The sequence below is a fragment of the Canis lupus genome, chromosome 17 (genome assembly GCF_011100685.1).
Source record: "Canis lupus familiaris isolate Mischka breed German Shepherd chromosome 17, alternate assembly UU_Cfam_GSD_1.0, whole genome shotgun sequence".
Lineage (NCBI taxonomy): Eukaryota > Metazoa > Chordata > Mammalia > Carnivora > Canidae > Canis > Canis lupus.
The window spans coordinates 62,200,095-62,272,183 of NC_049238.1; the positions used below are offsets into that span (position 1 = coordinate 62,200,095).

At 41.4% G+C, this 72,089-nt stretch overlaps 2 protein-coding genes, 1 long non-coding RNA gene and 1 pseudogene across 5 annotated transcripts; 3 read left to right on the forward strand and 1 right to left on the reverse strand.

Annotated features, from left to right (window-relative positions):
• Positions 1-14,752: 14,752 nt before the first annotated feature.
• Positions 14,753-16,731, forward strand: C17H1orf68 (chromosome 17 C1orf68 homolog). The gene is made up of 2 exons (XM_038560622.1): positions 14,753-14,817; positions 15,787-16,731. Exons 1-2 carry the CDS (start codon positions 14,761-14,763, stop codon positions 16,543-16,545), a joined length of 816 nt encoding a protein of 271 aa, XP_038416550.1. The 5' UTR covers positions 14,753-14,760; the 3' UTR covers positions 16,546-16,731.
• An 849-nt stretch (positions 16,732-17,580) lies between these two features.
• On the forward strand, positions 17,581-48,398 carry LOC100686380 (keratinocyte proline rich protein). 3 transcript variants are annotated; one of them, XM_038562289.1, is made up of 2 exons: positions 17,581-17,798; positions 45,884-48,398. In XM_038562289.1, exon 2 carries the CDS (start codon positions 45,912-45,914, stop codon positions 47,685-47,687), a length of 1,776 nt encoding a protein of 591 aa, XP_038418217.1. In that variant the 5' UTR covers positions 17,581-17,798; positions 45,884-45,911; the 3' UTR covers positions 47,688-48,398. The 3 variants fall into 3 exon arrangements, with proteins under 3 accessions (XP_038418217.1, XP_038418216.1, XP_038418214.1); XM_038562288.1 differs by lacking the exon at positions 17,581-17,798 and adding an exon at positions 44,300-44,353; XM_038562286.1 differs by lacking the exon at positions 17,581-17,798 and adding an exon at positions 44,397-44,421.
• A 9,060-nt stretch (positions 48,399-57,458) lies between these two features.
• On the reverse strand, positions 57,459-58,617 carry LOC100686455 (annotated as a pseudogene).
• Positions 58,618-63,672: 5,055 nt separating this feature from the next.
• LOC119877183 lies at positions 63,673-64,809 on the forward strand. Its single transcript, XR_005372786.1, has 2 exons — positions 63,673-63,719; positions 64,120-64,809. It is a non-coding gene; the product is annotated as an uncharacterized LOC119877183 (long non-coding RNA).
• Positions 64,810-72,089: the final 7,280 nt, after the last annotated feature.

Genomic DNA, 72,089 nt, shown 5'->3' on the forward strand with positions numbered 1-72,089 from the left:
AGTTTGGAGGGAGGAAAACAGAAGAATCTGAGGTGTAGAGAGGTGGAATCACTGTTGCAAAGTCACGGGTAAAGGGGGTGGTGAGGCTGTAAACACAACTCTGCTCCCACACTTGGAACTACACTCCCTGCTCCAGATAGAAGAGAGCAAAATTACCTAAGAATTATTAAGTTATGAGTTAGTGTTTGTGCTCACATTTACCTTCAAAAACTTATCTTCCTCATCTGGCCCATCAAAAACATCAACAGAAGTCTTCAAAGATCTCATTGCTGCCCCTGAGTCTGTCCAGTTAGGAGACTCTGCCTCTCGATTTTGAATCTTTCCCAGGGGTCTCTAACATCCGGAGCAAACATGTTTGCAAGTGGTCACACTCTTGAGCTTTCATATTATTTTTTCCTTCTTTTTTAGTTATTTTGTTTATGATGATTACTTGCACAGACATTAGTGAATACCAAAGGTTAAAGGTACAAACTTTCAGTTATGAAATGAATAAGTCATGGGGATGAAAAGCACAGCATAGGGAATATAGTCAATAATATTGTAAAAATGTATAGTGACAGAAGGTGACTACATTTGTGGTGGGCACAGCAAAATGTATAGAGATGTTAAATCACTATCTTGTACAGGAGAAAGGAGGACATTCCAAGAAAGATCTTGCCCGGAAACTCTTTTCCACTCTACCCAGCACATGTATTCTGTGTTCATTGACGAAATTGCATAAAGGCAGCTAGTTCCTGTTAATTTGCAGTGGGGAAATGCAAGCTTGGAATGAGTCATCTTCCCTGTCTCTGTTATCAAGTTCATCATCAACACCAGCATCAATTTTGTCATCATTAGGTATCTATTTTTCATGGTTGATGTTTCTAGAGGTGACTTGTGAGAAGGCAAATAAAATGTGTCTTATGAAAATGTGTGAAAAGAGTTGGCTACCCAGGGGAATTTTCCATAGTGGAAAATTTCAACACTAAATTTCTCATTCTAGGTGTCCTATAATCTGAGGTAGAAGAGAAGGTTATGTTTTTATTATTTTTTGGTTTTGTTTTTTAATTGTGGGAAGAATTTCTTCTGTATATTCATTTTCTTTTATGTTAAGAAAACTCACTTGTTTCAATAGTTACCACAGGGCACGTGTGCCTATATTTCTATGTGTGAGTGTGTGTGTATGTGTGCGTGCATGTGCACAAGAAAGAAAGAGACCTATTGAAGGAGAAAGAGAGAGAGATGGTATAGTAGGAAAGGAGAGGAAGGGGGGAGACTTTCTAAGAAGGGTTACAAGTCAGTAGAAACATAGACAGGGCTACCAGGCCTCTCAATGTAATCACCATGGGGGAACTTCATGGGACAGGGCAAGAGTCATGGCTAACTCCCAACAATAATCAAGACATGCCCATACATAAGCCCATGTTTTATCCCCACCTCCCTAGGCTGACCTAAGTACAAGTATAAATAAACTAACCTTCAGGATCCAATCTGAGGGACTCTTAGAAGAGCAGTTCTATAAAAGACTTTTGGTGCACTGATTGAAAGAGTTTATTCCCACACACAGGTACATGGACTTGACCCAATGAAAAGGGTAATGTTTACTACAGGGAAGTGGACTGAGCTCTGGGAAGTGATGTGTTGGTAAATGTTTATCATTGAGATTTCTAGGGAAAAAAAGAAACATGAGTTGGTGCCCATTTCAATTGTGTGATATTCCCATCATGGCAGATTCCTAGCTACCAAACTGGTGACACTGAATGCAGAGTTGGGAAGAGAGGCACACACTGGCTGTCTAGCCCACCACTGGACTGGTACACCAGGCCAAACATGACTGGACCTGTTGGGAAGAAGAGCCTCTTGGCACCTAGTAAAACTTGCAAAGCAGCTGCTGGCGCTGAAAGCAGACGCTGGTCTAGACCCCATGTGACCAAAGGGCTATTTCTCAAAGATAGAGAGGGTAACTTTTTTTAAAATTCAATTTGCCAACATATAGTATAACACCCAGTACTCATCCTATCAAGTGCCTTCCTCAGTGCCCTTCACTCAGTTACCCTACCCCACCCCACCTCCCCTTCTGCAACCCTTTGTTTGTTTCCCAGAATTAGACAAAGGTGACTTTAAGACAGAGGCTGGAAAGACAAGTATTCATTAGCTTCCTTAAAAAAAGGAATTTCAGAGACCATAGTATTAGAATCCTCTGGGTAGCTCAGCGGTTAAGCGCATCTGCCTTCAGTCCAGAGTGTGATCCTGGAGTCCCTGGATCGAGTTCCACATCAGGCTTCCTGCATGGAGCCTGCTCCTCCCTCTGCCTCTGTTTCTGCCTCTCTCTCTGTATCTCTCATGAATAAATAAATAAAATATTAAAAAAAAAAAAAAGAATCCTCTATCTAGAGGCAACTTGGTCTCCCCAAACCTGGGCCATAGCCAAGGGAAAGAGTATGGCTTATAGAATGCTACATACATAACTGCTCCCCCAAAGCCCTGATTCCATGTGGGCAAGCTGCAGGTTCCCTTTCCCAGCTCAGTGTGGAAAGAACCGAAGGACAAGGGAATGTCAGGAAGAACCTGCGTGTGCTTTGTTTGTGCAAAAGACCTGTCCTGCTCCTTTCAGAAGCATGGCTCACCTGAAGCCTAGACGTGGAGCCCACATAAAAGGTGTCCCTACTGCTGGTACCTCATCTGCTCAGCCTCCTCAGGGGTGTGTCTGTGGCTGACTGGGAGCAGAGTGAATATTTCTATGATAAGCAGAGGGGACACAGAGCAGGATAGAGATGGAGCTAGAGCATGACTCTGGGAGAGGAGCAGAAGGGAGCATGGAAGAGAAAGACAAAGTGATGAGCAAGGTAGAAAGTCAGGACTGCTGTTTGCTCTGGACTCACCTGGAAAGGGTTGTGTGGTATATGACCTAGAACTATCACAATCTTGCAACGGCTGGCCTGCTAACCCGAGCCCATTGCTCTGAAGGAAGCTTTTCCCTGACTGCAGATCCCGAATTTATATATATATATATATATATATATATATATATATATATACACACACACACACACACACACACACATATGTATACACACACACATGCATATATATGTCAGGAGATAACAGCTCGTCTAGAAATTTCTAGAAAACATTTCTAGATTGATTCAAGTAGTAGGATTGGAATGGACTCAACATGGCTTTGAAAGGACATGAGATATACATTCTAGTCATTCTAGTATTTCATTATAGTATTTTGGGTATTGCTTGATGTATCCATTCAGCAGCTTTTATTAACTACTTAAGAATCAAGAACTGTGGACCACTTTACAGCTATAAAAGTAAAGAAGACACACTCACGGTCATACATAGGTTTCTGTCTGTGCACATGTTTTGTTTTACTTTGTACTCAGTGTAGTTTTAATGAGTTTAGCTTCAGTCTATTCCCATATGCTTCTACACAGAAGTTTACAAACATATCTTAATGAATGAAGATGTTACTTGAATGATACATACCCAATATAGTTTCAGTGAGCTAATAGGGCTATTACTAGATGCTTCAACACATGACTTTACATACAATTATATCTTTTTTAAAAAGTTTTAATTCAAGTTCCAGTGTCGTTAACATACGAACGACAAACCTGTTAGTTTCAGGTGTACAATAAATGTAGTGATTCAACAACTCTATACATTATACTCAGTGCTCATCAAAAGTACCCTTCTTAATCTCCATCACCTACTTCACCCATCCCTCCCACCCATCTTCCCTCTGGTAACCCTCATTTTGTTCTCTATAGCTAAAAATCTGTTTCTTGATTTGTCTCTCTCTTTCTTTTATTTTTTTTCCCTTTGCTTATTTGTTTTGTTTCTTAACTTCCACATATAGGGCAGCCTGGGTAGCTGAGCAGTTTAGCATTGCCTTCAGCCCAGGGCATGATCCTGGAGACGCGGGATTGAGTCCCACGTCGCGCTCCCTGCATGGAGCCTGCTTCTCCCTCTACCTGTGTCTCTGCCTCTCACCCTCTCTGCATCTCTCATGAATAAATAAATAAAACCTTAAAAAAAAAAACTCCACATGTAAGTAAAATCATATAGTGTTTATCTTTCTCTAATGGGTTTATTTCACTTAGCATTATATTCTCTAGCTCCTTCCATGTCATTGCAAATGGCAAGTTTCCATTCTTTTTCATGACTGAGTAATATATATATAATATATTGATATATTATATTATTAATATTGATATATAATATTATATATAATATATTTTTCATGCCTGAGTAATATATTATATATATAATATATATCAGATATATATATATCAGATATATGTATATCAGAGTCCAAGTGGCCATTTGATATGGGAAACAAAGGCAGAAGAAAAATTATTAAATTTTTCTTACTTAGGTAGAAAATTAAAGAAAATTAAATTTCCTTACTATCTGCAGTCCATTGACAAGTCCTTGAAGCAGGCAGAATGACCTCTAGGAACTCAGCTGCCTCAATGTTAGAACTTTGCTAAGGGCAACAGGCAATCTTGGCCCAACCCCCATAATCCTGTAAGTCTAACTGTAACATCTCAAAATTCCTTTAGAAATTACCTTTATCTCTATCCCCCAAGATACATGTTGACAATCATCCCCTAAGCATATGACCTACTGATGTACATCTGAAAGGCCTCATGAATAAGGTTTGATCAGACAGTAATAAATGACCTTTCACCAACAATAGCTAGCTCCCTTCAGGTCCTGGAAACCTTGCTTCCAAAATTCCTTAGAGTCTCACGCTTTCTGTAACCCTCTCCCACCTTGAAGGTATATAATGGGCCACTCCTCATGACCCCAGTGCAGCTTTTTCTGCCCATAGGTCCTGTCCCTGTGCTTTAATAAAACCACCTTTTTGTACCAAAGATGTCTCAATAATTCTTTCTTGGGCCTCAAGAAAGAATTCTTTCTTTCTTGGAACCCTAATGTCTTTTCTACATCACATTGACTGATGAATGGATAAAGATGTGCCTGTCATTTAGATATCCCTCTCCAACCCTGAAGAAGGATTTCAAATAGAGAGAAATGTAATGGTTGCATTCTGGATATGTTTCTGTTTTCTCATTCAGTTTGCTAAAATCCCACCAAGATGTCCTGTCAGTAGAACCAGCAACAGAGCCAACCCCCCTCCCAAGTGCCTGCCAGAGTGTCCCCCCATATGTTCCCCCAAGTGCCCACCCATGTGCAGAGTTGGCTCTGGAGGCTGCTGTGGTTCCAGCTCCAGGGACGATTGTTGATGAGGGAGCAGAAGGTAAAAGGCAACCTGATACCTTGCAAATCTCCCCGGCCCCAAACACACTCCTGGTGGTCTGTGTGACCTTCCTCAGCCACTCCTGGCTGCCCTAAAACTAAGGGAAGGGAAAACAAATGGTTAACTGATAGAGAGTACAGTCTTGCCTGAGAGGAGTCTCCCTTAGTGATTTACTAGAAAAAGCGTTCTTATCAGTAACCTAACTTCCAGAGACCATAGACTTAATTTCCTGGAGTTCTAAGGTCAACCACCTATCCATAGTGATGTGGGAACAAAGGTAGTGTGGAGGCCGAGAAAAATTAAGGCTATCCCACCTAAAGTTTAGCATTAGTACAAGTACAGCCATCTTAGGCCCCTGTGAATAAGAGCTGAAATTTATGGGAAAAACTGCAGAATGTCCTCAATTTCCTCTAGCAGGTAATCCCATATCAGAAAGACAAGAGCCCATGCCCATGGTAGAAAGTCCCATATTAGAATGAGAACAGAGCTCAATGCCCTTAAGCCCCATATCAGAATGTAAATAGAACTTGAGAAGTTCCTCCACCCCTTCTGAAAATCCCCTAGACCAGCCTATAAAAAACCCAGCTGTAACCCACTTCGGGGTCCAAGTCCCTACTCCGCTGTGTCGGGTATACTTGGACCCAAGCTCAAGCTTGCATCAGTGTCGGCTCCTTGGTGGTTTCTCGGATTCGCAATCTTGGGCACAACAGTAGAAGGGAATGTAAATGAAATAGAATTTCCTTATAACTTGCAGCCCATTGGACAAGGACCTGAGGCAAGTGAGTATGACTATTACTTCAGGAAACTCTAACAGTCTTAATGCTTTTCTAGAGGGAAAAACAGCCTTAGCTAGACAAGGCCTCAGGAGGCCTGTATAGCCAGGCCTCAGGACCCTGAGAGACTTTAGCATAAGAAAGTCCTTTTTTTCTTTTTTTATCCACCCCCCTCCAACTCCCAAGTATATAATCAGTCACTCCTCACACCCCTGATGCAGCAGTTTTTTCCTCACAGTTCCTGTCCCAGTGCTTTATTTTATGTTTAAAGGTTTTATTTATTTATTTGAGGACACACACACACACAGAGAGAGAGAGAGAGAGAGAGCATGAGCAGGGGGAGGGGCAGAGGGAGAGGGAGAAACAGACTCCTGTAGGGCAGAGAGCTGATGAGGGGCTCCATCCCAGGACCCCGGGATCAGGACCTGAGCCCAAGCAGTCACTTAACCCACTGAGACACCCAGCCCCATGCTTTAATAAAATCACTTTCATTACACCAAAGATGTCTCAGGAGTTCTTCCTCGGCCATTGGCTCCATACCCCACCAACATTCTAAAACTACATCACTGTGACTCAACCCATGGGATTGGGGCTGCTGCCTGAGGTTCCTCTGCTGCGGACACCCAAGCTCAACAGCTACAGCAATGACCTGTAGCCAGTACTCTGGGGTTCCAGCTGCTGTCGCAGCTCTGGAAGGTCTGGGTGCTGCTCTGGGTACTGCTGCTGACTGTCAACTCCAGCAACATCAAGAAGCAGCACTTCAAGAATTACAAGACAACAGACCTACTACAGCCTGGTGTTTTGTCCCCTTCTGTCTTGTCTTCCCCTCTTGGACCCCAATCAACTGAATAAACATGAAAGGTTTGCTTCTCATAAGCCATCAGCTTTATGCCTCAGGTTTGCGTTCTTTTGGCCTCATGTCAAAATCAATTTTTTTTCGGGTTGTGGAAAGATATTCTAAAGCATGTGCTTTACAACTATACATTTACTTTCAAGTCTTGACTTGATTGGTGGCTTTTATTCTATTTTTATCTCTTTTACCTAAGTAGATCTTAATCCTTCTCCTTGGATAGAAAGAGAGACTTACAACTTATACTGGGCTAGAGAAAAATCAACCAATTAAACTTTAACGAATTGATGTTTTAATGTATGTTTATGTTCAAGAAAATCTAAACTTAAAAAAAAAATCTAAACTTCTGCAGTATTCATATGAAGCCAATAAATAAGAGTTGACTAGAATTTCCAGATGAGTCTAACTTAAAAAAAAAACAAAAAAAAAAGATTAGCAAGGAGTAGGGAAAATGAGCAGATTTTCGCCAAAGAGTACAAAAGTTAGAAGATGAGCAAGTTCTGGGGATCTGATGTACAGCATAGTGATTTTCGACAATAGTACTTACTGTACTCTACACTTGAAAGTTGATGAGAATAGATCTTAAACGTTCTTGCCACAAAAGAGAAATGGTAATTGTGGGACATAATGGAAGTGCTAACTAGCATTAAGGTGGTGATCAGATCACAATATATATAATGTATCAAATTGATAAATTGTACAACTTAAATGCATACGATGTTACGTGTCAGTGATATCTCAGTAAAGCTGGAAAAATATTGATGATGAAAAATAGCCATGCCACTCAAGTGACTTGAACAGAAGATCCTAAGATTGTACTTACTTAAGTAAAAAATGTAATTGTTGCTTCATACACACCTCCTAAGGTCAATATCCTCTCTCTCTCTCTGTCTCTGTCTCTCTCTCTTTCTCTCACTATTTTTAAGAGAATTAAGATAACAGAATAGTTCCAGCTCCAGCTGGGGACTGGTGGAGAAAGTTTGATGATCTTTGTAGCTATTTTCCTTATGCTATGTTGTGAACACTCAGAAGTCTGGTTAAATAAAGTACAAATGAAACCTAGACTTTTTTTACTTTTTACTTTTTAATTTTTTTTTTTAATTTTTAAGAAGCCTATTTACAGAAACCCAAGCATCAGGACTGGAATGAAGATCTTTCTTTCTCTTTCCCACACTCTTCCCTACGGATAGGGAGCCCCTTATTTCTGAGCTCTGCTGATTTGGGCTCCCTCTTAGGCAGAAGCCTTGCATATTGACAAGTTTGGATATTACAGACTCATTGGGGCCTTGTGGTCATGCAGAGGGCTCAGATGAATTCAGTTAGAGGAAACACTGAGGAGCTGACATGGGTATCAGCATGGCTCCCTCAGGCTTTTCCAACAATCCCTTTGGAAGCACACCTGATTAGTTATTGTTCTTGCATTCGCCATCATTTGAGATTTCATATTTATTTCTTTCATTTGTTAAATGCATTCCCCCTTCTCCCTGGAGAAGATTGTACTGGGTAACTTACATTTAAAAGCTTTAGGACATCCATATCCAGTCAGGAAAACAGAGACTGTGGAGGCCTGAGAAAATTAAGGCCGTTCCACCTTAAGTTCAGCGTTAGCACAAGTACAGCCATCCCAGGCCCCTGTGAATAAGAGCTGAACTTTACATCACTTCAGTTACAGGAAGAAAACAGCCTACAGCTTAATGTCCTAGAAAGCCCCATATTAGAATAAGAACAGAGCCCAAGCCAAGGGCTGGAAGCCCCTATTAGAATGAGAACAGAGATCAATGCCCTTGAAAGCCCCATATCAAAATGTAAACAGAACTTGAGAAATTCCTCCCCCCTTCTGGAGGTCCCCTAGACCAGCCTATAAAAAACTAAGCTGAAACCCAGCTCGGGGTCCAAGTCCCCGCTCCGCTGTGTCGGGTACACTTGGACCCAAGCTCGAGCTTGTAAATAAACCCTCGTGTGTTTGCATCGGTGTCAGCTCCTTGGTGGTTTCTCGGATTCGCGATCTTGGGCACTGCACGACAAAGGGACTCCATAACTCTTAAGAGTGTGGGGATGAGAAGAGAAGAACTTTATTCTAATCTTGGACTGAGGAAAGGGTGGAAGATAGATAGGAACGGCCAGGGATTGGGATGATGGGTTCATGACCTTTCTGGGATGCAAGTTCATCTGAATTAGAAAAAAACTCTGATTTCTTACTCTGCCCATCTGCTTTCAATCTTTTTTTACTCAGAACTGAATGCAACTATGATTATTGCATATGGTTGATGTGGGATAATAGAGAGCAATCCTAGCAAGACTGACTCATATTCAGTTAGTACTAGCTCATATGTTAGATACATGCTTTATTTTACATTAACATTTGTCTGGAATGTTCATTCAAAAGGTATGTATTAAGTACCTATATATACCAAGAACGGTTTTAAGATCTAAGAATATAGAAGTGAGCAAAATAGATAAAGATTTCTCCCTCACTTAATTTATCTTAATAAGGGAACACAGATGACAAATAAAATGAATAAGGAAAAATATGCTATTTGCTCATCCAATAGGTACATTTTGAGGGGATCAACTTGCTTGAGAAAAGGCACTGTGGATAGAGCAAGTGAGCCAAAGGAATGAAGATTCTTACCTAACAGTCTACATTCTAAGGTGAGAAAATGGAAAACATGTACATTAAAATATGTCATGTGTTAGATGGTTATAAACTGTATGGAGAAAAATAAAGCTTGGAAGAGGGACAGAGTCTGCCTGGTGGATGAGGACTATTATTTTAAACAAGGTCACCAGCAGGGGCCTCCCCAAGGTCATAATTGGACAAAGACTTGAAGGAGGTGAGCAAGTAAGCCACATGGGTATCTGGGAGAAGAACATTTGGGGGAAAGAAAAAAAAAAAAGAACAAAGTTCCCTGAAGCAGGAGTGTGCCTGGAACGTCAAATGAACTACAAGAAGATCAGTGTGGCAAGGGATAGAGTGGGGACAATGTGGGATGTGAAGTCAGGGATGTAAGGGTGTAGGGCCATGAGTCCAGTCTGTGCATCTCTTTGAAATGTCATTGTAAGGACTTGGGCTTTCACCACAAACAGAGTAAGAAGTCATTAGAATGCTTTTAGCACACACACACACACACACACACACAAATGATTTTAGCAGAAGAGCTGCATGATCTGAGTATTAATATCTCCATTTTATAGAAGAAGAAATTGAGATTCAGAAAGTTCAGCAGATTGCCTAAAATCACGCAACTAGGAATTGGCAGACCTGTGAGAAGAACCATATATACTCTTTGACAGGAAAAGGCATAAATTCATACGAGGTCTTGGGGTGGGGAATTGAGAAAAATGATAAAACATGCTATTTGCACTGGAAAGACAGATGGAGTGGTTGAGAAGGAGGAGTCCAAGAGGGAATATAATCCAGTGGATTCAATCTGCAATAATATATTGGGAAAACACAACTTCCCTGTATCGCTTTGCATCCTGAAGTGCAAAGATGAGGCAATTCGTACCGAAAATTTCAGGGGTTAGTCCTTAAGACCAAATACAATTAGACAGCTTTACACAGTGGTAGATAAGTCCAAGGGACTAGTGACCTTGTGTATGTTGTAAGAGAATAAATGAGTTAGGGAAGGGCTGCCGGAAGTTTAAGGAAACTAGCCCCAGTCGGTCATTCCAGGTGAAAGAGGGATATATGGGCACCAATGTTTCCTGGCCTCTATAATCAAGAGGGCCCTAGTTATGTCTTGCCTTGTGTTTCTGACCCAGACACAGCCCAGACTCTGATCCAGGGGGGTTGGGGTTCTCATATTTCAGTGACCTACATGTACACACAGTGGGAAACCTGTGTGACCCTCTCCCACATATGTGAAAACAGTCTTTGCTCCATAAATGATACTCCTCTGAGGACTTCTAATGGCTCCTCTTGTGATAGTTTTGGTGGGGTGGGAGACAGGGAGGGAGGCAAGGATAAGGCCAAGTGAGGGTACTCCCTAGCAAGCCTGTTCAGTGGCCACGTGTTGTAATGGAAAGTGCCCTGTATGGAATTCAGAAATTCCTGTCTAATGTCTGTTCCTACCTGAATGTGTGGTCTTGAGCAAATTTCTTCCCTCCTCTGTGGGCCTCAGTTCCAGTATAGAGGGGCCAAGCTCTGTACCTGTAAAGGCCCTTGCCTGCCCTCCATTCCATGGTTCTCCTGACAATCTGTAAGGAATCCCATATTGTCACTGGGGTTGTTCAGAGGATCTCTGGCAAAAACCTCAGAGCTGAGCCTGGAGCAGAGACACACAGAGACATGGGATCTAAGGGAGGGGACCTCTGTAGTGTCTTCTCAGACACAGAAGTGAGAGTTCTCACAGGATACCAATAGGCCAGTGCCCTCCATCTCCCGGGTTTCTGGCTTCTCAATTCCTCCTACTTCTCTTTCACAAAAAAATGAAGCAAGTGGATTTTTCCCTTGAGTGCCTGTAGTTCCTGAACAAGGACAGCCCAAGGATGTAAGGAGACCTGAGCCCTGCCTTCAGAGAGCAACATGTCAAATTGAGTATTTCCCCCTCTGGTCTCCTGGTCAGAGCTGGGGTACCACTGAACTGAAATCTTGGTTTGGTTCATGCTTTCAAGAGGACAACTTCAAACATGTAATTTATGTCAGAATTCATCGATGCTGGTGCTATAAGGGAACTTAAGATAATCTAGTATGTGATTTCTGAGTGTTCAGATGGTAAGTCCTAAAATGAGCTAACCAGAGGACTGCAGAGAGCTTTAAAACACCAGAAGGTCTTCCTAAGACCTAAGCCAGATGACTCAGATATTTCCTTGTATTAAGGCAGGGGCCAAACACCATGACATATTTTAATTCCCTCCACTTCAGAGATGCCATGATTCTGAATCTGTGATTCTGTTGTCCTCTGAATCTATGATTCTCTCTACCTATTACCCTATGAGTCTACCAGACTATTATTACATGAATCCACAGGTCTCTGTTGCTATGACCTTGTGTCCAAAGAGATAAGTGGGACCTTTTGGGGATAACCCTGTGACTCACCCTGGCACTTGTACCAGTCATCTAGTCTCCACACCTCACCTTCCCAGCCAATAAAATGGGTGGGGCACAACCCATCCACCTGTTTTGGTGGCACACGGAAACAGTAGCTCTCACCAGAGATGTTAGTGTTGCCTAAAGCTGTTAAACCCATTAGTGACAGCCTTGACCCACAGGCAGGAAGTGAGCCAATCAGAGCTCACAGATGGTGCGAGGTGCACAGACTGGCTAATAGAAAGATGACCATTGGCCACGTGGAGGAAGGAGGTTGGTTTAGGCTGTACTATCAGTGGAAAGCACCCTCATTCATTCAATCAATCATTCATTCATGGTCTAGTTAGTGTTTCCCAGGTCCTGTGTTAAAGCAGGATGATATACAGTAAATATGTCCACAGTTGCTAATGCACAGAAATTATGGTCTAGTGGGAACAACTCCATGGAGAGCAAGGATATAAATACATATCCTTTGTAGAATAAGCTCCTACAATCATAGACTATCATAGCCAGGAGGGGCTTCACTGACTATGGTAGAGTGGAAGAAAAAAAGCCTGGAGATAGCAGGGCAGAGTGGGGCCACACCATGAGGCAATGGCAGAATCAGAACTAGGGCTGAGTTCTATTTGTGCTTTGAACTATCTCTATCTTGTTTCATTGACTACCTTAAAATGATTGATCTTCCAGGTCATTTTCTTCCCTGTAGACTGGGGCTGCCCCATCTTATGTCTGAGATATAGGGCTTCTTAATGACTATGCCTGTTGTTTGGCTAAAGGTATGGTTCCTAAAATATCATGTATTTCAACACTAAAAACACCATGTTGTGGCAGAAAAGAAAAAAAAAAAAGAATAAACCTGGATTCAAATTCTGTCTCTACTACTTCTAGCTATGTGAGCTCAGGCAAGTTTGTTTTCCTATTTATTTAAGACACAGTTATGGAGACTAAATGTGATGAGCTAAAGCCATGACATGTATGGTCCCAATAAAAGACCATCCTTGTACCATTCCCATCATAAAACATCAGGCCTGGGTGTCAGCTGAGATGGGATGCAGGAGAACAGGTAATGGGACTGCCTAAAATCACTTCCACCATCCCCTTTAGGGCAGGAACTGGTGGGTCTCACAGATGAAGTTATGGAGTGCTACAAGTCCACCCAATACAGGAATGATGGACGAAAGTAGGAAACTTTCCAAGCCTAGGGCATACTCTCTCCTTGCTTCCTCCAAATTGTTCGGGGGCAGACCCTGCCAGACCTGGCTTGCCCTGGGGAAGTGTCTGTGGATTAGTGGGGATCTGTCTTCTTTGTTGAGGAAATTTGAGAGCTGTAAGGTTTATGGTCCTGGAGAAATTGGGATCCATTATGGACAAATGCACCTTTTCCTTAGAGGCTGTGGGGCCATGGTGGGGCCTGCACCAGTTGATCTGAGGGAGTGGTAGTTTGCAACCAGAGCTCAGTTCAGGACTGAGATACCTTTCTGCATTGAGCAACCTGACTTGGCTCAGTAGGAAGAGCATGGGCTCTAAAACTAGACAGGCTTGGGTTCAAGTGATACTACATTGCCTACCAATGAGACGATCTTGGTGAAATAGGCCTCTGGGTGTTAATTTCCCTTGTCAAAATAGGGCTAGCGGGGGCCCCTGGGTGGCTCAGTGGTTGAGCATCTGCCTTTGGCTCAGGGCGTGATCCTGGGGGTCCTGGGATGGAGTCCCTGCATCAGGGTCCCCACAGGAAGCCTGCTTCTCCCTCTGCCTATGTCTCTGCCTCTCTCTGTGTCTCTCAATGAATAAATAAATAAAATCTTTAAAAAAAAGTAGGGCTATCATAGCCCACCTCACAGGATGTACTTAATACATATTATTCCCATCTCCCTTGCTGTATTTACTGCTCTGATGAAAGGGAAGAAGAGAGATATTGAGGAACAGTGCTACGTCCAGAAATAAAAGGCAACATGTTGTAGCAGTAAAGACCACGGCTTACGAAGGCAGACTGCCTGCATGAGAGTCCAGTTTCATACCTAATTGCTTTGTGACAATAGGTAACTTCCTTATTTTTTCGGGGCCTCAGTTACAGGGCCATCTATAAATGTACATCCCTTATGAACTGTTTGGCACATACAAAGCGTTCAGTTAAATGTTAGATTCTACTATTATTGTTATCACACAGTGTTCATTTGGCTGGAATTCCCTCTGTGCTGGGTTCTTGGCAATCTAGCCCGGGTAGTGAGATCCAGAAAGGTGAGGATGGGGAGGTCATGGGGTGCAAGAAGCTGAGGATATACAGCCTAAATATAGAGCCTGAGGTCTGAGATCACTAAGCACCCATCCAGTTTCCCAAATAAACAGGATAGCCTGCCAGTCCATGGAACTAACCTGGAGCTTCTGGGGGGCCTTGCTGCCATACTGAGGCAGACACTACCAGGTCCAGCAACCTAGACCACCACCAGGAGGCCCTCAGAAAGAACGTACTATTTAGACTGAAGATGCACCGTGTAGCTTTTGGCACAGTGTATGAAAAATTGAGATGCTAAATACATTTTGGACAAGTCCTTGAAGACTTGAGTGACCTAGAAACAGCTTTGTAGACATAGATCTCATAGGCATCTCATCTCTCATAACTTCTAGAAAAAGAAGATGGACTTGTTCCAGGAAGAAGGCCAAAGGAATCATTTATCTGGTGTTCTGGAAAATTCAATGTCAAACAGAGACATGCCCTGCCTCTGAGTGAAGAGCCAGGCATACTGGGGAGGAATCTCACCAATGCAGTGCCAGCCCCAATCCTTGTGAACCTTCCTGCTTCATTGGGATGCCATTAAATTGCCTCATTGCCACCCTATAAAAGGCCTCCCCAATGGCTAGCTCCTCAGATCCCTGGATTCTCCCCGTCTTGCTTCTGTCAGTGAAGAGGGTAAGTCTATGTCTGAGATAGGAACACAGCAGGAAGGAGAGGTGATACTGGGATGGGATGAGGGTGGTCAGGCCTATACATGAGAGTGGCCGCTGAAGGAGTGGAGCAGAGCTGGAGTCTGAGGGGGAGAGGCAGAGTGTGGAGCTGTTGGCCTTGTGTGAGAAGGGCTCTTCAGAGAACTGCTGTCCTCTCTTCCCTAGACTGCATTTCTTTCATGAGTCTATTTATGGGGTGAAATGATAATCTAGCTGACCTGAAGAGCAAATGGTGGAAACTCACTCAAACTGCAGACCTGTCATGCTCTGTGTGGCTCAGGATTCACTGACAAGAACTTGCCTTCCCTGGGTACTGTCTGGTCTGGCAGGAGGAAATAGGGAAGCTGATCTTGAGAAAATGAGCAGTGAGGGATATCAGCTGGAAAACAATTTCTCAAGGAGAATCTGCAACTAGGCACCAAAGTAAGAAGAGAGGAGGCTTGGAGAATTGGGTAGAAACATATCATTCTTTCTAGCCCTTCATTTTCCACTGTGGAAACTGAGACATACAGTCAGGCGCAGGCACAAGAGCCAAGCAAGATCCCTGGCTCTGAGTCTACCCTATGTCAGGTCTGAGTGCTGTGACCTTCTCAAAAAGGCTCCAGTTTACAGATCATTCTATTTAAAAGAGGTGCTGGGGGTTTCCCTGGAAAACTTCCTAGTCCTGATGAGACCTTTTCTTTTCTTTTCTTTTCTTTTCTTTTCTTTTCTTTTCTTTTCTTTTCTTTTCTTTTCTTTTCTTTTCTTCTTTTCTTTTCTTTTCTTTTCTTTTCTTTCTTTCTTTTCTTTTCTTCTTTCTTTTCTTTTCTTTCTTTCTTTCTTTCCTTTTCTTTTCTTTTCTTTCCTTCTTTCTTTTCTTTTCTTTTCTTCTTCTCTTCTCTTCTCTTCTTTCTTTTTTCCTTTTCTTTTTTTCTGATGAGACCTTTCTTTTCAGATTTTACAAAGCCACAGAAAGATGTGTGACCAGCAGAAGCAGCCACAGTTCCCTCCATCTTGTGTGAAAGGTTTGGGATTGGGAGGTGAGCAGAGTACCAAATGTACCCCTGTGAAATGCCCAGCTCCATCCCAGACTCAAACTTGTGTGAAATGCCCAGCTCCACGCCCAGCTCAAACCTACGTGAAATGCCCAGCTCCACGCCCAGCTCAAACCTACGTGAAATGTCAAATGCCATGCCAGACTCAGACCTATGTGAAATATGCAGCTCCTTGCCAGACATACGTGAAGTGCCCAGCTCCATCCCAGACAACCTACATGAAATGCCCAGCTCCTTGTCAGACATACATGAAGTACCCAGCTCCGTGCCAGATGACTTACGTGAAGTACCCAGCCCCTTGCCAGACCCAGACATGCTATGTCCAGAGACCTTCTCCCGGCCAGACCTACTATGCTCAGGCTCCTGCAAGTGGCTCGACCACCTCATGCTGTGTCCCTGATCCATGCTCTGCACCCTGTTCCACCAGCTACTGCTGCCTGGCTCCCCGGACCTTTGGGGTGAGTCCCCTGAGACGTTGGATCCAACCGCCCCAGGACTGCAACTCAGGATCATCTGGCTGCTGTGAAGATTCTGGGTGCTGCAGCTCTGGATGCTGCAGCACTGGGTGCTGCGGCTCTGGGTGCTGCTGTTTGGGAATTATCCCCATGAGGTCCCGAGGTCCTGCATGCTGTGATTGTGAGGATGACTGCTGCTGTTAAGTACAGAACAGACCTGCTATATCTTTTGGAACGTTCACCAGCCTCTGGCCCCCTCCCTGTATTCCCAGTGATGTAGACTCTCATTGCTTCACTGTGTACTTTGCTTCTTTATCAAGGCAGCCTGCCAGAATTGGTGTGCCCCCCACACTTTGGCAAGAATAAAGCTCTGAATGCAATTCATAGTGATGTCCTGTCTATTTGGTCCATATTTATACTTTTCTATCAGAAATTCTTCCTCTTTTCCTCTTGCTTCACAACAAGGGGAAAGGTCTGCAAGGACATGAACAAGCAGACCGAGCTGGTACGATCGCGGCCTGGGGTCCCTGAGCACTCTAGAATGCCACTAATAAACGTATCCATGCAAGTTAGCTGGAGACTTTGGGGTCAGAAGATGCGTCTTTCCTGCCCTCTGATGAGTGTGAGGCCCACACGGTAGTATGATTGCTGTAAGTGAACTCAGAGTTCAGCCTCCTGGATATTGAAGGGTCTGTGAAATCAGATCTGTTCAGGAGTCTCATGATGATACCCCTGCTTCTGTGGGAGTGGCTCTGCGGGTTCCATCTTCTCATCTGGTGAGTTTGCCCTCCTGAAGCTCCAGAGTAAAGACCTGAAGGAAATGGTGAGGACTCCCCTGAGGCAGGTAGAAATTCCCCATGTCAGCCAGGGAGAGGGAGACGTTGCCAAGAGGAAGGCAAGCCTCTTGGCATAAACATTTGGGTCTGGGCCAGACACCCTTCCTCATTTGCTTGCATTTCTTTGCTAACCTCCGGGTTTGGGGTGGATTTTTTATAACTAAAGACTGTAAACCCACACAGTCAAAAAAAGAGAGGTAAGGCGTACATGCTGTTCAAAGCAGCCCCACAAGCCCTGGTGCATGAGCCGAGGAGGCAGCATGTTTGTGGAATATGTAAATGAACATTCTAACAAGAACTGGGGACCTTGGGTTTGTTTCTTCTTTTTTTTTTTTACACCCCTCCCCCACCTTGGGTTTGTTTCTAAGCAACCTCTTTCAGGTTGCCCTGGAACACTTGCAGAGAGTCATGTGGGCTACTATGCTGCCTTTGAAAATCTAAGTCACCTGTGGTTCCCCCAAATCACATTCCATCCCTCCAACCAAACCCACTGCAGCATAGTCAGCTGGGCACCATGATCTCACCACCAAGTGGCTCCTGCAATGTTGGAAGTCTATATGCTGCTCCTTCAGCAATGAATGTGGGCATACAATGCTTTTATATGTATTAATTAAAAACTGGGTAAGTAGCACGAGCTATCTAAACATTTGAATATTACAGTTGATATTTGAACAATGCGGAGGTTAGGGGTGCCGATCCTTCCCACACTCTAAAATTCACACTTTTGACTCCCCAGAAAGGTAACTACTAATAGCCTACTGTTGACCAGAAGCCTTACTGATAACATAAATAACTAATTAACACATATTTTGTATGTTATGTGTATTCTATACTATATTCTTATAATAACGTGAGATAAAGATAAGAAAGTGATATTAAGAAAATCGTTAAGAGAGAGAAAATACGCTTATAATACTGTACTTACTGAAAAAAAAAAACCCACATATAATTGGACCTGTACCATTCAAATCCATGTTGTTCAAGGGTCAACTGCATGACATTTATAGATAAAAATGAAGTTATTTTTTGACTTCAAATTCTACACTCTTTCCAGGATGGCCATGCTGAGTTTGGATTAGATCTTTGTCTAGCTCTCGTGGCCCCATGCATACAGAGAATGAATGGCATCCCAAAAGCCCAGCCCAACCAGCACTGATGTGTCAGAAAGCATTGTACGGAATCTATTCCATAACTCATAACATACTTCTAAAATAGTTTGCTTTCTGACCTTTCTGTTATATGGCTAGTGATTTATTTAACCATCCCTTTATTGCCCTTTATGATATATATTTCTCTTTCTTTTTCTCTTTCTTTTTCTCTCCTATATTTATTTTGGTTTCTGTCTCACTCTGTTTCTCATTATTATACGAGTTGCTGTTGAAGTCTGTGTAAATATTTTAAAAAGTTTTATATTGAAATATAACACGCAGAAAAGTACACGAATTGTAAGTTTATCCTTCAACAAACACATCTGTATAACTACCACCTAGATACCAGAAAGTTAGCATCATGTTGAAAGCAAATAAATCAAAGTCCCTGATCCTCACAGAGCAGTTTGGAGGTGTAAGGTGGAGCAGAACAGAAATATCCTTCTGTAACTACAGAAGCTTTGGAAAAAAGCCCTGCGTGTGTGCCAGGTGTTTATGTAGGAAAGACTATGTGAGGAGAAGCAGCCAATGGGATCCAGGCTTTCAAGGCACCCGAGCTGTGCACCTAGGAGTGCCTCCCAGTGAACCCCAACATGTGGTGCCAGACTGTCCTCCCCTTACACAGACGTCAAGAGACTGAGAAGCCAGTGGCCAGGACCTGAGAATCCTTCATGAGCGTGGCCAGTATGAAAGGCCTAGAAGTAACTCTTGTGTCTGATTTTCATTCGTTCATCTAATAAATAGTTACTGAACACCTGTTTTGTTCCAGGTGAACAAACTCCAACATTGCATGCAACACTCCATGCAGTGTCGGAGTTTACAGCAGAGAGGGAAAATAAACAATAAAAAAACCAATAAATAAATGTAAAGGTGCACTGCTATGAAGAGTGCTGGGTGCTCTGACATCCTGCAGTATACCCATTTTACCTGGTCAGGGAGATCAGAAATGACTTCTCTGAGAAAGTACAGATCAATCTCAAGGTTGAGTAGGAGTTAATTACAGAGCAGCAAGGGAAGGCTTCTCCAGGCAGAGGCAGGAGCACAGCCAGGGACTTTGTGAGAGGACGGATGGGGCCTCTGTGAGGGAGTGAGCTGCTGAATGGAGAGAGTTCACAGTGAGACCGAAGGGCATGAGTGCCTGATGGGTGCTGCGACCATTGTTGAGGTATGGTGTTGCTGGAGATACTACTCTGCCAAAGGGAGCTGTTGTAAGGTTTCAAGGAGGCAGGTGATAGATGCTATATTATTTGTGTCTATTAAAGATTATTTTTCTCTGCAAAAATAAGTTCATTTTTGTAGAGCATTTAAAGGACACTCTAAGACAACTGCCCAGTAGCATTAATTTACCTGGTTCCTTCCTTGCCTGTCCTGTGTAGCTGCAGGGCTCTGATTCTAGCTTGTCCAACTATCATATCACAACTTGGGCTGCTTTGTGAGTAAGGGCCCCTTCAAGTGCCAGCACCAGGTGGTCTGCTCACAGCGCTGGCACTCTCATCTCTAAAAATGATGGGTTAGAAAATCACAAAATATTCAGTTTCAGGACATTTTCCTGAAATTAAAGCTAATCAAAAGTTCTACTGTGTTTTGTTTTTTACTGTTATAAAAATCTTGATGTATCATTTTCCATGTAAAATAATCCAGATTTCCTGACTCATAGTCTCTCTACACTACTTATAGAGGATTTATTGGGAATTATTTAAAGAGAATGGCAAGTCCAGAACATGGAAACAAACCCCTGGGAAATGGAGAACAGTATCCTTGGACGTCCTAAGTTGCTGCCCTCCTGGGCTCTTGCATGAGTTTGTTTTCCCAGTTTTTCTGGAATAGAAAAATCTACTGAGTCAAATCCTAAACCCACTTCCCTGTATAGGATAGTTTGTTTTTCTTTTTAAGATTTTATTTATTTATTCATGAGAAACACAGAGAGGAGAGAGAGAGAGAGAGAGAGAGAGAGAGAGGCAGAGACACAGGCAGAGGGAAAAGCAGGCTCCCTGCAGGGACCCCGATGTGGGACTTGATCCCGGTCTCCAGGATCACACCCTGGGCTGAAGGCAGCGCTAAACTGCTGAGCCACCTGGGCTGCCCTAGGATAGTTTTTAATAATGTTTTCTCTCAGGAAAATATCTATGCCAAAATTATTCACAAGAGAGGCTAATACATGTAGATAGACCTTATAATATTTCCAAATTTAAGAAATAAATATACAAGTAAAATACATATAATTTTTTATCTTAAAATACATTATACATATGTTGTATATGAATGCATAGCTAATGAAAGGCAGAGGGAGAAGCAGGCTCCCTGCGGGGAGCCTGATGCGGAACTCCATCCCAGGACCCTGGGGTCTCACCTGAGCCAGAGGCAGATGCTCAACCACTAAGCCACCTAGGCATCCCACCAAGGGCTGTTTCTACCCCTGACAGTCTGTACTTTCAATTCTTTGACTATTCTTCAAAGTTCAAACAGTGTATCTTTCCAATAGAATGGAAATGGGGCAGAGGTTTGATAGCTAACTGGTGGCATCCCTTAAAGAGGTATAGGCAGTGGGGCACCCAGATTAACAACTCTTCCCATGAGACTCAGTGCTTGACAACAAAGGAGAATCTAGGCCAGGTTTTTAGACAGAAGCTAGCTGGGGAAAATGTCACAATCAGATGTCATTCCTTGTCACTGGTGTAAGCATCTCCTCCCTGCTGATGGTTGCTGATGCACAATTAGCAAGTTGGCTATGTGGGACAGATGGCTGATGCAGCAGGCATCCTCTCCACAGCAGGGAGAAGGGGTGGAATAGTATGTGTGGCTCCAAAGGGCAGTGATTAATATTCTCGGAGATTCTCGCGGCTAGCCCTTGTGTCCGACCCATGTGCATGTTCTGCTGGGAGATGTGTTCATCTTAACCTACTAGACTTACAGGAGAGGGAATTGGGTCCTATCTGATTTAATGTCCCCAGACATACATATAGGGTAGGACTCAATATTTTCTTATCAAATAAAAAAATGATTCTTCCCCATTTATATATCTATCCTATGGGAACTTCCTGGTTTTTTTGTTTTTGTTGTTGTTTTTTTTTTTTTTTAAATCCAGTCTGATTACCCAGGGAACAGTAGATAAGACTCAGAGGCATTTTCTATAAATGCCTCAGAGGCAGTTTCTATAAATAGACCCAAAAAGGTCAAGTTAAATACTATCAGCTTTTCATTGAACATATTTCAGTGTTAAACACTCCATATACCCCACCTTGGACCACCAGGCTCAGACAGAGCTGTGCCCCAGCTCTTCACCTCACCCTGCTTTATTTTTCTTCCTAGACCACTTTACTACTAATATTACATCAATATTTATTTATTTTTTTTGCCTTCCTACTAGATTGCTCTTCTAACTTCCTCAGAAGATTGACGGTACAATCCCAAACAGAGGAATCCACTATGAATCTATCACACAACTGCATTTGTGTACATTTTCCCTAAAAAAATCTTTATTTTCAAACTTTCCCAGTTAAAAATCTCTTCAAAAAGGCTTCAGAAGGGCCACAGCAGTTCTGTGTGGTATCCTCAATGGAAAGGTTTTTTCCTCATCTTTAGTGAAGTATGATTGACAACAATCATATATATTTAAGTTATACAACATGAGACTTTGATATATATTATGAAATGTTTACCAGAATCAAGCTGATTAACATACCCATGACATCACATATACACTGCTGTGTGTGTATTCTGGGAGAGTACATATAAGATGGACTCTTTTAGTAAATTTCAAGTACACGATACAGTATTATTAATTGTCGTCACTATGCTATACATTAGGTCCTCGGGACTTATTCGTCTTATGATTGAAAGTTTGTACCCTCTACTGACATTTCCTCTTTCCCATCCCTTAGTCCCTTGTAACCACCATTCTATTCTGCTTTTATGAATTTAACTTTTTTTAGATTCCATATAGAAGTGAAATTACATGTTTGTTTTTCTGTGTCTGGCTTATTTCACTCCACGTAATATCTTCCAAGACATCCCTGTTGTTGTAAATGGAAGGATTCCTTTTTTATAGTTGAATAATATTCACTATGTATACCACATTTTCTTTATCCATTCATTCATCAACAGATAATAGGGTTGTTTCTGTAGCCTGGCAGTTGTGAATAATTAAGTCACTTCTTAATTGCCCACACTAGCAGATCAGAAAGAGTTTTTGTGGTTGTTGCTTTTTTTTTTTCCTCGCTCATTTCCTATTTCCTGGCAAATATCTGCCCATGAATAAAGAGGTCTATGGAAAAGAAATCTGTATTCTTTATTTCTGGGTGGAGCTACATGACCATTCTACTTCAGCAAGGATGAGATTCTGACTCTGAAATAGGGAGAAGGTAAAAATGTTGCCCTGTGCTCTTAGCTCAATCTCCTGCATCCTCCTGCCCGTGTCTTGATGCAAATTTACATTTCTGCAGGTGTCTTAAAAAGGATCAGAACTTCATGGTTCAGGGTGGGGTAAGGAGAGAAACCCTCAACCTTTCTTTAAACCATATTCATATATTTTAAGAAGGCTAAGTTAGGCTTCTATGTATCAGGAAAAATCTAATTCAATTATTATAACTATAAAGTTTCATCAGAATTGTATTTTAAAATCACTCCTTTTAAAGAACTATTATGCTTTTTTTTTTTTAAGACTTTATTTATTCATTCATGAGAGACAGAGAGAGAGAGTGAGAGAGAGAGAGACTGGCAGAGGCACAGGCAGAGGGAGAGGCAGGCTCCATGCAGGGAGACAGATGTGGGACTTGATCCCAGGACTCTAGGACCACACCCTGGGCCAAAAGCAGGCACCAAACCTCTGAGTCACCCAGGCATCCCTATTATGCTTTTAATGAAGAGTTTTAGTAGATATATTTGAGGGGGAAACAAAGTCTTAATGTTACAATAAATAATGAAAAATATTCAGGTTAACATAAATTTAGTTTATACAATCCTTGCCTTGCTTGAATTCACTGAACCATGGACATACAGCCACCACTAATATCAATCCCACTATAATTTTCATTACTTAAAATTTTCATAAAAACAAATTTATTTTTTTTTTAGTCATTAAGAATCATTTCTTTCTCTGAACTCCTACAAATTTAAAATTATTAATTCAAGTGGGGAGGTGAAGGAGAAGTAGGATCCCCATTGAGGAGGGATCCTGATATGGGGCTTGATCCCAGGACCCTGAGATCATGGTTTGAGCTGAAGGCAGATGCTTATCCAACTGAGCCACGCAGGTGCCCCTATTACCAGCTCTTTTGCATTGTTTTCATATTAACATCCCTCTAATTCTATAAGCTTTTCATTTTCCAATCCCTCTTACTTTGCACATCTTTATGTCTTGCTGTTGCATGCTGTAGCTATGAATATAGGTCTCTCCTCCTCTACAACTACTGTTCCCTTCTCCTCCTTGGCTCATTTGCATTGTTTAGACTTGACTTCCAGACATTCACACTTTGGTTTCACAGAGAATAGTCTCTCCTGGAATAGTCTCTGTCTGCCTCGTGTTGAAATTGGTGGAGGACATGTTCCTTGGGCCTTGTAAACGGTAATTTTATAAGACCATCTTTGAAGATAAGGGTGATTTCCAAATCTCTCTAAATCCACCCTATTACTCAGTGCAATAGTTTGGACACAGAATGAATTTCGTAAATGAGAGAGAATGAGACACACCTAATCTTCATTCTTCTGCCATCTTTATCTTCAGAAATATCCACCTCTAGCCTCGAGTTCAACAAAGAAAATAGAACAACAAGGCTTCTATAATATCAGTTCTCCTCTGTGACTAGGAAATCTTGCTAGGCAGAATAGAATGATGCCTATTAAGACACCAAAACATGGGAAATAATCATATTAATTAGAATAGTAGTAAGAGGAGTGAGAGGAGTAGCTACCACTTTTTTAGGTCCAGCCATGTGTGTGGTGCTATGCTCAGTGCTTCATAGGCAATATCTCATGTGATGCTTACAGATGAGCAGAACAATTCTATTCTGCAGACAATGGAACTATAATTTAGAAGACGTACGTAACTTACTGAAGACAGCATAGTTTGCCCATGGAGAAGCAGGCATGCTACCTTCACTCTCTGAATCCAAAATTACCCTGAATAATATCTTCTATTCAGAGCACCCTTTTTGTTGTTAATCCTCTGCACCTCTAATGTCAGCTCTGGCCTCCCTTGACTGGAGGTATGTTTACAGTCAATACATAATGGTTTCATTGATTATCTTTGGCTTTTGAACAACTCTTTCTTCAAAATCCTAGTGCAAATTAAGGTCTCTTCTCATTGAAGTGCTGTTCTTTGAATCAAAGCCACATCTCAGCTGACATGGCATCATGGCACATTACTTTGACCACTCTGTGTAACTTTGAAACAATGTTTTCTTCATTCTATTTTTTTTTTTCTACTTCATCACTCATCAATCTCTTAAACTTCCTGAAATAGTGATCTCTGGTTCTTCTAGCCTGCTCTTTTAGAAAATTATTATAAAGAAATTTCTTCCCTCATCATTAAAATTGCTATTTCTAGTATCACTGATGATGAAATTTGGAAGTTTTGGGTTCGAGAGCTAACAGCTAAGAAATAATTCTTGAGACATTTTTGGTGCAAAAAGGTGATTTTATTGTAACACAAGGACAGGTTCCATGGGCAGAAAGAGTTGCACTGGGATTGTGAGGAATGACTGATTATGTACTTTTTAATTAGTGGGGGTTAGGGATAGCATTTGGAATTAGAAAGCAAAGCTTTCAGGACCTTAAGGGGCTAGCTGCTGTTAAGATAAGGTTACTTTTAGTCATAAACATTAAGGTACTAAAACAGCCACAAGTTCCTTGAGAAAGCTCACACTCTGCATGTTATAGGTACCTATCAGTGGGCTGCAAGGTGTAAGGACACTTACTTTAAGCTACATTTATCTTGCCTTTGTTTCCCTCATTATTTCTCCCCATGAGCAACTTTGACCCTTAAATCTTTAAGGATATTGAAGGTGGAATGTCTCATCTTCTGTAACTCCCTCCTTCTGAATAGGGACATAAAGATATTCCTGCCTCTGGGTCAGGATTGGTCTGTTGAGAATTTAATATGAGTTAGGAAAGGCTATGGCAGTGGTATCTAAAGTTAACAGATGAGAGTCTCCATAAGCAGAAAGGTCATCTGTCCTCTTGAAGTTATGGCAGTGAAGGAGTCTCTGTACCAGGTGGAAAGATATGGGAGAAAACAGTAAAACATTATTAAAATAACAAGAAAAAGAAACACAATAAAAGATCTTTGATAGTTAACCAAAATCTTCTTCCAATAATTTAACCAATTATTAAAGGAGAGGAAGGCATGTTTAAAGCACCAATTTGAGTTTATGTTTTTTAACGATCCTTTTATATTTTGTGATACCCTGGAATACATACCCAAATTTCAATTTGTTAATGGCACATGTTCCACTTGTGCAGGGGTTAAAACATCTAATGCCATTTTATATAATAGCACCTGCTACACAATTAAGGCCTTAAATGACTCTCAGAATAGCATTATTATTATTATTATTATTATTATTACTAAACACTTAAATAGCTCAAATGGATAACAGTTCTACAAAATAAAATGACATTGTCTATTATACTTTTGTATATCATAGATATCTTAAGAGAAAATTTCCTTAGTCTGGGAGAGCAAACATGAAAGAACCAGCCAGCAATGTTTCAAACAACAGTCACAAAAACTGTAATTATTTTCTTTAGTTTATATAGTCCTATGTTACTAATTCTAGTTTGACTTGAATGCAGCTTTTAGTTAGTTCTGGAAATTTACTTACTCATTTTAGTTTTATGATTTTAAAGGTATCCAAATCCTGTATTTTTAAAAAAAATTTTTTTATGAAACTTTTTGAAGATGAAACTTGTTTTGCAAGAGCAATAATAACTATAAATGACAAAGACTCAAAAATGGACATGGTTAAAGATCTGATGTGAGCTAATAATATAGCAGGCAAGAAAATCCAGTTATTTCTGTGACACATAAAATCTTAATAATCAGAATATCAGGGATGTCAGAGTGGCTCAGCAGTTAAGCGTCTGCCTTCAACCCAGGGTGTGATACTGGGATCGAGTCCCACATCGGGCTCTCTGCATGGAGCCTGTTTCTCCCTCTGCCTGTCTCTTTCTCTCTCTCTACTCTTTGTGTCTCTTATGAATAAATAAATAAAATCTTTTTTTAAAAATCAGAATATCAAGTGATAGCCTTATACCAAAACAAATTAGAATTTTAGGGATTGTATTTAATCTCTAGAATAATAGAATATTTACCCAAACATAACCTATAGCTTATTATTTGTTTGACGATGGTTCCAGAGCAACTTAAAATAAGAAAAGAACAAACCTAATTGGTAAAAAAGATTTCATTTACAATTTAAATCTTGGACAAGTTAAAAACCTCAGAAAGTTATAAACAGCAGGGAGCCTAAGTAGGATTACAGATTATTACAAAATTTAAAATTTAATTATTTATTCAACTAAGGTGGCAATAACAGATTCCAAAGATAAATATGTAGGGTTATATAGTTGTTAGCAAAAGTGAGCTCCTTTAATATTAGAAGTTTTAATTATGTTAAATAATCAAAGATCTGATAAAAACAAAGATTGGTTATAAACTTTCGTTTATCCAGCAGACAAAAGAGAAATAAACCCCACTTTGCTTACATTTTGTTATGCAGAGCAGACCAACAATCCAAGAAAATTTTGTCTTTTTAACAGAGGGAAAAGCAGAATTTCAATCTTACACCAGTGTACTGTTAAAATCCATTTTTAAAAAAGATTTTATTTATTCATTAGAGACAGAGAGAGAGAGAGACAGGCAAAGGGAAAAGCAGGCTCCACGCAGGGAGCCTGATGTGGGCCGAAGGCAGGCGCTAAACCGCTGAGCCACCCAGGGATCCCCAAAATCCATTCATTTCAACCTTAGTCCTGACAGTGCATAAAATTCCTTTCCAAAGATTTCTCTTCTAAATATTTTATTCATTCAGATTTTGACCTAAGCCACCTTTCCCCTATTAGTCTTAATTATATTTAGCAGAATTTTAACTCTTAGAAACCTTAGTCTCCAGTGAAGATTTAGTAACTGAGAACTGTTACAACAGAATTCTTTTAGATCTGAAATTTATAAATACGTTTTATAATTAAAAAAATTTTTTTTTATAATACAATCTTTTAAGAAAGCACAAAGTACATTTACCAACAGACCCAAGTATTTTTTGCTTCTCTGCAATAAGAAGCCAAAAGCACAAACTTACATTCAGTAATCAATGTTTTGGCACTCCATCCTATTTGGAAAAGACCTAGATGCCCAACAAATTCAATCCAATTTATCATCCAATCAAAACTTTAAAGTTTTGGGTTACCAAAGACTTTGAAAGCTATCCTAACAATTACCCATGAAAACTTTGAGACAGACAAAATTAATGATCATTTTAAGTATCTTTTTGCTGACAAATTGCAATGGAGAAAACACAAACTTGTTTGACCTTTAGCAAACCAGGGAAGAATAATGCTGATAACTCTAAAGACATACTTATCTTAATTAAACCAACAAACTTAACTTAGCTTAAATACTGAATATATTTCACCTGGGTCCACTTAAAAGTCAATCAATTTGTACCCCACTGTCAATTTTTACATGGCACACTGGTGAGGAAATATGAGGTGGGCACTATAAGTCCAAGGGGGTGCTCTTTGTTCCTTGATGGTGAAAAGAGGAGGAGGAGGAGCCAATGACACTAGAGGATCCAAGGATGGTATGGGAGCCAGTTTCAGGCTGTACCTACGGTGGTGCTGAAACAGGGGAGGGGAAAGGGGGACAGAAGAGGTGACCTGCCCTCAGGAAGGCTGGAGGCAGATAAAAAAGCCCAGAGGGCAGAGAAAAATATATCCTGGTTCTAAAGTTCATCAACTTGGACAGATGAAAAGACATTTTTTTTTTTTTCCTACCAACAAGTGGAAATATGCAGTCCATGTCAAGCCAAAGAAGACAGGGAATTTACTTGAAACAAAAGGAGTTGTGGCAGCTGTTTAGGAATATTCCTTAAAGTCCCTGTCCTGAGGTAGACTAACCACAGACAGTTGACTCCAATTATCATAGGGATTAAACTGGGAAATGAATAAAGGAGAAGTCCCCAAATATAGCTAGAGTTACCTGAGTCTATTAGGAGGAATAGTGAGAGAGAATGTCCCGTTCATTAGGGATAGCTTATGTTTTCCCCAGCAATGTAGGTTTATTTGGAGGAGGCTTGTTTAGAAGATCAATATCCAATATCTCCAGAGGGGGTTATCAACTTAGCTGGTGTTAGACACATTCTGCAAGAGGCCCTTAGATCAAGATCCTGATTTAGGACCACTTGGAGCTGGACATAGAGTACCTCAGTCCATTTGCCCTGTTGCCTGCAGAAGAGATCTAGCTGATAGATCACACTGAAACTTAACGTCCCATTAATGAATGGGTCATTTTCCCTGGTCTCCTAAGGAGTGTTGAGGCTGTGCAGTGTTACAGAAGACCAATCTTTTTTTAAATCTTGCAATCCAAATTGATTCCAGTGGGTTAAAAGCATGCCAAAGGCAATGGAAGTAGAAGCCTAGAGAAGGTCCATTATCAAAAATCCCCTCTGACTTCCTGGTGGCATCCCATGTGGATATGTCAGAGATTCCAGCGTCAAAAGTGACGGGAGGCATCCCTCAAACATAATTGCTATTGATCACCATTCTACCCTAAAGGACCTGCAGGAGAATGTAGTCCTCTCTCTTTTCCGTTGCATCCTAGGCTACTAATGGGTCCCTGGAAATGGACTGAAATATCATGCCATGTTGTGCCATGAAAGCCGTGTTGTGCTATGAAGGCTGTGAAGAATCCACCATTTTTAACCCATGGAAAACACTAGAAAAGTTTTATAAGGGGAAATTACTCACTTTTGTACCTTAAGTAGTCAGTAGAGGACATTAATGAAAATCAGTGAAGATAGAAATCCATCATTATCTAAGCGACATTCCAACACAGGTAGTCCTTACAGCTGGCCTCCCTGAGAAACAGTTATCGGTTGGGTTTTCATTTAGTTGGGTACTAGTTTTGGCTAGCTCCCAGGTGAGGTCTCATGACTAGAAGTGGTTAGACCAGGGATGTGGAGGGAATCACATTAGACCAATGAGGAGGAAACCTCACATAAGAGTATTAAGATCGGCAGCCTTCCTGGTGACTTAGGTGGCTGTCCCTTTCCCCAGAAAGACAAATTGTATAAGAAGAGGAATAAAGAGAGGGCGTCAAGTTCTGAGTCTTATTACCATCCCGACCGAGGTACTAACTTTAGCCAGAAGGCAAGCTTTTTCCTCCCTGTAGAGTAGTAGCCCTGGGCTAGAGGATTGTGGCCTGAGCAACTGACATGAAAAGTGTTCCAATAAACCATATTCCTTGAAAAGCTCCTAAAATGAAAGTAAGAGAAGAGGAATTTAAAAGTTTAAGTTTAAAAGAAGCAACATATCTCTTTTTTACCCATTGTATATATGGTTGGAAATGAACTATGTGAAATGGAATGTGGTATGAATAAAAGAAATGGAATGTGGTATGGATAAAAGGTTTTTTTTTTTTTAAATAATTAATATTTTGGTTGAGGAGGGGCACAGTGAGGCCTGTGGGACAGGATCTTGTGGTTTGAGGTAGGTTATTGTTGAATCCTAGCTTTCTTTTGGGTGGGTTCCCCAGTCTTCTTATATTATTAAAATGAGTGAATGAATGAATGAACAGATGGACAGGTCAACAAAGTAATAAGGGAGAGGACAGTGTATCTGATTTCTCTAGTTCTGTATGTCTAAGGTCTGTGTTGCCAGAAATTCATTAATTTATATGATGTTCTAATTTGATTCTCACAGATGTGTAACTTTGGTTCTTCATTAATTTTATAGATAAGGAAATTGAGGTCCAGAGAAGTTAAATAATTTGTCCATGGTCACATAGTAAGAACAAAGCTGGCTTTCCAGCAGTGTCTGAGCCTTTCACTCCTGTTCATTCCTCCTTCTCCTCACCTCTCCTGGGCAATGTTATCTGCTCCTGTGGCCTCAGTTAACATGTCACTCTGACAACTGAGCAGACCTTCTCAGAGAGCCCTTCAGTGACCCCTGAATCTAAAATAGCCCGTTGGCACTCAAGCACATCACTATGCTTTATGTTCTTTACTTCACATATCACCAACAACTGGTTTCTTATTTAGTTACTTTTTTTGTGCCCTCCTCTTCCCATTTAATGTGAACTCTCTGAGAGTATGAACCTTGTTATCTTGCCCAATACCATGTCTTCAGTATCTAGAATGGAATATTATGGATGCATGAAAAATGTTTTTTGTTTACCTAGCTCCTAGGTCAACATGCAAAGTCCAAATATTTTCCTGAACTTCAGGGGGAATCATTTGGGTGCCTTCCAGATTTTTCCAATCAAGGGCACCATTCTCATTCCAAATTCAAATTTTACCGTATAAAAACCATTCCCTAAGGGGCTCCTGGATGGCTCAGTCAGTTAAACTTAGTCACTCTTGGTTTCAGCTCAGGTCAGGATCTCAGGGTTCTGAGATTAACCCTGGATTTAGGGCTTGGCACTCAATCCCCAGTCAACTGGAGATTCTCTTTCCCTCTCCCTCCCCCTTTGCTCCCCTCACCCTTGCCTGCTCGTGTGCTTGCACACATACATACACTCTCTCTCTAAAATAAAATCTTACAAAACCGTTCCCTAGCCCTCCATTCATCAAACTTCCTCTCTATTGATTTCAACTCATAGAATAGCATCACCTCTGCCCAGTTCAAAACTTGAAAACATCCTGGATAGTTGTCTCTCTTATGTCCTCCTTTCTCTTGGGTGTTCATTGGCCAATGATAGGTGGAAGTGTTACTAAATTAAATGACACTCTGACAAATGTGTAATAATGCTTTTTATGAAATAATGATTAATTCCATTTAAGTTAGTCATTTTAAGTGTTTTATTACATTATTGAAAATTATCTTTCATTGGTAATACATATGAATTAAATACATATTATTTCAATGAAATTCTGGTTGTATGATGTTGAATTAATTAAGTCACTAACTTCTCTAACCCCCAGAAAAGGCTAGCATAATCACATAACTCATAGGATTGTTGTAAGGATTAAATGAGTTATTATGTGCAACTAAATGGCTTAGGAGAGGACAATAACAATTTGCTCTCATGTGACATGACTCTCAGGAACACATTCATTTCACAGATTACAGTTTTTCTGCAAACCACCATCATGATCAAACATACCTTCATTATTAATGAAGGTATCAGCATCAGCATCAGTACACAGTATGGCTACTCCCATATGGCCACTCCTCTTGGTCCTTTGAACCAGCCTCCATAACTAACTCAACCCACGTTATTCTCTTCTTTCCTGAATCAATCAATTCTGCGCATTCCACATTCAGTTGAGTACTGTCCTAATGTTCTTAAGGTTTTTGTTTTGGCAAGCCTCAAGAAATGGTAGTTATCTCATCTCTGGGCTTTCTTCTTCCTTATAAAGTTGTTTTTCACTTCTTCATTATTTACCACTTTATAAGGCAAATTCATTGATAGAAAGGATAAGTAATGACTTCTGCTCTCACATTTCCTTTGAAATCAGTCTTTCTGAGGTCATTATTGATGTCCTAACAGCCAAATGAAATAGACTCCTTGGGGCATTTTGCAATGATGATCACCTTTAGGTCTTTAGGACTCTTTCTTTGAACAATAATGCAAGTCTTTGTTTCCTTTTTCTAGGCTAGTACTGACCATTCCTATTCTATCCATTCTATTTCCCTGCCTGTTGTCCATCAATGAAGTCTTGGAGTCCTCAGTTCTCTTTGATCCTGAAAATATGATGACCTCATTGCCGTATCATCAGCCAGATACCATGTTCCTCTCCAGTGCCTTCTCCTAAGCTCTAGTAGCACCAGGGTTTGTGTCTCACAGAGAAGTCATATGCACCCTCATCTGTTTTCCATGCTGGCTTGTAATGGCCTCCAAGGCAGGAATAATTATTCTTGTATTTTTGAGCACTTAGTAGAGTGCTCTCTCCAATGTACAACATATATCTCTGCCTAGTTAGACCTACTTGTCTTTAATTTCAAGTGTGTCAATAAGCAAAGCATGAATTTTCACATGTGAGTATTCCCTATCTTTATACATTGGTCTTGAAACAAAGCCCAGTGGAATCCCCAATGGCCAAGTGGCAGAATTGTCACTTACCTACCATCTCCAGTTCCAGTCTCTTATGGCTTCTCGTGTCACTGTCTCTACCATGATCCCACAATCCCTTGTGTTGCCTCCTGGCCACTGGTTGGTTGCCCCTTGAGCTTCTCTTTCTGGCCAGTGACCTGAGTTTTATTACCTTGACTGGCCTGCTTACATATACCCACAGTTCATCTGATTTTAATTTTGGTTGGTTTGTGCTCTCAAGCCTAATAAGAGTACTATCTGAGGCACTGATAGATAATGAGATTCATGGTCAAAAAATTGGATCCTTAGATCCAAGCTTCTCCATGTATATCCCAAAGGCATATCCTTATTAATTCACTGTCAGTGACATTCACTCATTTCTTCCTTATATCAACCCCTTCTGTGAGTACTCAGTGGGACTACAGAGGAGAATGGAGAAGAAAAAAGACCAGTACAGATTCTGCCAAAAGTGGGCTTTCCCTCTGGAAGAACAGAGAGACATGCCAAAGAACTTGGCACTATTCTGAGCTAAGAGCTGTTAAGGATCACACCTGGGTCAAAGAGCCCTCCCTCGAATAGCACATAGTAAATTGATTTACAGTGCATTATGTCCAGGTACATCCTTAAGGAATCCTGGCTGATCTTTATGACAAGAGCATTTGAAAAAATCTGGCTTCAAAATAGACAATACATATTTATTGACTTAATGAAGGAGTGAATGCATGAAGGTAGAATGGCTGGCATGCAGCAGCCTGGGGAACAGATATCCTCTTGGCCCTGTACACAGAGATTCTGGAGTCCTTGAGCTGAAAGTATGAGAAGCATAACCTCATCCCAGGGGTGAAAGTAAGTGCTCAGCTACTGCCACATCTCTGGGGGCTGCTGCTGACTTGGGTCATGTCTGGAGGAGCAGCCATGAGAGGGCAAGTAACCTGGACCTCCCCTCTCCTCACCATTTCTTCTGTTCAAGTTTGAGATGCTAAAATGAAGTCTTCTTCTGTCCCTGCGCTCCCCCAAACTTCTTGTTCCCTAACCCCAGGCACCCTCCTGTGGAACCAGCATATCCCAATCCCACCATGGAAGAAAATAAAATTTCTCCTTCTAGCACCTCTGCTCTTTGTCCTGTGATCCCTTAGCACCACTTCCCTGCACCCCTGCCCCACCAGTGCCATTGGAGTTTCTCCAGGCAAAACTGCCCAATTCAGCTTCTGAACATACCAGCCAGTGCACTGCCTTGTCCAGACAACACTCTAGGAAAATTCCAGACCAAGTTTAGTGACTTTGTCCCTTAATCTTGGAAAAGGGATCTTCTTCCCTTCTGTTAGTCTAGTGTTAGAAACCAGATTGCATGTACAGGGTAGTAGCTTTCATGTTTCCTGTGATTTATATTAAAGAATGTTCATAATATGTATCACACTTTATAATACTTTGATAAGTCAGCAAGGGAAACAACCAACAGTGTTGAGATATGAAGATACAGAGATTCGGGGAGGTGGGGGGCACAGTAGGGGACATGTGAAAGCTGAGACCATGGTGCGAAACCCCAGTTCTTACTCTTAATTATTTCTGAAGTCACATGGCCAGACCTATATGACTTCATATTCCAAATAATTTTGGCTCATTGAAAACTGTTTCAGAAATAATTATTCTTTCCATTAGGTGAGCATCATGATGTAATGAAAATGTCTGTAGTGTTAATAATAATAATAATAATAATAATAATAATAATATGATGGTGATAATAATGATAATTGTGTTTATTAAGGGCCTATTCATGGCTTGACTCCTTACATACCTTTTATTTAGACTTTACAACCACCTATGCACCAGCTATTGTTTACATTTTATATAAGTTGAAACTAAGCAAGGCTCAGAGAGAGTAAGTGACTTGCTGTTCTACACAGCTGCTGGACAGACAGCTACAGGATAAGCCCAGGCATGTCTGCCCCTAGAGATCTTGCCTTTTTCCTGGGGGCTCAGTCTCTCGATTGGTTTTACTTCTTGAGATCCAATAGCGTAAAACATGGATTGTGTCTGAGGGTGCCTAACACTAACAGAATCAACAATCCATTTTCTGTGTTAAGACAAAGAGTCCCCACAACTGTGTTCTTGCTTCTGTACCAGTAAGCTCCATACTACCCCTTGCAGGGCACCCAGAGTCTGGTCTTGGCATACTTCTGCTTAGAACTGGGGCTTGCCATCTGAAGATGTACACCTGGTGGTCCCTTCCTCCTGCCTACACTGACTGGTGGCTTCCAGTTCGGTGAATGTGCCACCATCCCTCCAGTCTTCCTTGCTATCTCTTCATACATGCTCTTCCCTCCTTCTACCATGCTCCTCATGCTCTGGTGCTTCTTCTTATCTTTAGATCTTAGCCCCATGTTGCCTTACTCAGGAAAGCCTTCCTGGCCTCCCGTGAACCTCTCCTGTCAAACACTGATCAGGGATTTCATTGACTACCTATGTGGCCCTTTGATTAATGTTTGTCTCTCCACTTGACCAAAATCTCTCTAAGAACAGGGGCTACAGTCATTTGTTTATCTTATCACTGTAGCCCCAGGATGTAGCACAATGCTTTATACATAGTAAGTACCCATTAGCTGAATGAAAAATGCATGCATGGAAGAATGAATGAATCAGCATCACCAACGTTATCACCATCATCCCTCCAATCTGTATTAGTATTGAAATATCTTTCTTTTTCTTTTAACTTACTCATTCAGTTTATTATTTATTTCTCTCCATTGGAATGTAAATTCTTTTTTTTTAATTTAAATTCAATTAATTAATATATAATGTTTTTATTGGTTTCAGAGGTAGAGATCTTGATTTATCTGTCTTAGGTAATAAATAACCAGTGCTCATTACATCATGTGCCCTCCTTAATGTCCATCACCCAGTTACCCCATCCCCTCACCACCTTCCCTTCCAGCACCCCTCAGTTTGTTTCTTATGATTAAGAGTCTCTTTTTTTTTTTTAAAGATTTATTTATTTATTTATTTATTTATTTATTTATGATAGAGAGAGAGAGAAAGAGGCAGAGACACAGGAGGAGGGAGAAGCAGGCTCCATGCCGGGAGCCTGACGTGGGACTCGATCCCGGGACTCCAGGATCGCGCCCTGGGCCAAAGGCAGGCGCTAAACTGCTGAGCCACCCAGGGATCCCCTGATTAAGAGTCTCTTATGATTTATCTCCCTCTCTGATTTCATCTTGTTTTATTTTTTCTCTCTTCCCCTATGATCCTCTGTTTTGTTTCTTAAATTCTACATGAGTGAGATCATAGGATAATGGTCTTTCTCTGATTGACTTATTTCGCTTAGCATAGTACTGTCTAGATCTACCCATGTTGTAAATGGCAAGATTTCTTTTTTTGATGGCTGAGTAGTATATATATATATATATATATATATATATATATATATATACCTCATCTTCTTTATCCATTCTTCTGTCGATGGACATCTGGGCTCTTTGCATAGTTTGGCTATTAGGGACATTGCTGCTATGAACGTTGGGGGTGCAGGTGCCCCTTTGGATCACTGCATTTGTATCTTTGGGGTAAATACCCAGTAGTGCAATTGCTGCGTCGTAGGGTAGCTCTGTTTTCAACTTTTTGAGGAACCTGCACATTGCTTTCCAGAGAGTGGCTGCCCCAGCTTGCATTCCCACCAACACTGCATGAGGTTTCCCCTGTTTCTGCATCCTCACTAACATATGTCATTTCCTGACTTGTTAATTTTAGCCATTGTGATTGGTGTGAGGTGGTATCTCACTGTGGTTTTGATTTGTATTTCCTTGATACTGAATGATATTGAGCATTTTTTCATGTCTCTATTGGCCATTTATTTGTAGGTCTTTGGAGAAATGTCTGTTCAGTCTTCTGCCAAGTTCTTGATTGGATTACTTAAAATAACTTTCTTAATTCCTTCAGTCCCTGGGATATACATATGCTGAAATATATTTGTAGTCTATCTAAAATTGTATTCAAACTGGGCATTTTGTATTTTTATTTGCTCAATCTGGCAACTCTGTCACAGACAATTGCCTTTTGAGGCTGTGGGCCACTCAATTTCAGGCTTGGAAGCTCACAGTCTCATTCTCCCACTTGTGAATATGTGTAGCTTTTTCTCCAGAGACAGAAAGTAAAGTCTTTGGAAGGCAGTGGCTCTGGATTCTCCTTTCTTTAGGTGACCTCTTTCTAGGTCCCTATCTGGTGCTTATATCTATCAAAGCTTTACTTAACACTCTGCATTACAAATGTCAATTCATTTATGTGTTTTCTTCATTAGACTGCAAGCTTCTTGAGGGCAGAGGCTGTAAATAGCTGCTCAGAGAGTGTTTGTTGAGTGAATGGATGATGACTACTCTTAACTCAATTTTAGGAATCCAGTAATCAATTTTAGGAATCCACTAATCTCACTTAGTAATCCAGTGATCTATAAATACTTATTGAGTGTTTTTAACATCTTTGCTTTTTGTGTTTTTTAATATTTAAATTCAATTTGCCAACATATAGTGTAACACCCAGTGCTCATCCCATCAAGTGCCCTCCTTAGTGCCCATCAGCATATTTAAAAAGCTTTACATCATGAACTAAGATCACATTCTTCTAGCATAGAGTGTTTGAGATAATGACTATTAATAGGGAAAATATAAAAAAGTAGTCATCACTGAGAAGAATACATACACTATTTCCTTGGATTATGGGTCAGCTTCCAGTGAACATGTCAGTCTGGGTGATTTGTGTTCCCAGGATGCTTGGGAAAGATGCCTGACTGAGGTTCCAATAGGGACAATAGGGATATTGTAGGAGATACCATATATATAACAGGGAGGCTGGCTCTCAAAAACCCTGTGAGTCTATGCCTCATGAATGTGATTTAGGTTTTACCAATATTTAGGAATATATCTGTGTGTGTGTGTCTGTATATGATATGTTCATATATGTTTATATGTATACACATGCACATATATCCATGTAAATACAGATATATAATCTTTATTGAGATATAATTCACATTTCATATAGTTCATCTACTTGAAGTGTACAATTCAGTGTTTTTAGTATATTCACAGAACTGTATAATTGTCACAACTTAATTTTAGAATATTCTATCACTCCAAAATGAAGTCCTGTGAAATCATTAGCAGTCACAACCCATTCCCCCAAGCCCTACTTTTTGTTTCCACAGATTTGGCTATTCTGGGCATTTTATAGATATGGAATCATACAGGGGCACCTGGGTGGCTCAGTTGATTAAGTCTCAGACTCTTGGTTTTAACTCAGATTATAATCTCAGGGTCATGAGATTGAGCCCCACATTGGGTTCTGTGCTCAGCAGGGAGTTCGCTTGAGATTCTCTCTCCCCCTCTTCTTCTGCCCCTCCCCTGTGCTTGTGCACATTCCCTATAAATAAATAAAATCTTAAAAAAAAAAAAAGAAATGGAGTCATACAGTATGTGGTCTTCTGTGAGCAGCTTCTTTCAGTTAGCATAATGTTTATAAGGTTTACCAATGTTGTAGTCTGTATCAGAACTTCATTTTTTTAATGGTAAATACATATTCCATTGTGTCAGTGTACCACTTTGTGTTTATCCATTCATCAGCTGATGGACCTTTGGATTGTTGCCACAGTTTGACTATTGTAAATGTCACTGCTACAATGTATTCATGTACAAATTTATGAGTAAATGCATATTTTCATTTTTCTTGATAACATTTTCATTTTGGTAGAAGTGGTTTGGTGGATCAATGGCTACTCTATGTTTAACCTGAGGAACTGCCAAACTGTTTTCCACAGTGGCTGCACCATGTACATTCCCACCAGCAATGGTGTTGAAGGTTTCAATTTCTCCATGTCTTCCTCAACACCTGTTAGTGCCTTTTTTTTTTTTCATTATAGTCATGCTAGTGTGTATGAAGTGGTATGTCACTTGAGGGTTTGATGTGAATTTCCTTGATGACCAATAATATTGAACATATTTTTATGTGCTTATTGGCCATTTGTATATCTTCTTTGGAGAAAAATCTATTCAGATCCATTGTCTATTTTTAAATTGTAATATCTTTTTATTATTTAGTTGTAGGTGTTCTTTATATATTCTAGATACAAGTCCAGTTTCAGATATATAATTTACAAATATTTTCTTTTATTCTGTGGGTTATCTTTTCATTTTCTTGAGATTCAGATATTTTTAAGTTGAGTGTAATTGACACACAGTGTTACATTAGTTTCATGTGTACAATATAATGGTTCAATATCTCTGTACGTTATACTGTGCTCGCTAGAAGTGTAGCTACCATCTGTCACCATACAACACTATTACAGTATCATTTACTATATTCTCTGTGCTGTGCCTTCATCTCTGTGACTTATTTATTCCATAACTAGAAGCCTATATCTCCCATTCCCTTTCACCCATTTTTCCCATCCCCTAAACTCCCTTTTCTCTGATAGCCATCAGTTTGTTCTCTGTATTTATAGGTCTGATTCTGCTTTTTGTTTGTTGGCTTATTTATTTGTATTTTAGATACTACATATGAGTGAAATCATATGGTATTTGTCTTTCTCAGTCTGACTTACTTTGTTTAGCATAATATACTACTCTAGGCCCACCCATGCTGTTAAAAATGGCAAGGTCTTATCTTTTTTATTATTGCATAATATTCTATTGTATATATAGATTCCACTACACAATCACACACACACACACACACACACACACACACATAATTTTTATCCATTCATCTATCAACAAACATTTAGGTTGCTTTCATATCTTGGCTACTGTCAATCATGCTGCAATAAACATTGGGATGCACATATCTTTTTAAATTAGTGTTTTCATTTCATATGAGCATCTTTTCACTTTCTTGATGTTATCATTTACAGCACAAAATTTTTAATTTTTATAAAGCCCAATTTGACTATTTTTCTTTTGTTGCTTCTGCTTTTGGTGTTGTATATAAGAAACTGTTGATTAATTTACTTCTATGTTTTCTACTGATAGTTTTATAGTTTTAGCTTTTTTTGAGTTAATTTTTAGAGTATTTTGAGTTAATTTTTATGTATAGTATGAAGAATAATATATTTTAATATTAATATCACCTGTAATATTATGCAAATTTATCTTCTCATCTTTCTGTATACATATCTAATGATGACACTATCATTATAGCGCTATATTTATTAATTTCATTGTTCTACCTCAATCTATAATTTTCTATCTCTTTCTAACTTTATTTTTATCTTTATAATTTGAATCTAATATTAGGACTAGAAATAACTTCAGGATTTTTGTCTAGAACTGAGACCCAGAGAATTTAAGTGACTTTGCTGGAGGCCACACAACTTTTAATGTCTTCTTTGTGTTAATAAAAGAGATTTATAATGAATAAAGGAATTTTACAGAAATAAGTTAACCTCAAGATTAAATTTAGGCAAAAATATAAATAATAAGGTATCTAGTCTCCAAATTGGAAGGTAGTTTATCTTTGAAACCCACAGCAAACAAATAATCCAAACATAAAAGAGCAATCTATATCCTTAATTTAATAAGTGAAATCTCATCTTCTTTCTAGCCAACTTATATCTACTGAAGTCTTTCTTGGTATCCTATTAGGCAACCAACTCTTTTAACTGGCTCCAGGGATTTATTACTAGGCTGATTTTCATAACATCATTTAACAAACATTTAATGGACACTTTCTAGGAACGCGGCTTTCTGCTAGACCCAGTCTTCTGCTGCCAAGATGCTCATTATCTGGTGAAAAAAGCCATATCTATTGGTAAAAAAAGTACATTATTTGTAGGTCCCGTAAAAGAAGACTGTTGGAGTCGGTGTGGCTCATTTCACCTGGGTGATGGTGATAGTAGAGCTAAGTGAGGCTGATGGAGAACTTGAAGGTGGGCTAAATGTGATGCAATTCCTAGCAGATATCTGGCACACAGGGGAATAGAGTTAGTTGGGGAGAAAAACAGGAGATAGTGTTCTGAGCAGAGGAAAGAATTCTGAGAAAAGACATCAGACATGAAGCATCAGCCTACATTGGGAGCGTGTAACTGAGGAGTAGGATGTGGCAAAAGGTTTTTTCTGTAACCAAAGATAGCTTGAAATTTGATGTATCTTTGCCAGCAAACCCCTTTTATTTTACTTTTCCAAATCACTAGATATTGATAACTTAGTAATGCTACATTGATTATATTCTATGAGGCTTAGCATCTGATGAAGCAGGACTGTCCAATCACCATAATAATCATAATATATTATGATTAAAACAGTAGTTAATTTAGTTCTGCTCTAGACTCAGAGTACTACTGTTTAATGGCATGAGTGTCACAAGACAGTCAGAGACTTCAAATACTCCATATAAGCAGGGGTATGACTTGTCTAGCCTAGTTCTTAACCTGCTGAGGAAACACATATATTACTCCTTCATTTCTACACATTCTCTGTTTATGCATTTCCAACTCCGGCCTCTCTCTGTCCTTCTACATCTTTACATCCCCTTATGTGTCCATTTAATGTCCCCAGTCACCATCCCTCTTGTGCTTGCTTCCTCTTTTATTTTTAATGTTTCTATTAAGGGTAGTTGCAAACAGAACTGGGAAGCTCTTCTGCTCTGTTTAATATTAACTTTTTTTTTTTGTTCTCCCTGACACAAAGAGATGTCCTTGTTTCATTATCTCTTAAACAGCCATTTGGTGACAATCTGTGATAGTATTTTGTGCTTTTTACCTTTACCCTAGTTGACACATAGGTACTACATGGTTTAAATATGCATATCTGACCCACTGGAAACTGGGCTCAGGGAAGACAGCTCAATGGTACCCTGGTGACAGGATAAAACCCCGATTACTTCAATATTAGAGGGCGGAGGTCACACAATATTAATAATTTATATGGAAAAGTTGAAAGATACCTGAGATGACAAATAGCACCTTCATTTCAGGAATGAGTCCCTGCACCTCCAGCTACTATAGTGATAGGAGGGGACTCCAATGAAAAAAATGTGAGTGATACAAAGGGAGAAGTTTTATCAAAAGAGTTCAAAAACATACATCTTTGCAAAGAGAGGGCAAGTATTTATTTTAGCTCTTGGGATCAAGGCATTCTAACCCACCAGTGAATTCTGTTAAGGTTCGACAAGCCTGGGCCCCAAAAGATCATAACTCCTGAAAAGGGTCTCATAGTACAACAAAGCATAGAGTATCTCTCTGTATCTGTAACTCAAGGTAACTTCATCTCATTGTTTATCTACTTCCTGAGTCTCTACCTCTAGATAACTTGGCTTTCAATCCTGGTTCTGACATTTCCAAGCTTATGATCACCAACAAATTTTGACTGCTTTGAACTTTGATTTTTTTCAGCTATAAAAAATAATAATAGTTTGTACCCTATGGGCTATTCTAAAGATGAAGGGAGTTAATACATATCAAATCCTTAGCCAAGTGATGGTTATATAGCAAGTACTTGGTCAGTTATCTCTAGATTTATGTGTGCTTTTTGAGTTGCCTCCATCTTTTTATTCTTTTATTTTTTATTTTTTTGCCTTCATCTTTTTAAATTAATGCATGCATATCTGCTGCTACTTCATGCCTCTGTGTCTCTTTCACATGACCTATTTCACTCCCAGCTTGTATTCTTTATACTTCTGAATTTTTTAAATTGCTAACTTGTCTCTATCTTTTGTTCTAGATTTTATTATATCTATCTCTATTTTTATCATTTTTGTAGATATTTATATACCTAGGTTTCTTTTGATATCTTTATATCAATTTTACAAATCATTACACCTGTTATCACCTATTCCTAGGTTTCTATGCTTATATGTCTAGCCATGTATATTTCTATAGCTCCATCTATCTAGATATTGTTGAAAACAAATTGTCTCTCCAAGACAACCATTAGCTTTAGTCCCCAGAGAGGTTCATCTTTTGGGGCTTCGGAATCTTCATCTGTAGAATGATGGAGTAGGACCATAAATTCCTGGGGACTCTTGTTACTTTGACCTTCTGAAAGTCTATGATCCTACTCAAGTTTGGAATGGTATCTGAAGACCCCCTTTGGAATGAGTGTTGGAACCCAGAACTTGGACTCTAAATTCAGGTGAACCTGGGCAGAGACTTCCCCATGGCAGGGACCGGTATGTGCACTGCAGGTCACAAAGCACTTTTGTACCATTATCTGATTTTACCTTCATGAGAACTTAGTGAAGTATTTTCATTCCCATCTTCATATGAGGAAACTAAGGCTCAGAGAGCTACATGGGTAACTGAGTGCTAAGTATTTTAGATCAGCTGTCTTATTTAAGTCACATGATAATTCTATGGCTTTTCTAATTCTCATTCCTCTTCTTTATTTCTCTTCTTATTTCTTCTTCTTCCTCTTTTTTCTTTTTCTTATTTCCATTTTATAGATAGATAATCTGAGGCTCATGGACGTTAAGTAGCTTTCACCCATTAGCAAGCATTGGAGCTCAGATTCAATCCCAAATTTGTCTAAAGTCTGTGCTGACAAGCTTGCTCAGAATCTTAAATGCCTATAGAGGCTAGAAGGTTATATAAAATAGTGAAATGATCCAAGTAGAAGGATTATTTCACTTTCCTTTAATCTCAGCAAAGAAAAACAAGAGCCTAAGTAAAATAATAAAAAGAAACTTATATTGTGCATTGCATCACAGATATATTATAGAATGGTGGAGAATTGTAGAACATATAAGTATATGTAGAACATAAAAGTATATGCCCTAAGAGAGGAATTATTAATTTTCAGGTTTATGGAAATTAGGCTCACGTTTGCCACATCTTTTGATTTAGAAGAAAAGCTGGATGTCTAGAATCTTAAGTATAATTTCTCTATTTCTAAATTGTTAATGATCACTTACTAAATTATATAAGCAAAAATTATGTAGGCAAAAGATAAAAAGATGTCTCATCCTGACTGTATCTTGGGATGCCAAGTTAGTGTGTCTGTCCTACACTATGCTGTCTTTAAACCCTATACCGTAGCATTAGCTGAGCACCGGCTATAAAGCCATCAGGTTGCTCAGCTTAGGAGTAGGAGGAAATGCTGTGCCTGGTTGCTTATGGTTAACATTTATTCTGAGTAGATGTTGGATATTTTGAGTATCATTCTTGGCTGGATTCTTTTACATAAAATAATTGCCTTAACCCTCACAACAACTCTGGAAAGAAGGCTTAATTATCTTTATTTTCAGTTGAGTAAATTAATACTCCTGTTGGTTTTAAAGGTCACTCAGCTGTAAGTAGCCAACCTAGAATGTTAACTTCAGCTCTGACCATGTTCTCTTCGTTCTGTAGAGATGCCTCTATCTTTGAGGTGACTTTAATTGCTTCAAGTTGGGGAACTTTTCCTCTTTTATATTTATCTGATGAAAATCTGAGATAAGGAGGAAGTCAGGGGCCTGGAATCATCTTTCAGGACAAAAGATAGCTTTGCCACCCCTTATCATCCCCACCACTAGATCTCCTAGGGATGGGGGAGAGACTTATAGGGGAAGAAGGAGGAAGAAAACAAGAATCTGCTCCTTCAGAGTCAAGAAGCTTTGACATTGAAGTGAGATACTCCCACATTCTGTAGGTGACTGCAAGGTCAGGCATACAGGGAGGGGACTGCTGCTGGAATGCTAACCTGGGTGATGAGCCAGGCAGATGCCAATAAGCTGTCTCATGGATTAAGCCAGGCCCAGAGCTCTTTATATAAAGACAGCCCTCTGCCCAGATCCTTCAGCCTGAATGTCTGCTTGCTGTGAGGAGGGTGAGTCTAGGGGTTGGGTCCCGGGATTGGGCTAGAGATGCATCTCAGGGGATGCCCAGATTCACAAGGTAAGGCATGGTGGGAGGTGGGGGAGCTTCAAGCACCTTCCAGGAAGTGCTTGAAGGAAGAGTGATACATAAACCTGAGGAGAAATGTCTGGTAGACTTTTAGGAGATATAATAAGAATATTTGTGGAGTTTGTGCAAAGAACTGAGGGCCTGAAGTCAGTGTATTTGCCTTTGATAATAGTGGTCTCCTCCTCAAGTAGCATTTTCCCACATCAGGATCTCTTTTCCTGGAAAAGATGCATTTACACCTTATGAGCAGAGTTGTGTGTCAGGGGGTTACTTTCCCTAAGGGCATGTGTTTGTAGATATTCTCTATAAATGGAGAATGGAAGGCTTTGCTTTTCATTAGAAGCATTTTCAGTATTTCTGGAGCCTATTGAGAAGTGTTTTGTTGGGTGAATTAATTGTTAAATCAGCCACCCTGCTATGCCAGTCACAGGGCTGCCTGTATACAAACAGATGAATTTAGGGAGGGCAGAGGAATGGAGATTGCTTCTGTTTCTCCCTGGATAAGTGTCATGTTGGGGTATGCTTGTATCCCCCAAATCACGTTTGTATGCTTCTGCTGTGCAGGGTTTTATGTGTGGCTGAACGTCAGTCAGTCTTGTGATTTAGGAATCTTGCACTTTCTGGGTTACCCCATCTAGGCACTCATTCCTTGCCTTTACGAGGAGCTAAGGAGAAAACATTTCTGAAGTAGCAGGTTGTCCCATGTCAGATAATTTAGAACAGCAACCTGCCTGGGCAGATTGCCATGTTGGTTCTGAGCCTTTCCAAGGCTGGCATGTTTTGTCTGTGTGTGTTTTGCATATGTCTATGAGGGTTGTTTAAAGAAATTCACCTAAAAAGATTGAATGTGGAGAAACAAACATTTATATTGGGTTTGAGCTGTGCAATAATGGACTGGATCCTTTACTTTTCAGTGGGTGCTTCGGGCACAGATGGAACCTGAACACTTACTCCCACCTGCTCGTTTTTACATGTTTGCACTTGTATGTGTCACCAGTGTATGTATGTGAGGATATCCAAGCTCCTGTGGGTGTGGAGACCCCACTTTGGGCTACAGCCTCCGAAGCAGTGTTATCTCTACCTCCTGTAGAGTGCTCTCCTGCCACTTAGGACAAGGAATCCTAAGGTCTTCAACACACTCTGTGTTAGACACTCTGTGCTGAATGAAGCCCGGGACTGACGCAGGGGGGTGCAGTTGCACTCTGTGCCCACCCTCCAAGGGGAGACTCTGGATGCCTACAACTGTGGCTGTGCCTTTGAAGCTCCCTTAGATCAGGACAGGTCTCAGTGGCAGTGGTGACTAATAATGGATCCCTCTAACTCAGTAAGTGTTTTTGGGTAAAGGTTGATAGTTGGGGAGGAAAGTATAGGGAAGAAGCAGTGTCTTTCCCTTGGTCCTAGATCCTTCTCCCCCAACAACTCATCCTCCTAACACTGATCTTTCTACTGTCAGGTCTCACTCACCTGCCTTCATCAGAACCATGTGTGACCAGCAGCAGATTCAATGTTGCCTGCCGCTTCCCCAGTGCTGTGTGAAGGGTTCCTCTTTCTACTCCTCCAAGTCGCCCAGTGCCAACAGCCAGGTGGTAGTCCAAGCCCCTCGTGAGATGCAAATTATAGAGTGTCCTGCACCATGCCCAGTTCAAGTTTCCCAGGTGAAGTGCCAGGCTTCGAGCCAGTCTAAGACCACCCAGGTGAAGTGCCAGGCCCCATGCCCATCTAAGACCGCCCAGGTGAAGTGCCAGGCTCCATGCCCATCTAAGACCACCCAGGTGAAGTGCCAGGCTCCATGCCAGTCTCAAATTTCCTCTGTTCAAAGCCAGGCCCTATGCCAGCCTGAGGTTTCCTATGTGCAGTGTGAAGGTCCATGCCCTGTTCAGACGTGTTATGTAGAATGTGCTCCAGTTTGCTATACAGAAACTTGTTTTGTGGAATACCCAGTCCAGAACTTTGTACCCTGTCCAGCTCCTCAGCCTGTCCAGACTTATGTGGCTTGTCCCTCAGTTTCCCAAACTCAGGGGAAATTCTCCACCCAGCGTCAGTATCAAGGTTCTTATGGCAGATACGCCCTGCAGGGTCAGTCCCCAGCTTCCTACAACAATTGCACCCCCCAGTTCCAATCCAGGACCGCCTACAGCAACTGCGCCCCCCAGCGTCAGTCCCGGGCTTCATTCAGCACTTGTGCACCCCAGTGCCAGGCCCGAGGCTCTTATGGGAGCTTCTCCTCTCAGCGCAGCCGCTCCCAGAGCACCAGCAGGTGCCTCCAGCCTGGCCCGCTGCAGCCTCTCTACCGCAGCTGTTCCCCACCACGAAGGTCTGAGCCCTTCCACAGCCGCTGCCTGCCATCTGCGTGTTCTTCGGGCTCCTATAACTACTGCACCCCACCACGCCGCTCTGAGCCCATCTATAGCAGTGGCTGCCCGCGGGGTCCTTCCTCAGGCTGCGCTGGGAGATGTGGTCCCAAGTGTCGGATAGAGATTTCCTCCCCCTGCTGCCCCAAGCAGGTGCCCCCGCAAAAGTGTGCAGTTCAGATTCCTCCCATCAGACGCTGCTCTGAGAGTTGTGCCCCACGACCCTCCTGGGGAGCCTCCTGCCCGGAGCTGAGGCCACCTGCAGAGTCACGTCCACTCCCAAGCTTCTGTCCATCACGGCGTCTGGACCGGAGTCCAGAGAGATCGCTGCAGCGATGCCCACTTGCTGCCCCAAGTCCCTGTCCACGTCCTGCTCCACGGCGGTACCAGCGCCCAGAACCCTGTGCAAGGTCCGGGCCGCGCTCCTGTCCTCCACCGCGGCGACTTTCCGAACCCTGTCTGTGTCCGGAACCACGTCCAGCCCCGCGTGCAGCCCCACGACCTAGACCAGTGCAGCGTGAATTTCCCGAGCCACGTCCCTGTCCGCAGCCCTGTGAGCGCCCAGCAGCCTACCCACTTCCAGAGCCAAGTCCCCTTCCAGCACCCTGCCCGAGCCCAGAGCCCTGTGCCGAGCCTCTGCGCTGTCCCAGCCCGAGCTCGGGACCACGTCCGAACCCAGGCCCAGGAGACCTAGGCTGTCATGAGTCTAGTCCATGCCTCCTGGACACCGAGGCCCCCAGCTGTGGCCCAACTGGTTGTAACCAGTGGCAAGGAAGTGGTGACAACTTTAGACCTTGTGATGGGATTCCAGAGCCACAGGGTTTTGGTGATTGTGGAGACCAAGGAGGCACCTGTGTTGGACTGAAAGGCGGTTCTGATGCTGGAACAAAGGGTGCTTATTTTTAAGGATGAGACATCCTTGCCTCCTGCCCTGAAAATGTTCTGCCTCCTTTCCCAGCAGCCTCAATTTCCAGTATGTTCTTGTGTGCTTCTTTCCAAAGACAGCCGGAGGTGATGTCCAAACTCCATTGCATGCCATCTCAGGATCCACCCCTGGGTCTCAGGCCCCTCTCCAGCCCTACATCTGGCTCCTCCCCTGAACACACCCTCAGTTCCAGCCAAACCAGTCTGGCCACCAGGGCACATCTGGGTGTTGTCCAGAATATACTTTGGGTGTCCCTTGCCTCTAAGCCTCTGCTCACTTCCTGCCCTCCTTGCCTGGACCAATTCTCTGCTATGCCCAGCCTCTGAAATTCAGCCCATCTTTCAAGACCTCTTCCTTGGTCTTTTCTGTTTGTTCCTACCCATGGGAACCTATGCCAAGTTCCTAAGACTTACTGCATTGCTCATACCAGCCATTTGGCAACTGCCTTGCAATATCTCTTGAATTATTTCACTTTTCCAGTGTGTCTGTTTTTCTTGACCAACTAGGTTGTAAGCTCCCATTTGAGTGAAGTGAGAATATCTCTAAAGCCCTGTGCTTCTCCTGAGGCAAGCAGCTGCTCTGCAAGGCTTGTGGGTTGGCAGCTTGAGCGACGATCTATCCTGACTGGCAACTCCAGGATCTGGGACAGAAGGAGGTCATGTAATAATAAAGATGATACCCTCATAGTCTGAGTCTTGCATAATGCCTGATTTTTACTCCTTCCTGACTCTCTGGGATGAGCTTCTTTGTTATTATTATTTTTCTTGACTTTATTGTACTCGTGATCTGAGTTTTGCTTGACCAGTGGATTACCTTATGGGTTTTCTGTCTCCTCTCGGTGTCCCTGGTGTCTGGCAGGAGAAGCTGGATGAAAAGGCAGGAGGAATGAGAGAACAAGAAGAACTCTTGCTCCTCAGTCTGGGGGTAGAGGTCTCAGGTCTGGGCTGGGCAGGTCATCCAGCTGTGAGTGTTGGGAGTGGGAGGGGAGCCTGAGGAGAACTGGAAGCTCTCTGTGATATTCCACACAGGGTACACTCTTCTTTTGCTCAGAATAAACCATTTGCACCTTTTTTTTTTTTTTTTCATCATAGAAAAGGCTGCCTCTATGTTCCTCCATTGCTTTTGAATCCCACTGGGCGTGAGTGGTCTTGGTAGTATGAAGATACAGCTTAGAGGGTCCTCTTCTCCCACTCCCTATCTTTGAGATGGGTGCTATGGAATGAGTGCTTTTGAGGTGAACCTATCCCCAAAGGGAGACAGTAGCCTGAGGCCACCATGGCCTGTAGAGGACAAAGAGGGCCTCTTAAGAGGACAGCAGGGAGTGACTCTGGCCTGGACTCACAGATTCAGCTCCACAGGTTAGCACCACAGATCCAGAGGACATCTTTGGCTCTGAGGATATCTTTCCCTTGTCCCAGGGATCTGGCCTTGCAGTGTCAGAGGTAGAGACCTAAGAGACACCTGGCAAAGGAAAACCGGACTTCTTTATGTGAAGTACATTCATTCAATTTTTTTACTGACAAATATTCATTGCTTATCTGTCAAGTGGGGACTAGTAAAAGGCACAGAAATAACTCCTCTTTGCTCTCAGAGAGCTTACTGCCTAGAGCGCTGGTTCTCAGGGTGGTACTTGAACCAGCAGCATAGCACCACCTAGGACATTGTGACAAATACAAGTGCATCATATCAGACCTACTGAAGCAGAGATTCTGGCGGTGAGGCCTGCGAAGCCTGATTTTAACCAGCCCTCCAGGTATTTCTGCTGCCCAGTGTTTGGTTGTTACTAGTTTAGTGAAATACATTATACAGGTAGAACATGAATATATGTATATGTATGTGTGTGATTATATATATATATATATATATATAATATATGTCCTCTGATTTTCAGAATAGCCCACGACACAAGCATTATTATCTCACCACTTGACAGAGCTGGAAGGAAGCACACAGGCTAAAGCCACACAGCCAGACTCAATTCCAAGCCTACACTCTTTGCTACTACATGTGGCATCTTTTATCTCAGTCATAATCTCTGCCTCTTCTTCCAACACATTTTTTTTGGACAGGTTATTTTCACCAGTTTTACTTTTGCCTCTTCTCTTCAAATCCAGGCTCTTCTAGGACCCTATCTGCTCTGTGGCACAAGCCCTCAAGGGCTTGGCAGGGTCCAAATAGCTCCCATGGGACACCCCTATTTTCCTATTACCTAGACCCCTGGGTGGGGGTGGGGAGAGGCTTGAAAGACCCAGATGGGGATTCTCATTAGATCTCTCCCCCTGTTCTTTCAAACATACCCCTGAATAAGGACCCTCTTTTCTGGAGGATGAATGTGGAGCAGTCCATTCCCTCAAAACACAGAAGAAACCCAGACCTGAATGGAAGATAAGGGCATTCACTCCTAGGAAGCCCCACCTTCCTCAGGTTGAGTGTACAGGTCACCACACAGGCTCTTTGTTTCAATGACCCATGACCTGCACTGTTGTCTCAGGATAGACTCTGGTCCCCAGGATAACTAGGCCTGGATATGGAAAGAGATTGGATGATAGTAGAATATAGGGGTCTCTGGGTAAGTTAGGCTGGGCCTGTGCTCTGTCACAGACCAGAGCTGTTCACCAGCCAGCCTCAGTGCCATCTTTGTAACCAGAGGAGCTCAGAGCCCAATGCTCCACTCTCCTGGGGCAATAGTTTGAATTGGGTCCTCCCACCTCCTCTGACAGGATGCTCAAGCTTGTGCCTCCAGGTAGGCCACCTGTGAAAAGTTACAACCCATCTATGGCAGCTCTGGGGAAAGGAGTAGCCAGGAGTGTGTGGGTCTATGGGTCTGTTGTATCTCTCTGTATACTTTAAAGCTTGGGGCTTCTAAAATGTATGTGTCAAGGGGGCTGCCACCCCAGGAGCATGGGTTAAGATATCCTAGGGCCCTTCATCCTTGGCTTTGGACAGCCCTTCTAGATGTATCTAGAAGCCTAGGAGTAACCCAGTCACCCCTTCCACTCTCCACTTCCTTCACACATGATCTGCCTCCCAGAACTCTGCCTTTTGCTTCTATATCAATGATTCGAACAAAGCTTAAAGGGCTGAGGATTGGAATTTCAGAGCAAAAAAGACCACTTATAAAAGCCTTTTAAACTTGCTCAGAGACCTGTGAGAGAATCTCCTTTTTGAATATCACACTAACCATCTAAGGCAGTGCACAGGTTGCATGGTGTTGTTTCCATTCTAGGTGACCAGACTATGCCCAGAAATGCCAGTGCATCAGGCAAATCACAGACAGTATGAAGCAGAGGTCAGCCAGACTCCTATGCTTGGCATCCAGGATGAGGACCTAGCTTCCAGAGATGAGGGACTAGTTAGTCTGAGTAAATGTAAGAGAGGTTGGATGCCCCGCCACCCCCACACCCCAAATCTTGCTTATATCTATGTGCAATTCTCTATCCTTTCCCTCTTTTAGGCCTCCCACTCTGGGATTAACATTTTCACTGTAGAATGAGGGAATTGCACTAGATGTTCTCAGAATTTCCTTCCAGACCAGGTGGATTAGCCACAGTTGCACTTTGTCACTAGGCTCAGTTCTTCATATATAGGTGGAATGACCCGGGAACCCACTTAAAGAGACAGAGTCTCAAGATCTATCCCAGATCTATTTAAATTGAATTTCTAGAGAGAGAGAATCTGAGACCTCCATTTGAAAATTATTCTGATCAGCTGAGATTAAAAGTCTTTGATGTAGTGATACCCAGGGCTATAAGCTTACTCAATATCTACAAGGAGAGTTAAAACTTGCACATATCTGGCCACAGCATAAAGAGAAGGTGGACATGGTGACAAAAATGAGGCTGATAACTGCCTTTTTGTGAAAATTTTTATGTAATTACCCAACGCCAGAGTCAAATTTTCCACTTCTCAGTCTAGGAGCACCTCAAGACCAGGGAGTCTTCTTTTCTCTCAGTTAAATCCCCAACCACTGCCACCCAAAATACCCAGGATGTGGCTCTTGTGTATGGCTGAGAGAGGGGAGGTTGTATGATATATGTTACAGATTTTTTGCTGGGAGAAGATAGGCCTAGTTTTAGTATATCTCTCCTTTATCCAGGCACTATTTAAATATTAAGAGGGAGGAATTCCACATTTCAAAGTTTGTCCTAAAGACTAGAATAATCCTGGATAAATAACCAAATAGAACTATCATGCATAAGAGAATAGCTCAGTTCTTTATTTATAGGTAGATGGTAGTAATCAGAAGAAAGGCAGTGCAGACAACATACAGGAAAATAACCAGGTGGTGAATAAGACTTGGTCCTGGGCCATAGCATACTCCTGATTTCTGGCCTGGTTGGACATCTCAGAAGATCCACATGCCTGTGGCTTAAAACTAGTTAGGAAGAGAGGGTGATGCATAAAAATCCATGTGCTTCCCCATCACCAGGGACTATCAAACTCATTCTTCCAAAAGATGAAGCTTCCTGACCTGAAAGACTAAACTAGAAGTATCTAGAAGCCTACAAATAACCCAAGCTATGCCAAGCCCACCCATCATGTCCCTCACCACATCTTATCATAGGAGCCCTGAGATGAGTTAACATCTTTCTTCTGTTCTTGATTGTTATATCTGTCAGGAATAAAATCATTTATCGACTTAAATAAAAACATCTATTCATTTGATAAAGATTTATGAAACCTAGCTATCTCCCAGGAACTGTGCTTGGTTTTGGAAATACAACGGTGAGCAAGGCAGACACCATCATACCTACTTGGAGTTTGAAAGACTATAGAGTTTATAAGAGCTTGAACATAGGAGGCACAGTGTACCATGGAAACCCATAGGAGGGGTACAAATGGCTCAAGTGCCTAGAGGAGGTGCCTACAATCAGAGATTTGAAAGTTGGTAGGAGATGTCTAATGAATGGAGGAAAGAGGAGAGCACTCCAGGAAGAAACACTAGGTATGCTGTCATTAAAATAATATCATGACAGATGACCAGAGGAATATTTCCTCCTTATTTGACCATCATTCTTGGTTCCAAACACGTCCATCTTTACCCTATTCTAAGGAAGTTCTTATCAATATTTTAGAGTAAAACTTAAGAAGAAACTGGCCTAAGTTTCAGGTGACTTCAAATTATGAGGGAAAATTGAAGAAAAGATTCTATCAGTGTGGGTTAGAATAATGGACCTAATCTGACAAGATAAAATGTAATATAAAGGTGAAGTTCTGAGTTCAAGTGAAAGATCTACTGCACTTGTAGAAGATGAGTGGATATATCAAAGCCATACATATAAAGAAAAGTTTGGTTGATTAAAACCTTAGCATAGGGCAAGTGTGAGATTGTCTGCAGCACATGGTGATGAGCTCCTGTTCTTAATAGTTAGTCATGATAGTGTTGCTCTGCTTAGTCCAGACAGTGGTCCAGACAGTGCACAAATGGGAGTGAGGCTAGACGATGATGTGTCAGCCTACTATGGGTCAGCCACCACCTGAGACAGGAAACCTACATCCTTCCTCACACTCACAACTTGCCAAGATGCTATTATTTGCTCCAATTTATAGACAGTGTCACAGACATACACACAAAATCTACTGAGGTTAACTAAACTGTCTGGTCACACATCTAAGACCTGATAGTGCTAGAACCCAAGCCTAGGCTTATCTTGCTTCAAAACTCGGTCTCCCTGTGGAAGGAAGAATAATGTTATATTTTATTTTTCAGAGAGGAGGAGACAGGAGGAAAGATGTGGAGGGAAATGGGGAGAGAATCTTAAGTAGACTTCATGCCCAGTGTGAAGCCAGATGTGGGCTGGGACATGGGGCTTGATCTCACAACCCTGAGATCATGACCTGAGCCAAAATCAAGAGTTGGATGCTTAACCGACTTGAGCCACCCAGGTGCCCTTAATGTATTTTCAAAGAAGTAGCATGTTGCTCTCTCTCTTCCATTATTTGAAAGACTTTCTGTCAGAAAAAGTAAAAGTCAAGAGCTTAAATCCAATGGTTGGAAATTTCTGGTTAGAAATAAAGAGAATAACTTAATAATCAGAACTGTGTGGAAATGGAATGCACTGTTACTGCTGCAGTCAACACTTATTCAAATAATGAGTTTTTACTATGTCAGACAGTATTCTGGATGCTTGGGATGTATTAGTGAATGAAACAGACAGAGATGCTTTTTCTCAAGGGACTGTTATTCTAGCAAAGGAAAACATAATAAAAAACGGACATATTTAAATATATATATAACATTAAAATATACAAACTTCTTTGGAAATAAGAATAGCAATGGAGATGTTGTGGGCAGGCATCCCAGAGAGCATAAGAAGAGGAGGATGACTGAGCTCCGTGTATGGGAGAAAGGGGCCCAGCGGGGTGTGGAATCGTGAGCCAGCATGCATAGGAAAAGGCATCATGAGATAGGAGTTGGACCCCAGCTCCACCACTTACTAGCAGAGAGGTCTTAGCTTTGGCAGTTTCCCTTGACACATAATTCCTTCATTTATAAAATGTGGTTAAAAGAAAAATATACCCCTGTCCGTGTCACACAGGATTAGATAGGTTATTTAAATTACATACACTTTGTATATTATAAAACACTACAAATATATCTCCCTTTAGCAGTGAATTGTTTACCCCTAAGGAGAGAAAGACAAGGGAGAGATGACAATTGGCCCCTCTGATGAGAGAGGTTGGCCACAAAGGCAAGCCAAGTCCAGATGCAAGCAAAGCCTGGACAAACAGACAGGTAGAGGGGAAGCACAAACAGGAATGGATCTGGTCAGCTCAGACAAGTCAAGGGAGGCATGGAGGAGGAGGAACTGAAGGAGTAAGGGACATGGGAAGACAGACATATTTATATATTTGCATATTTTAGTATACATAATTCATATATAATAAATATTATATAAAATAATAAAATATGATTATAAAGATTTTTAAAATTTAATTTTGAATTAAGTTTTTTGAAAAAAATTAAATATTTTAAAAGTAATAAAAACGATTTTAAATTAAAATACTTTATTTGATTATTTTTTAAAGATTTTATTTATTCATTCATGAGAGACACACAGAGAGAGGCAGAGACGCAGGCAGAGGGAGAAGCAGGCTTCTCACAGGGAGCCTGATGTGGGACTTGATCCCTGAACTTGGATCTCGCTCTGAGGCAAAGGCAAATGCTCAACTGCCGAGCCACCCAGGCACCCTAAAATTAAAATATTTTAAATTTATTGTGAAAAATTGATATTTAAAGAATATAAATATTTAGTGAATAATGTCTTGCCCATTATCCATAATGAGATAAAAAAATTTCATATATTTGATGCATGTTTCCTTTCTACCTTCCTTCCAGAGCTAATTCATTAGTCTGACTCATCTAAGTTTAAGGTTAAGTATTCCTATGTATTTCCTGATATTCCTATTACACTATAAATTTTCTTAAAATATATGGAATTGTTTACATATTTTTAACTTAAATATTACATATTTGATGCACTTGTGAAAACTTGCTTTTCTATCACAGAATCTTTGTGAGATATTCAAGTTAGTCACTGTCATTTAGTTTATTTTTCACTGCTATATTGTACTCCATCTTATAACCACCCTAATTATTTAAGTAGTTTCTTATTAAAGAATATATATGTTGCTTCTAATTATTTTGCAATTCTAGACAACTCCATTATTTAACTCTTTTTTTTATTGGATTTCAATTTGCCAACATATAGCATAATACCCAGTGCTCATCTTGTCAAGTGCCCCCCTCAGTGTCCATCACCTAGTCACCCCAACCCCCCTGCCCACCTCCCTTTCCACCACCCCTTGTTCGTTTCCCAGAGTTAGGTGTCTCTCATGTTCTAGACAACTCCATTATTTTAAAAAAATCTTTACATATTGTCTGTGTGTAGGATGGCCTCTCCAGGAGGCTAGGAATTACATGGTCAGATTATAGACATGCTCAATTTTAACCTTACAATATATTGTCACATGGGTCTCCAGTTTACAATTCCCCTATTAGTGTAAAAAAGTTCCTGTTGTTTCATCCTGCTAACACTTTGTAATACCAGATGTTTATATAATTATTCAGTGAGTGTGAAATATCCATTTGATATCTCATTGTATGTATTTCATTGTTCCTGTGTTATCCATTTTCTTGATCATAAGTGATCTTGAGCATCTATTCATATATTTGTTGAACAATGTTTTCTTCTTTTGTAAATTACTTTTTCTTACCTTAGGAATATTTTTTATTTGATTTGCAAAAGTTCTTTACACATTTTACCTTTTATTCCATAGAAAGATATTGCAAATATCTTCCCTGATATTGGCTTTTTATATTTTTAATGTTTTCTTTTCACGAATAAAATTATATACTTTTAAAATAGCCAAGTTTGTGAAATTTTTGCTCTATAATCTTTTTATGCCTGTGAGAAAACAGAAAAAATATATATTGGTCTATGCCCCTATTTCCTGGCAAGAAGTTCCTGAAACACTTGTAATTTCCTGGTTCCATTGAGGCAGCTCTGGATGGGCTCCTGGAAGGTTCCTGGATGGGGTCTGGTCCTCAGGAAGACCAAGCCATGATCAGGAGATTGGAATTTTCAGCCTCACTGCCTATCCTCCAGGGAAGAGATAGGGCCAGAAATGGAGTTAATAATTGATCATGCCTGTGTGAGGAAATCTCCATAAAATATCATTAGGACAACATTCAGAGAGCTCTGTGGCTGGCAAACACATGTGCACCAGGAAGGTGATGCACCCCACCTCTAATGTGGCAAGAGCTCCTGCACTTGGGACCCTCCCAGACCTCCCCTTCTATATGTCTTCATCTAACTGTTCTTCTGTATCCTTTATTATATCTTTTAATGAACTGGTAAATGTTAGTGTTTCCCTAAGTTCTGTGAGCCTCTTTAGCAAATTATTCAAATCTGAGAAGAAGAGGGTCACAGGAATATCTGTTTCATAGTTAAATTGGACAAAAGTTGTGGAAACCTGGGGACCTAGCTGTGATTGGCATCTGAAGTGGGGGGCAGTCTCTTGGGACTGGGAGTTTCACCTGTGGACTCTGACACTGTCTTCAGGTAGATGGTGTCAGCACTGAGTTAGACTGTAGGACACCCAGTTGATGTCTGTTAACTCTTGTCAGTGTGCGGGAAAAAAACAAGCACTCCTCTAGGAGCCAAAAGTGTTAAGAGCTAAGTGTTCTATGGGAGTAGTAAAGTACACATAGGAAAGAAACACAGGAGGAAAGAACTGGGGTTTCTCACTACAATGCCTTCTTTAAGAAACCTTTCTTTATTATAAACTTTCATTATATTTTCTTTGTATTGTACAGAAACTTTCATTTTTATATATTTGTATGAATTCTATTTTCACCATATAGATAACCATTGGTCATCATAAAATAGTCATTATTCCCTAAAAATCTGCACTGCCATTTCAACCACACAGCAAGTTTGCATATTTGTTTTTTTTTTTTTTGACAAATGAAGAAATTACTTTTATTATGTTAGAATATTCCTTAATGGGTTGGCAATTATTCATGTGAAGGAGAGTTCAGAAAACAGATTTATGACTGTATTAGCCTTGTCCTTGATTAGAGATTTATGAATTACACAAAAAATATTATTCCCTAGAGAAGGTTACTCTAAAAGTAGTAGTAGAAAAGGTCTAAGAGACTGTGAACTTAGAAGAGCATCTCCCTGCTTGTCTGGCTGTTCCAGGTGGACCACAAGACTTCAGTACAAGGATGGACATGTTTTCTTTGTTGAATTTAAAGCTGTTTTACAACAGTTCGAATGCTCTTTCTTGCATGCAACAGGTCAAAGGCTTCATTAATTTGGTCGAAAGACAGACTGTGAGTCACAAATTCATCAACTTTTATCTTTCTGGACATATATTCAGACACCAACTTTGGGACACTTTCCACACTCTTCCATCCTCCAAAGGCAGTGCCTTTCCATACGCGCCCAGTTATCAGCTGAAATGGATGAGTGGTGATTTCTTCACCTGAAGCAGCTACTCAGCTATGACGCTGACACCCCAGCCTTTGTGGCAGGCCTCTAGTGCTGCTCTTATGACTTTCAAGTTACCAATACACTTAAAGGAATAGTCCACTCCCCCATCAGTCATTTCAATGAGCACTTCCTGGATGGGTTTACTGAAGTCCTGGGGGTTAATACATTCAGAGGCTCCAAACTCCTTGGCCCTTGAGAATTTATCTTTATTGATGTCCACACCAATGATCTGGGATGCACCAGCCACCTTACAGCCCATGATAGTCACCAATCCAACTCCTCCTAGGCCAAAGACGGCACAAGTAGAGCCAGGCTCCACCTTGGCAGTGTTCAGAGCAGCACCATAACCAGTTGAAATGCCACAACCGAGAAGGCAGACTTTATCCAAAGGTGCTAAAGGATCAATTTTAGCAACAGAGATATTTGCCACAACTGTCTATTCAGAAAATGTGCTGGTTCCCATATAATGTAAAATTGTCTTTCCTTTGCGAGTAAATCTGCTAGTACCATCTGGCATTAATCCTTTCCCCTGTATAACTCTTATCTTCTGGCAAAGGTTTGTTTTAGGATTTAGACAAAATTTGCATTCTCCACACTGTGGGATGTAAAGTGGGATGACAGTGTCACCTGCCTTCAGCTTAGTAACTCCTTCGCCAACACTTTCCACAATTCCAGCACCTTCATGTCCCAGGATCACTGGAAAACTCCCTTCAGGATCAGCCCCACTCAGGGTGTAGGCATCGGTGTGGCAAACTGGAGTGGCCATGATCTTAATTCGAACTTCATGAGCCTTTGGGGGTGCCACCTCTACCTCTTCTATAGAGAGAGGCTTTCCTGCCTCCCAGGCAACTGCAGCCTTGCACTTGATAACCTGGTTCGCCATGCCCTCTGCTCCTGCATATTTGTTTGTATTTAATGCTAGGCTCACAATTCTGATCTGTGCCCTAGCCATGGATCTCTGTGAGATTATCCACTGTCTTTATTACTATAGTTGTCTGATCAATCATGCTATCTACCAGTGTTTATTTCTCCATATACTTTTTAGAATGGGTTTATCACATTCCACAAAGGCAAGACATAGCAAAGCAAAGTGTCATGTTAGAATTTTAACTGGTATTGTATTAAATATATAATAATATCATTAGAGCAACTTTCATCTTAGTGATTTTTTCCCATTATACCATGAACATATGTATAAATCTTATTTAGTATCTTTTGATAAAGTTTTTAATTTTTTTCTTTCAATGAAGTTTTTACATTTGATACATAAATATCTTGTTCATCTAAAAAAGTTATTATTATATAACTTATGTATTTTGCTGTTTTTTAAAACAGCATTTTTGAATCTTTATCTTCTGCTTTTTTAAATAAATATAAACATATGAATCTGATAATGTGCTGTATTCTTATTATTTGTAATTTTCTACAGGGAATATTCATATGCATATATCCTTTTCTTCTTATCCCATATTGTTAGCTAGGATGTGACAAGGAGTTACCCAGACCAGAGGGCTTAAAACTATCAGTAGAAGAGAGGATGAGGAAGGGAAAAAAGCAGGAGAAAGCTCAGCTAGGTGTTTCACCTGATAGCCCCTTACAGGAGCCACTTAGAGCCAGACTGGAACTGAGGACCTGTGCAGAAGCCCCTCTGAGTCATCCTGAAGTTTCCTTTAGCTCATTAGAGTACTAAGGTCTTCTCCTATGGGGGGTGAGGGGGTCGACCATTTTTTTTTGAGCATAGGATTTATGCATTAAAATGTTGGCATTCTAGGCATGCACAGTTGAATCAACATACCCGAGTAATAGAATATGCCTACGTTCCTTTAATGTATATGCAAGCTCCTGCCCCACCCCTAATGCACTAAATAAAAGCTTCTTGTACTAACCTCCTGGTGAGCCAGTGCTTTGAGTCATCTCCCCATCTCCTTAACTTGTAAAAAGCAATAAAAAGTTCTTTGCTTTTAATGCTTCTTGGGTTGTGTTCAATTTAATGAACTATAAGCTGCAAACCCATTGTGTTTAGTTACATTATCTCTCCTAAGGCTAAATTCTTAGATATTCAAACATTATACACGAACTGTTCTCATTTTACATTCTAATTCATTTACACACCATAAAGAATGTATTGAATTAATGAATCATCATATTGTCATGCATAATCAGTATGCTGATTTATTTTCTTACTAGTGAAACATGAGTGTCCAATTCCATGCATCCTCTCCAATACTGAGTATTTGGTTTAAAAAAATATATATTTATTTATTTATTCATGAGAGGCACACAGAGAGAGACAGAGACATAGGCAGAGGGAGAAGCAGGGTCCATGCAGGGAGCCCGATGTGGGACTTGATCCCAGGACTCCAGGATCACACCCTGAGCCAAAGGCAGACACTTAACTGCTGAGCCACCCAGGCACCCCTACACTGAGTATTTGTTAGGCACTCGGTCTTTGCCAATCTGATATGAATGAGTAAATTGGATAGATACTCTATACCATAAAAACAGGTTTTTACAAAATTCTTTGATGCTTAGTAACATTGAACATATTTTCAGTTACTTTTTGGCCATTTGTGTTTCTCTTCTTATGTGTGTATTGCCTGTTCCAATCCTTTGTCCATCCTTTTATTGGTGTGCTTGCATATTTTTTATTGATGTATAAGAGCCATTTTTCTAAATACCTACCAAATGTGTTGTAATTTCCCCCAATGGATCACTTTTCTTTCTGTCTTATTTATGGTGCTATTTTTTACGTATATTTTAACTTTTAAATTAGGCACATTTATTAATTTTTGAAAGGGAGAATATACTAAAAGTCAATAATGTATAAAGTTCTGTCTCCACAAATGGCTGCAGAGTGTAGAGAAAAGAGCAAAATTCACACTGTTTTAATGACTTCATATGGATTTCAGCAGTGTTTCCTCCTATCCCTTGAGGTTATCAGGACATACAGATGAGTAGATGACTTCACAAAACCAAACATTTTTTTTTTCTATTGAAATGATGCCAAATCAATATAAATCTATTGGAATCTAATAGTCATGGTTTAGAAATGAGTCTGCATGGTATTACATGCATGCTGCTGTTTTTTTGCCTGTGCCCAAGTCAGATTAATTGATGATTGGGTGCTGCCTTCTCTGCCTAGAGGCAGAGGGATGATCCAATGGCATCTGAGGTCCATCATTCTAGGAATCAGTGAGCTGGGCTTCTGAGTAGTACTACCTGTGTCCTGACCTCTCCTTCCACAATGGAGCCCTGAGGACAAACATCATCCATGAGTAACATATAACCTCATACGGATCTCTAGGATGGTATGGTCAGCACTCATCACTGTGCATGTCTTATCTGACTACCTTACATCACAGGAAAAAGCTGTTTGCAAACTCCCAGGTGCTATGAAATGCTGGTAAAATGATTATAAATGCATGTCTTGGCTCTAGGTGCTGATGGGAGAGGCAAACATATTAGATCCAGACTCTACTCTCAAGAAGAATTCAATCCCATATCAGAGATATGTCACATAAAGTAAAATAAAGCACAAAGTAAACAGTCCAAAGTAGAGCTCATAGGCCAATTCAGCTTCAGAGAAAGATTTCTTCTCTTAAGGGAGGAAAGGGGTGGGGGGAAACACCCATAGAAGCAGAATAGCTTCATATTGCATAGATATTTAAATGCAAGGAGAAGGAGTTTAGGTTTTAGCCTGAATCAGTGAAGGTGTTTCAGAAAACTTCATTTACTGGTAATGTGACTCTATAATTCATCATCCAAACTGGGACACACTTGAGATTGAAAAAACAGTTTATGATTTATGCTGTGACAGAAGGCATAATCCAAACTGTTCCTGGCAAATAAGGATGTTTTATGTGGCCATAGACAATTATTTCTTAGAAGATCTCTAATGAAGAAGAGACAGAGGGAAAAACCAGGAAAGTGAGAGGCAAAAATGACCAATGAAGTACACACACACACACACACACACACACACACACACAGTTTAAGATAAAATACATGTATGTGTATATAAACACACATTTAGCCTCTGTATATTATTTGTACATCCACATGCATGGACATAAACACATATTCATGTCTTGCAACTACATGTCAACCGGCTCAGCCTTTCCTTATGACTTATTCATTATGTTGCTTCAAGTTCTGGGGAATTTCAGATTCTCTCCCAGTGTTTCTACCATTGGCAGGAAAGAGAGAGGGTTTTCCTTCACATGCTTCTTCTGGCTTCAGTGTGCTTCTAATTAGTTTACTTTTGGAAAATCTCATTGTGGTATTTATTATACACCAACTTGAACCAAGAATGAACTCCTATCCTTGCTCTTCATCCATTGAAAGTATAGTAGGAAAACATTTTGAGTAAACAGTAATAAAAACCTAGAGCCAGGGTGTTGCCTGGGGCTTAAAGAGTCCCTAGAGGGAGGACGCACTCGCTGTTGAGTTGCCCTGGCCCTGGCATCTACTTCCCACACTTAGACTTTACTCTTTGCTGCCACCTGGTTGTTGAGTGGTGTATAATTATGGGGACAACACGGAGCTACCCTCCTCCTCACCATGAACTCCTTTCCTGGAGCTATTGCAGAGTCAAACAAATCAAGACATTTAGCAGAACAAAGGAGTCTTAAACAGAAAGGAAAAAAATGGTTAATACAAAATAAAATAAAAATTTCCAATAAAAAATGGTGTTTTTTTGGAAAAAACAAAAAACAAAATAAGAGTCCCAATTTTCCCTCCTTTGAAGGAAGGTATGACTTACAAAAGACAGATGTTTTCCCTTTATTTGTGAATATATAGGTATCTTATTATTTAAGGGCCCACCATGTTACAGGTCTTCTGTCAGACTTGTTCTTTACATTGTCTTACTGACTGAAGCAGTATCCCTATGAGATATTTTTAAAAGATTTATTTGTTTATTGAGGGGGGTGGGGCAGAGAGCGAACCTTGAAGCAGAGTCCCTACTGAGTGCAGAGCCTGTGACAGGGCACCTCTCAGGACCCTGAGATCATCACCTGAGCCAAAATCAAGAGTCTGGCTAACCGACTGGGTCACCCAGGTGCCCCTCCCTGTGAGATATTTTTGCCATTATTCACACTTTTTAACAGAGGAGACAGATAAATAAAATTTAAAAAGAGTCACTTTATGTAACTTTCACAAGTGACCAGGTAGAAGAACGAGGATTGCATTCCAGGGTCTGACTCTAGGCTCTTAAAAGCAATGGGATACACAGAGATCAGCAAATTTTTCAACAAAGGGCTAAAGACAAAATATTTTAGGCTTTGGGAGCCATAGGATCTTTGACTCAACTACTCAACTCTACCACTGCACTGTGAAAATAGCTGTAGATAATAAAGAAATGAACGCAGATGGGTTCCAACTAAAATGCCATGAAGATTGAAATTAGAATTTAATATGACTCCCATGTGTCATGAACTATTCTTCTGATTTTTTCCCAAACATTTAAACATATAAAACCACTCTTAGCTTGCAGACTATACAAAGCAGGCAGAGGGGAAGATTTGGGCTCCAGACAAGTTTGCTGATCTCTGTGAGCCTGGCAGGGTAGAAAAAAAAAATGTGAAGGTATCTCTAAACTATAGTCCAGAGCAGGCTGCCCAAGAGCCACTGCATTTACGTTGGCAGAAGGAAGGAAAGAAGGAGACTGGAGCCCAAGGTCCAAAACAGGATCTATGAGGCTTCCCAGGTGACTCTTGCCAAGGAGAATAAGGCAGGTCAAAGTAAATTTTCCACAACTGGGTCACTCCTTGTTTCTAAGAAGCCCTATCCTGGCTGGGAGCAGCTGCGCTGGGCCCCATGGAAAAGGCAGGGAGATGCCAGTCACCACCTGTCACAGGACCATGTGGGTGGTGGGAGGTGGTGCCCTCATGCCCAGGTCCTGTCTCACAGGCTGGGGGCAGGGCCCAAGACCAGAATAAAAGGACCTTGGGGTCAGAGCACCTCCAAGCACTTGTCTGCTGAGGTGCTGACAACCTTGTGCTGCCCGTGCACGTAAGTGTCCCCTGGGAACAGGACCAGTTCCTTCAAAGACAGAGCACAGTCCAGAGCAGGGACAGATGGAGTGGGGATTTGGGGGGAAAGGATCCATGGTGCCAGAAGAGGAATAAATTCCATCTTCACGTATAAGGCTTTAGACTCTTGCACATATTTAGTAACATGGTTCGGTCTTCATTTACACTATGTATACTGGAGGAAAGTGCGTGTTTACCTTATAAGTCTCTACTGAGGATCCAAACAGATGATGCCAGAATATGGGAAAGTCATGCAGCTGTTGGATTATATGGGACGTTTCTTGTGATGTTTCTATAATAATGTGAGATGCTAAGAGGGTGAGAGGGGCAGTGGGAGGCTCTGTGTCCTGGGTCTGACTCACTGTGTGACTCTCCCTCAGGTCCTGACCCTGCCCACTGAGATGTCCTGCCAGCAGAACCAGCAGCAGTGCCAGCCCCCTCCCAAGTGTCCCACTCCCAAGTGCCCCCCCAAGTGTCCCCCAAAGTGCCCCCCAGTCTCTTCTTGCTGCAGTGTCAGCTCTGGGGGCTGCTGTGGCTCCAGCTCCGGGGGTGGCGGCTTCTGTGGCTCCAGCTCCGGGGGTGGCGGCTGCTGTGGCTCCAGCTCCGGGGGTGGCGGCTGCTGCCTGAGCCACCACAGGCGACACAGGTCCCACCGCCAGAGACACCAGAGCTCAGGCTGCTGCAGCCAGCCCTCAGGGGGCTCGGGCTGCTGTGGAGGGGGCAGCAGTCAGTCGTCTGGAGGCTGCTGCTGAAGCGGACTCTGAGCCAAGAAGAACATACTAGGGGATAGCCAGTGGCCAAACCCTTCCTCTTGGTCCTGCTCCAGCTCCCCCTGCTGGGTCAGCTCAAGTGGCTGCGGGGTCTGAGTGCAGCCTTGAGCTCTGTCCCAGAGGATCCCTGTGCCCTGGTGTCCAGGAGCCAAAACCCCTCTCCTAAAAACCCATTTCCTCACCTCCCCCATATGTGTGGCTACCCTGGGAACCCAAAGCACAGACCCTGCACCCTTCTGTAGCGTACCTTGTTGTCAACCCAACCTGATGTGCAACAATAAAACTAGAAATCTTCATTCCCTCTTGCCTCGATTGTTGTTTTCTATTCATTCCTACTTTATCTTTCTCATACTGGCCTCGACTTCTGCTTCCCCTGAGGCCTCGGTGTCTACAGAACTTACTCAGATTTGCCCCTTGGCACCACTAATGTCCTTAAGAACAAAACCAATTTTTATTGGTTCAGATTCCAGTTCAGGAACCAACCTTGCCTTTAGTTGCCAGAATTTGTTAGTTCCCTCCCATCTGTGACAGTCCAGGCTTTTTATGGTTTGAAGATTTTGAAACACTTTTGGTTTTGAGGAATGCCTGTCAATTTGGGTCTGTTTGATGTTTCTTCCTGACTAGGTCCAGCTGTACATTTTTGCAAGGAGTGTCCTCCTGAGGGCTGATACCATGCCTCATATGATATCCAGTTGTTGCATCCGTGGGTCCCTGAAAAGTTGGAATAGAGACATTTGGGAAAATCCTGATAAAGCCGAGACTTTGAATTTCTAAATTCAATTCCATCAGGTTGTTGTTTTGTTTTGTTTTGTTTTGTTGGTTTTCTTTGTTTTTTGCCAGTAGAAGTACCTTTTCATATCATCTGAGGAGGTAAACCACACATCTCCTGAGGAAGCTGAAAGGCTCCTGGAAGTGGCTGCCTTCCAGTGCACTGTTGGTTCTCTTCAGGTCCCATCCCACCATCTCTCTTTGCTTCTGGAAGCACAACTCATCTCAAGGCCCCCTAAGCCCCAAAGGTGAAGTACACCTTTTGTTGATAGGGGTGACCTATCAGCAGGTATGCTACACTCCAAAAGAGCTACATGAGTTTTTCCAATTTATACAGATATAAACCCAGGGAGTATGTGTGTACTGCATATTAAGGGTATGAGATAATTGTGGAAGGGACATAAAGTTGGATCGAGCCAGATTTATTCCTATAGGTCTGCCAAGCAGATGTCCTAGACTCAAGGCTATGTAGTGTGGTGGCAGTGGTGATGGAGGGGGTTGACAGGGCTCTAACCGGGTGTTTGGTTGGTTGGCTGAATCATGGACCAGAAGGTGGCTGACACTAAATGAAGATGAAATGCCAGGACTTCCTTGGCATATTACAGAGGAAGGGGTCCAAAGGTTTATTGGAATGTTACAGCGGAGTTATCAGTTGGGATCTGCTCGTCTTCTCTGGAAGGGTCCATAGGACACATCTCTCCTGACTATGAGAAATAAATTTGTGAGGAGACCACAGCACCCTTGAAGAGCTAGCTGATAGTTCTTCTCTGTAGGTTAGAAACTACAGTGGAATCTGATGCCACTGAATTGGGAAACCTAAATGCAGTAGGGATAACTGGACACCATTGGCAGCACTTAGGACCCAAGGCAAAGCGGGTGTGGTTACTATCCTGGAGAGCAGGGTCAAAGCAGCAATCAGAACATTCTGGCTCACAGAGCTGTGGCTCTGGCCAGTTCATCATGGTGGTTTGGAAGTGAAATTGATGGGAACGGTATTAATTTCTTACTTGATAGGTATCAGAGGAAAAACTCTAAGTGAACGAAACTCTGAGCCGTAAAAAGAGAATAATGCTCCCTCAATCAATTCCCAACTTTGAGCTAGTTAATAGACACGGAACACCTTGAATGAAGGGGAGGATGGGTCCTCTGGAGGAAGAACCCTTGTACTCTCCCAAAGACTTAAGCTACTAATATTTCCCCCGGCTTTCCCCAAAGGGACCTATGGCACTTTTTTTCCAGGGAATTGTGCACTGGGGAAAGAGAAAATAATCAGACTTTGGGGCTAACTGGACACTGGCTGTGGACTGACACTAATTCCAGGAGGCTCAAGACATCACTTTGCTCCACTCTGGTCCCTATTTGGTAGGACGGGAGCTTCTGGAGGTCAGGTGATCGATGGAGTTTTAGCTCAGTTTCATCTCACAGTGGGCCCAGTGGGTCCTGAGCCCACCTCGTGGTTATTTCCCTGGTTCTAGAATGTGTGATAGGAATAGACACACACAGCAACTGTCAGAATCCCTACACTGGCTCTCTGATCAGTGGAGTGAGGGCTATTGGGATGGGGAGGTCAACTAGGAGCCATTAGAACCGTTAGAACTGTCTCTACTCAGGAAAATGATAAATCAAAAGCAACACCACATCGCTGAAGGGACTGAAGAGATTAGTGATACTATAAATTTAATCTCAAGGATGCAGGGGTGCTGATTCCCACCACACGCCCATTTAACTCACCTGTTTGGTTTGTGCAGAAAACAGATGGATCTTAGAGAATGAGGGTGGGTTATTGCAAGCTAAAGCCAGTGGTGACTCCACTTGTAGCTGCTTTACCGGATGCAGTTTCCTTCCTGGAGCAAGTTAGCACATGCCCTGGTAACTGACATGCAGCTAGTAATCTGGAAAATGTTTTGTTTTGTTTTTTCCTTCATATCTGTCAGTAGAGACCAGCTGAAGTCGTTTATTTTCAGTTGGAAAGGCCAGCAATATACCTTTACTGTGTCCCTCCTCAGGAGCAGGACAATTCTGCTGCCCTGTGTCATAATTTAGTTCTCAGGGATCTTGATGGTCCTTCCCTTTGACAAGTCATCACACTGATCCATTGCATCAATGATACTATGCTGATAGTACTTGGTAAGTAAGAAGCAGCAATTACTCTAGACTTACTGGCAAGGTATTTGCATGTCAGAGGGTAGGAAATAACTGACAAGAGGTCAGAGGAATTTCCAGGGGTCCAGTGGTACAGGGCACGTGGAGATATCCCTTCTAAAGTGACACAGAAGTAGTTGCATCTGGCCCCTCCAGCAATAAAACATGAGGCACAACACCTAGCATGCCTCCTTGGATTCTGGAGGTAACACAGCCTTCATCTGGATTGTGCTACTCTAGCCCATCGACTGGGTAACTCCAACCCTACTTGTTTTGAAAGGGGTCCAGAATAGGAGAAGGCGCCAGGAGACAGCGCGATTCCACTGAACAGGAAGTGAAGACTGCCACCTGGTACTAGGCCTCCTCATGACTCGGAATCAACAGGCACAGAAGGTAGTTACTGAGCTCAGTGGAGTGATTGATCCTGATTTTCACAGAGAAAATTAAACTGCTCCTCACAGTGGAGGTGAAGAAGAGTCTGTGTGGAACACAGGAGACCCCTAGGGCGACGCTTGGTTCTGCCTCACCCTTGGATTAAAGTCCGTGGGAAACGTAAGAACCCAGTTCCAATAGGACTATTCATGGCCCAGACCCTTCAGGAATGAGTATTGGATCACCTCACCAGCTAGAAAAGAATCACGGCCACAACCAGGAGTATTTCTTACTAAGAGCACTTCCTTCCTTTGTTATGAATGTGTGTGTGTGTGTGTGTGTGTGTGTGTGTGTGTGAGTGGAAACCCTTGGTTTCCTCCCATATCATATGACATAAGATGTATTGACTGACGTATTTCAGTGTTGTTCAACATCACACAATAGAAGTGAAGCTAAGGATATTAAGGAGAAAGATCAACATCATTCAAGGACTTTATACCCTTTTCTGGAGAAAGGGTTTTTGCATTATCTGCTATACACAGCCTGACTGCATCACATTAGCTGGAAGTGTGGCCTGGTCTTTGTCTTATTTGGAGGCTAAATATTGTTGTTGTTGTTTTTTTTTTATAAATTTATTTTTTATTGGTGTTCAATTTGTCAACATACAGAATAACACCCAGTGCTCATCCTGTCAAGTGCCCCCCTCAGTGCCCGCCACCCAGTAACCCCCATCCCCCGCCCACCTCCCCTTCCACCACCCCTAGTTTGTTTCCCAGAGTTAGATTCTTTCATGTTCTGTCTCCCTTTCTGATATTTCCCACTCATTTTTTCTCCTTTCCATTTATTCCCTTTCACTATTTTTTATATTCCCCAAATGAATGAGACCATATACTGTTTGTCCTTCTCCGATTGGCTTATTTCACTCAGCATAATACCCTCCAGTTCCATCCACGATGAAGCAAATGGTGGGTATTTGTCGTTTCTAATGGCTGAGGAATATTCCATTGTATACATAAACCACATCTCCTTTATCCATTCATCTTTCAATGGACACGGAGGCTCCTTCCACAGTTTGGCTATTGTGGACATTGTTGCTAGAAACATCGGGGTGCAGGTGTCCCGGCGTTTCATTGCATCTGCATCCTTGGGGTAAATCCCCAGCAGTGCAATTGCTGGGTCATAGGGCAGATCTATTTTTAACTCTTTGAGGAACCTCCACACAGTTTTCCAGAGTGGCTGCACCAGTTCACATTCCCACCAACAGTGCAAGAGGGTTCCCCTTTCTCCAAATCCTCTCCAACATTTGTGGTTTCCTGTCTTGTTGATTTTCCCCATTCTCACTGGTGTGAGGTGGTATCTCACTGTGGTTTGGATTTGTATTTCCCTGATGGCAAGTGATGCAGAGCATTTTCTCATGTGCATGTTGGCCATGTCTATGTCTTCCTCGGTGAAGTTTCTGTTTATGTCGTTTGCCCATTTCATGATTGGATTGTTTGTTTCTTTGCTGTTGAGTTTAATAAGTTCTTTATAGATCTTGGACACTAGCCCTTTATCTGATATGTCATTAGCAAATATCTTCTCCCATCCTGTAGGTTGTCCTTTAGTTTTGTTGACTGTATCCTTTGCTGTGCAAAAGCTTCTTATCTTGATGAAGTCCCAATAGTTCATTTCTGCTTTTGTTTCTTTTGCCTTCGTGGATGTATCTTGCAAGAAGTTACTGTGGCCGAGTTCAAAAAGTGTATTGCCTGTGTTCTCCTCTAGGATTTTGATGGAATCTTGTCTCCCATTTAGATCTTTCATCCATTTTGAGTTTATCATTGTGTATGGTGAAAGAGAGCGGTCTAGTTTCATTCTTCTGCGTGTGGATGTCCAATTTTCCCAGCACCATTTATTGACGAGACTGTCTTTCTTCCAGTGGAGAGTCTTTCCTCCTTCATCGAATATTAGTTGACCATAAAGTTCAGGGTCCACTTCTGGGTTCTCTATTCTGTTCCATTGATCTATGTGTCTGTTTTTGTGCCAGTACCACACTGTCTTGATGACCACAGCTTTGTAGTACAACCTGAAATCTGGCATTGTGATGCCCCCAGATATGGTTGTCTTTTTTATAATTCCCCTGGCTATTCGGGGTCTTTTCTGATTCCACACAAATCTTAAAATGATTTGTTCCAACTCTCTGAAGAAAGTCCATGGTATTTTGATAGGGGTTTCATTAAACGTGTAAATTGCCCTGGGTAACATTGACATTTTCACAATATTAATTTTTTCAATCCATAAGCCTGGAATATTTTTCCATCTCTTTGTGTCTTCCTCCATTTCCTTCAGAAGTGTTCTGTAGTTTTTAGGGTATAGATCCTTTACCTCTTTGGTTAGGTATTCCTAGGTATCTTATGCTTTTGGGTGCAATTGTAAATGGGATTGACTCTTTAATTTCTCTTTCTTCAGTCTCATTGTTAGTGTATAGAAATGTCACTGACTTCTGGATATTGATTTTGTATCCTGCCACACTGCCAAATTACTGTATGAGTTCCAGCAATCTTGGGGTGGGTCTTTTGGGTTTTCTATGTAGAGTATCATGTCATTGGCAAAGAGGGAGAGTTTGACTTCTTCTTTGCCAATTTGAATGCCTTTAGTGTCTTTTTGTTTTCTGATTGCTGAGGCTAGGACTTCCAGTACTATGTTGAATAGCAGTGGTGAGAGTGGACATCCCTGTCTTGTTCCTGATCTTAGGGGAAAGGCTCCCAGTGCTTCCCCATTGAGAATGATATTTGCTGTGGGCTTTTCGTAGATGGCTTTTAAGATGTCGAGGAATGTTCCCTCTATCCCTACACTCTGAAGAGTTTTGATCAGGAATGGATGCTGTATTTTGTCAAATGCTTTCTCTGCATCTAATGAGAGGATCATATGGTTCTTGTTTTTTCTCTTGCTGAAATGATGAATCACATTGATTGTTTTACAAGTGTTGAACCAGCCTTGTGTCCCGGGGATAAATCCTACGTGGTCTTGGTGAATAATTTTCTTAATGTACTGTTGGATCCTATTGGCTAGTATCTTGTTGAGAATTTTTGCATCCATGTTCATCAGGGATAGTGGTCTGTAGTTCTCCTTTTTGGTGGGGTCTTTGTCTGGTTTTGGAATTAAGGTGATGCTGGCCTCATAGAACGAATTTGGAAGTACTCCATCTCTTTCTATCTTTCCAAACAGCTTTGTAGAATAGGTATGGTTTCTTCTTAAACGTTTGATAGAATTCCCTTGGGAAGCCATCTGGCCCTGGACTCTTGTGTCTTGGGAGGTTTTTGATGACTGCTTCAGTTTCCTCCCTGGTTATTGGGCCGTTCAGGTTTTCTGTTTCTTCCTGTTCCAGTTTTGGTAGTTTGTGGCTTTCCAGGAATGCGTCCATTTCTTCTAGATTGCCTAATTTATTGGCGTATAGCTGTTCATAGTATGTTTTTAAAATCGTTTGTATTTCCTTGGTGTTGGTAGTGATCTCTCCTTTCTCATTCATGATTTTATTAATTTGAGTCTTCTCTCTCTTCTTTTTAATAAGGCTGGCTGATGGTTTATCTATCTTATTAATTCTTTCAAAGAACCAACTCCTGGTTCTGTTGATCTGTTCCACAGTTCTTCTGGTCTCGATTTCATTGAGTTCTGCTCGAATCTTTATTAACTCTCTTCTTCTGCTGGGTGTAGGACCTATTTGCTGTTTTTTCTCTAGCTCCTTTAGGTGTAAGGTTAGCTTTTGTATTTGAGTTCTTTCCAGTTTTTGAATGGATGCTTGTATTCCATGTATTTCCCCCTTAGGACTGCTTTTGCTGCATCCCAAAGATTTTGAACAGTGGTATCTTCATTCTTATAGTTTCCATGAATCTTTGTAATTCTTCCTTAATTTCCTGGTTGACCGTTTCATCTTTTAGCAGGATGGTCCTTAACCTCCACGTGTTTGAAGTGCTTCCAAACTTCTTGTTGTGATTTAGTTCTAATTTCAAGGCATTATGCTCTGAGAATATGCAGGGGATGATCCCAATCTTTTGGTATCGGTTCAGACCCGATTTGTGACCCAGTATGTGGTCTATTCTGGAGAAAGTTCCATGTGCACTTGAGAAGAATGTGTATTCATTTGCGTTTGGACATAGAGTTCTGTAGGTATCTGTGAAATCCATCTGGTCCAGTGTATCATTTAAAGCTCTCGTTTCTTTGGAGATGATGTGCTTAGAAGACCTATTGAGTGTAGAAAGCACTAGATTGAAGTCAGCAAGAATAAGTGTATTATTATCTAAGTATGTCTTAACTTCGGTTAT

Excerpts from the sequence above, each read along its gene's own strand:
- C17H1orf68 (XM_038560622.1), top strand. The coding sequence starts at position 14,761 with ATGGCTAGCTCCTCAGATCCCTGGATTCTCCCCGTCTTGCTTCTGTCA. Across the intron at positions 14,818-15,786 it reads TGCTTCTGTCAGTGAAGAGG|ATTTTACAAAGCCACAGAAA; the intron begins GTAAGTCTATGT and ends CTTTCTTTTCAG.